Source organism: Rhea pennata, chromosome 19 (genome assembly GCF_028389875.1).
Source record: "Rhea pennata isolate bPtePen1 chromosome 19, bPtePen1.pri, whole genome shotgun sequence".
NCBI lineage: Eukaryota > Metazoa > Chordata > Aves > Rheiformes > Rheidae > Rhea > Rhea pennata.
Window position 1 is genome coordinate 11,597,663 of NC_084681.1, and position 56,867 is coordinate 11,654,529.

The following is a 56,867-nucleotide window of genomic DNA, read 5'->3' on the forward strand; positions in this document are numbered from 1 at the left end:
GATTAAAAGCTTAAAGAAAAAGAAATGTTAATGCTAAGTTTTGGCAAATAGTTATCCAGGAATCCAAAAATAATCACTGATGTGGTTGAGTAACACATATCTCACTGGAACTCGGCAGGAAAGAGCCAAATGGCTGTAACAGAGCCCACTTTCCCCAAAGGCTTCTTCAGGGTTACACTTTATTCCCAGCGGCAATAAATGCCTTGGCAAGTTCTTACGCCTGAAGAACAGCGAAGCTACATTTAGAACAAAAGGTCTTATTTAGGACAATTTAAGGTCATCTCCTTAACCTTTTTGGCTGGCAAAGTCTCTGAATATGAGAGGAAGAAACTGAGTCACAAGTGTTGCAGAGTCAACACAACCAAACTGCATAAACCTAAGTAGAAAATGATATAATTACATTTGTAATGTAATGTCTTGTAATGTAATGCAGTGTCTTTAACAAACAAGCTCTCCTGTAACTGTTTGCAATTCAGATTTTTTTTAAAAAAATGTACAGATGTGTTTCTTTCTTGAATCAGGACAAAATGTTTTAATTGAATTAAAAAAAAATACCAATAATCTTAATATGCAAGATTGCTACACTTCAGTAAGCTTTGGGCCATACCTGAAATGCTCCCTGTGTGCAGTTACAGTGGCTGAACACACCTAAACATCTATGGCTCTGAGGATTCCAGATATTGCTGCTGTTACCACCTCTCCACCACAGGATAGATTGGGCAACTAGTTTTCATTTCAAGGTCTCTCTTTGCTAAACCTGAACTAAACCAGATAATTTTGTACTCAAGTAGATGAAGCAAGCACCTATAGCTTAACAGGGGCAGCAACGCCTCAAACCATCATACCTATTTCTGCAGCATTCATCTCACAAAAGCCTGTGTAGCTTTAAGATATGGTCCTTGCACTTATTCTACTCAAGACTGAAGTCAGATACTCTGTTAATAAGTAAATAGAGTTGTTGAAGTATTATGTGATAATAAGGCTGGGATAAATTCTTGAAACTCCAATTGTTCTCAACTTTAGTTTGAATTCCTGTGAGAAAGTAACATCTTACCAGCTATTTTTGGCACTAGGACAATTCTCTTTACAGGGTAATTCTAATAGAGTATTCTGTATGGCATAGCAGGTTCGTACCAGAAAAACAGAGAGCTAATTAGGCTGAAAGCATTTGACATGCAAATAATCTGTAATCAATGCATACAGAGAAACAGCTTACCTTTAATGGCACTGCTTTTCCTTGTCCACTACCTCCAGTCACTTTCTACTGAGTCCAGGAGTCAGTGGGGTGAGAGACTGCAATGCTACCTGCATTCTACATATAGTCATTTTACGAGCTCTTCTCTTAATTTAAAATATTCTATCTGTATTTTTGCAGCTGCCCTTCTCATATCTTGCAAAGCTTTAGGAAAATGTTAATAAAAATCTATCCCTCTGCAAAGGAACAATATAGTCCCTTGACAAAAGAAGTACATAATAAACTGACAACAGTTTTTGATTACAGTCAAAAAGATGATAAAGGTCCCCCCACACGCACATTCAAGGTCTGACATGAGATCAGACAAACAATTTTTACTTTGTAAGCAAGTCCTACTTACTGAAGAAAGAGATATTGAAATCTGTATGCTTTTGAGGTTAAGTGGACAGATAAAAGACAGTTTGAGGAGCATTCTGCACTTAGCAGGCCCTGGAAAACCACAGATTTAGTCCTCATCAGGTAATCTGACAAGAGTGCTGTACTTCGGCTGGACTGACTTAGTAACATCAGTAAGTCAACTGGACCTGCGCAACCGATGCCAAGTTCCTTCAGAAACCTCACTGCGCGATTACCTGCACTAATTCCCAGCCCACAGCAGTTATTCAAATCAAGAGGCTATACTGCTTCCTGGTTACGTTGAATGTCCGGGTGCCACCTTACTCAAGTATCAGGAAGTCTACAGGGTGCTCTGTTGAACTCAGCCAGCCAGCAAGCACTGACTGTAAGCAGAGAAGTTTTTTTTTCCAGTAGACACTGACGCAGAAGCACACTTAAAAACAAAAATATGAAAAGAAGTTCAATCTATAGCACAGACAAACTTCACAAATCAAAGCAGAGCAAAATAATCTTTTCTTTTTATTTACATCCCTTATTCAGTGAAATGAGTTCACAGATACTCACAGAAATAACACCTTGCAAAAGCTTGTGCATTATTACCATTAAAATGCTTTTCATTTAATTACATTAAAGTACGGAGCACAGCTTCCTCAGGATTAGCTCTGAGGTGCAAGAATTCAAGCTTGCTTTTTGACTAAAGCTTTAACTATACTCATTTCGGCAAATGCATACAGGAAAATACCCTGTTATGATTTTGAAAGCCAAATCATTAAGTTAAAAAGTTAGACTTACTGTAAGAAGACTAAAAATTAATCTTAAGAAAATAAGATTTATAAAATATTTTATAAATATCTTTCCTTACAGATATACACTGTATATATTTAGCACTTTAGAATTAATGGTAATTTCTAGTCATCATCAGCATATCCCATTACTTCTATACCTCACATGTTCCAGCACATAGTAGTTGATCCCATGCTGTTGTTACCAACTCCCACTAAAGCTGTCATCTTTCATAGCTTTTACCAGCCAGTCACTTTCTCTCTCCTCATCACTCACATCACTGGAATCGGCAGCCAGGAGACGAGAATAGTTGATTTTTTTCCGCGGAGGCAGTTTAGACTGGACTATTAAGAACATGCATAACCAGAGCACCAGGCAGATGCAGCACGCCCTGTACAAGACCGCCAGACCAAAGCTCCCCACAACAAATCCCCCTGCCAGGCTCCCCAGGCTTGCTCCTCCGCCGCGCGAGAGGCCTCGGAGAAGAGCACGCAGGGATCTCTCCATCCCGGGAGTGGCAACGTCGTCGACTGTCAAGTCAACCGCCCACCACAGCGCACCGTTGCTAAAGGCAGACAAAACCTGGATAAGGAGAACGGACCATGCGTTCCTCAGGAATGAGTAGTACAGCAGCTGCGCTGCCAGGCAGCTGAGGCTCAGCGCGACCGTGCCACTGCTCGAGAGAGCCCTCAGTAACTTGCTTTTGAAGAAATAAAGCAGAAGCTCAGCGATGAGTCCAACGGCCACGGAGAGCCCCATGTACATCTCACTGCTGCCTTGGTCCTCCATCTGCCAGAAGAGAAAGTTCTGCACTGTGGACCCAGCCACGCCAGTAAGGAAGACAGTCACAGTAAACAGGATTGCTTGGCCATCACTGCCTATAAGGTCCAGGGCTTTGGCAGTTTTGTTCATATGCTTGGTTTTCCTGGGAACATAGGTCGGAAAAAAGATGCTGGCAAGCAGCGACAGCATCATCAGGAGAGCATACCCATAGAAATGGACCGCAAGGCAGGAGACGTTACTGCTGAGGAAGCAATTCAGTCGATCCACCAGTACGGCGATGCCGCAGGCTCCTCCAGATGCACCCAAGTAACTCCAAATCCACAGCTTTCCATACCTGTCAGTTGCATCGATGAAGTCGAGATACTCGTAGAGACTGTCATCAACTATCCATTCAACAGGGGCAGCCAACAACTCCCAAAGCATGACAGCACCCAGCACCATCCAAAAAACCTGATGCTTTCTGTCATTAAAGATGGTGCTTTGCACCATGCCGAAGTCGACATCTTGAGCCTCTTTCGAGCGATCCGAAAGGTTTTCAGAGACATAAGCACCTCCAGCAGTAGGAGGATGGGTTATAAACACAGGGAACTTACTGCTTTCACTAATGGGAAGGCTTTTTTCGGGATTATCAGCAAGACCCACCGCCACAGCAGCTGGACCGCTCATTTCCTTCTGGAGCCCAGCGAAGAGGGAGCTGCGGGCCACCGGCATTCCCGCCGCTCGACGGACCGCCTCCAGAGCGGGTGCCAGGGCAGCGGGACGAGCGGCGTGGCGGCCCGTGCTCGCGCCACCCTCGCCAGCTCCCCGGTCCGTCTTCGGGAGCGCAAAGCCGAACCCTGCCAGCGTCGGCCTGGCGCCCGTCGTCGCCGCCGCCGCGCGCGTGGCCGTTCGCAGCCTCTCCGCAGGCGCCGCGTTGGCGTCGCTGGCGCGCGGCGTGGCGGCGGGCACCAGCGCCAGCAGCAGGCCGGCACCCGCCGCGCACAGCAGGGAGCCGGCGACCAGCGCCTTCCCCCTGCGGTGCCCCCTCGCGTAGCGCGAGCCCAGCGGCGCCCACGCGGCGCCGACCAGGCGCTTCGCCCCCACGACGGCGCCCACCAGCGCCGCCGGCAGCCCCAGGTGGCGCAGGTAGAGGGTGAGGAAGGGCGCCACGCAGCCGCCGCCGGCGCCGTGCAGAAAGCGGAAGAGGCCCGCGGCCGCCAGGGCTCCGCGCACGTCCCACTGCCCGCTCGGCCCCATGGCGCCGCCGCCGCCTCGGGCCGCGCCGCGCCGCGCCGGGAGCCGGCGGGCGGGCGGGCGGGGCGGGGCGGGGCGGCCGCGCGGTTGCTAGGAGACCGCGGGGGGAGGGGCGGCAACGGCCGCGCCGCGCGGCCTCCCCGGCGGCGGGCGCCAGAGGCGGCGGTTACGGGGCGCGGGCTTCAGAGGCCGCCCGGGAAAGCCCGTGTTTGCCCCTCTCCGCCTGCCCAGGCCTGCTGGTGCCGGGCGAGCCCTGGACCCGCCAAGGGAACGGGGGAGGGGGGGTGCTTTGAAATGCGAGACCTTCGAGGGGAACAAGCAGCGGGGACGGACTGCAGCAGCTTCCAGATTTACGGAATTCAGCCGTTCCTGCCCATGCCTTGACGAAAGAGCTTCTCTGGACACGGAGGCGCTCTGCAACACAGCATGTAGCCCCTAGGCGGGGAGGAGAAGACATCAACCGCAGAGAGGAAAATGACACTGATGTCTTTCTATTACTACCTATTTATTCCCCACCCACTGCAGCCACATGCAGCCATAAAAAAAGAAAGGCCCCTTTTTTGCTATTTTATTCTAAAATGCATTTTAATTGACATTAAAAGGATTGCACCTTCTGATACAGATCATCTCTGTCACCTATACAAATAATTTATTATTCATCTACATAATTTACAATGGTACAGAGCCAATTCTGGACATCACACTCCATGCCCCAAGCTAGCAAACAGCCTCTTGGCTTTCTAAGTATGTGTCTTGCTTGCTGGTGGTACCTGAACCCTCCACCGAAGCCCCAAGGAGATAGAGGTGTGAATTGCCACTGGTCGGTCCCTGAAACCTCTCGTTATTCCACGCAGCAGCTCACAGAGGAAGACGGATGGCTACAAGCATTTCTTGACTTGTCTCTGAGCCTCTTTTCCTACTTCAGCTTCCTCCCAAAATAATCACTGTCTAAGGCTGGCAGTGGTGGGCATTAACAGTTTGTGACATGTGAGCAAATCAGGGTGAAAAACAGTACTGAAGAATCAAAACTGCTGCCGAGATCTTGCAGCTTTGTGATTCCTGCACGAGCTCAGGGATGGTGCTTGGCTCAGCCTGGAACGAGGGGCTACGTTTGCCAGCATTTCAAGGCTGCTTCCTTTAGGAAGCGGTTGTGTTACTGTCACCCGGTATAATCTTTTTGACAGTTCTGTGCTGGTTTGGGGATTAAATACTTTTTCAGACCGGGACACTTTTATATTGCTAAATACTCATCACCTACCGACAGCTCTAGAGCTATTTTGTCCCCAGTGGTGTATTTTGGTGGGTTGTTTGGGGCTGCATTGTACATTTAAAGTGAGAGTGAATAAGACTTTAGCTTGAAAATGGAGAGCAAAAATACCTGGTGAGAACGAGTGACTGAGCTCAGGGACAAGAGCGGGATCATGGTAGCACTGGGTTTGTGTTTGCAAGATAGAAACCAGGGAAGTCTGAGATTTAAACCACTAAAGCCTTGTGCACATGGCAAGAAATGCAAGCAGGATTGGCACAGGGCTTAAAAAGCCAAGACATCCTACAAGCTGAAAGCAGTTCTGTGGAAGGAAAGTTCCTCTCCAGTACTGCAAACTTATATACCTAGAGGTGGGCTTCTTGTTCCAGACACAGGTGTCTAAACAGAAGTCACAGTCTGGAAGTGCAGCCCCCCCCAAGGCCAGGTAGACCTAGCACTGCTAGGGCAGAGTGGTAATTTCTTCCCCAGACAGTGGGACCGTCTCTGTCTGCCCCTGTCACTGTGGCTATTGGGTGCAATTCAGGCAGCAGGTCAAGGTCAATTCATTGCTCACCTTTGGCAGCTTTATAAGGAGGGACTGAGCTGTCAGGAGGCTCCTGTCTCTTTGGTGGCCATAACATTAAGCTAGCTGAGCTCGCTCATGTCCTGTCGTGGCCAGAGCTATGGCAGAAAATCTGACCTTCATCCCAGTGCAGCAGCATTTCTCCAGCTGACACAAGCCAAGAGGGCTGACCTAGGAATTTGCCAATGCAACTGCAGTTAGCGGGGAGAGCTGGCCCCAGAGACTCCCCAGGGGCTGCAGCTGGAGAAGACTGGGAATAGCTGCTGTGCACATATACAAAGCTAAAGGACACTTTCTTTGGGTAGCTCATCTGAGTAAGCACCTCTGACTGAAGACAACCCAGGCAAGGAGCAACCTGGGAGCCAAGAAAATAAAAAAGATAGTGTCATAGAAAGAATGCCCCCAAATCCTCTCCAAAGGGAATATAGGGAGAACTCCCTGGAGACACCCCAGATACAACAGATCAGATTCAGAAAGTCAAATATACATGTTTCTTCAATTACTTCAGTCTGCAACAAACTGGAATGAAGAAGGAATCCTCCTACATTCATTGTTCCCACAATCATCCTGTTTAACCAGGTTAGCTTGAGCCTGGGTGGAAGTAGGAGCTGTGCTGCCACTGCCTAACCTGGCCCATCTGCAAACTAGGGGAGGATATCTACACCATGATAGCAGCAAAGGAATGGAGAAATGTTCCAGGCATCCTATCCTTCCATCAATCCCACAAGCACTACTCTGCTCTGCTACCTCTTTAACCCTGTGATGGACACAGTCCAAAAGCAAAATTGCAGGGTAGACTGTGGCAGCAGAGATACCACTGGCTGAAGGAGGTTCATTGCTAGTAGGATTGCAAGGTTGTACATATGGAGGAACACAAGTGAAGTTGATGAGAATGGCTGAGCTCATCAGTACTGCATACTCTCCAGATCAGACGTTTAGAGGTCTTATATAAAAGCCACAGCGAGGTCCTGGGTGGATGTCAGAAGTATTGCTCAGAAGACAAAGAGCTGCTGCGCAGTTTCCTCTGTCTGCTCAAAGAAGACCAAGTTCTTAGAGCAAACCTACTACCATGCACAACTAAGTAGCAAGTGGAAAGCATATTCCATAGCACCATCTGCACAGCCTGAGCTGTTGTTGTCCTGTTCATCTTTGCAATATTGCACCAAATTTCCCATGTCCCTGTTTCACACCATCCATTGTTACTTTGTGTGGCCCCCATGAAACAACAGTGGGTTTTCTACTGACTTACAAAGAAGCTGCCTTTGACACACACACTCTCCTGGTTGTGGTCAGGCTTGTAACAATGTCTCTTGAATTAATGTCAGGGGAATAATTGTTCATTTGCCCAAATATATTGCTCTGTGCCGGAGCTAGAGTTTCTTGTGCAGAACCCAGCTCAATAGGGCCATGACACCAGTCAGGCTAGGAGACACCACCATAATAAACATTGACAGACCCTGCTCTTTGTTCCACAATCATAGCAAATAGCCATCACCTCAGCCATATTTTCCCCAGTCCTTCATCTGAAAAGAAGATGTTCAAAGGTTTTCCCTAGCTTGCACCAAAGGTTAAAACTGCTGGTTCTTCAGCAACACCCTGCCCCTTGGCAGGGGGATGTTAGCTGTGGTTATCACTGTCATTCATCAGAACATGGCTGCTTTCCTTGAGCTCTATCCATCTCCACTCTTGCAGCTTTAGAAGTAACATTACCTTTGTAAAACCACTGTCAGTGACCTTTAGTGTGTTTTCTTTTATCATTTCTTCTCTGATGACCCAGTGTCACATCCTCTCACATCTGCTTTTTCTTGTCTTCTTCACTGGATGATGCCTGCAAATGTGTTGATGGGCAATAGCAGAGACTTGGGCATGTATTTCATGAGCCCCACATCCTCTGCTTCATGCAGGCTGAATTTCATTGTCTTTTGCAAGCAGTAGCTGGGCTCTAGGCAAGGAGACACTTCCATGCTGCAAAAGAACATTTTTACTGCATGTGCAAATCTGCTTATGAGAGCCAGACTCTGATCTCAGACTAAGTCTCAAGTCACTCTGCTGACTGCAGAGGAAAAGCTGTTGCACTGAAATATGCAGGTTTTTAATGCTTCTGAACTGTTTTTGACTGGAGAGATAAGTTAACGTGTATTAGAGTTTGACCGCAAAATCAGTGTCCTTAGCCTGGCTTAGTTTAACTCTCAGAAATTCACATTTCATATATGCTCCATAACGTTTATGGACCTGAATCAATCATACTCCCTATCTGTTCACTTCCAAAACATCACACATTGCTAGAATTACTATATCAATGTTAATCCCTACTATTTACACAGGGCCAAATTCTCTCTGCCCAACTTTGTATGCCTGAGATACCCTGGCAAAGAATGCAATCTGTGGAGAGAGAGTCAACTCCACAGCATGATTTAGGAGATCTAATATTTCAGTTTGTCCTTGGAAGTACCTCTCTTTCCACTGTCTCAATGACAGCAACTTATTTAAAGTGGGACATCCATTTTGATTTTCATGCTATCCTTTAAAAATGCAAAGGTAGGAGAGCTTAACTGTGCCCTGCTCTCCCTGTAAAACAATGAATTTGCCTATGAGTTTTTTGTTATATATAACTCGATCAGGACGAGGACATCCCAGCGAACAGCTCTGCTGTCCTGGGAACCCCCATGGGGAGGAACATAAGATCATAAGGGAGACGCACAAAGCCTGGCATGTAAGGCCGCCTCACCTGATCACATTCCTGTAAACTCTTCTGCTGTCCTTGTCCAGACACATCGTGAAGGGCCTCTGCTCTGTGCTCCTGATTTTGATACCATGTGTTTTCAACCTGTTTGCCATAGCCTGGAACAAGAGAGGAAGAAGACACCAGTGAGAGTCTCACTTCCCTTCCCTGGGCTGTGCTGTGGCTGATGGTGTGTGCAGATGGGATATGAAAGGGACAAATGATGGCATTTCTCATGTTTTTAACCTCAGACTGATGCAAGGTGGATGCTTTAAAGAGGGAAGTGTATTTATCTTCCTTCTTCTGTAATCTCAAGCTGGTGAAAGTTTGCAATGAGCAAATTGGCAGTTTGCAAAGGTTGCAAAGTTTGGGATGTCTGATGTGAGGCACAAGAGATAGGGAGCATGGCCAGTTCTCTTGGACCTTGGTGTACATTGAGAGTCAGCGTGGGCTGCTGCACCTCAGTGTTTTCAAAATCCAGGTGAAGATAATCAAGAGAGAGTGCTGTCTAGCTGGAAACACCAGCAATCACTATAAAAGCCTTCCAGGGATTAACGTAAAGTCCAAATCAGCTGTGTAGTCAAACTGGAAGGATGGAAATGAGCCTGTGTTCTGAACACTCCTTTGCAAACCTTGATCTTCAGCTCCTGCTGAGACGAGGAGAGTGGAAAGCTGGGATGCATGGCTGTAGCACACGTTGCAGCCATTGCAGCCATGCGGTCCAGGAAAGGCCAGCAAAGCTTCCATAAAGCCAGCCTGCAGGCCATAAGCAAGCTTGCTGTAGCCGTGAAAGAATAGGCTCTGGGGCAACCCCAAATAAAGAAGACTCAATAATACTTAGCTCCAGGCTGACTGCAGTGATATATTCCTGCAAAGGCAGCATGCCCTCCAGGGTCTGCCTGGACTCTTGTGCAGAACAAAAAGGACAAGAGCCCAGTTGTTCAGTTCCATCTTCTGCATATCAATCTCTCTGAGCTGGTAATTAGATTCATTGAAGTTCCTACTTCTTGTTTATGCTTCATTCAAGCACACAATCCCAATTTCCTCAGGTCCTGTGGGGTCTGGGGAGGACTCTGCAGCTGGAGGTGTGGAGCTAATGGAGCTGATCTCCACTACAGACCCTTTACTATAACCAAGTGGAGCCCCTATTTCTCTACTTTGTTCCTTTGGTCACAGAATCAGCCCAGTAGTGGCTTACTTCTGTAATGTCAGGATCTCCTAAGACATGATCTAATGTGATATTGACCAACAGGGACTGCATTTTGGGCACTGATTCAAAAAAATAGACTTTTCCATGGAAAATTACTCTAAAGCACCCTCTGAGCAGAGCCTTCCCCTCCCCACAGAGGGTTTCCCCCTTCACTCATAAGGGCTTCCTATGTGCTGTGAGCATCCACAGCTACTTACTGAGAAAGACCTCCCAGACAAGTTGTTGTTCTTGATGATTTCAGTGATGTTCACATTTAGGCACACTAGATCTGCAACAGAAGTAGCTTGTTAGCCTCTGACCATAGCACGATCTCAGCTCAGCTTCCCTCACTGGAGTGCACTGACAGAGGTCCATAAGACATAATAGAGGCAGAAAAGGAGCACTCTGGTAAGCTCTATGACAAGAAGGGATTGTGCTAAGGGTAGAAATCTCAGTGACTTTACTCAGGACAAACTAAAAGAGAAAGGCTGCTGCAGGAGGAAGATGCTGCCAAGCCCAGATTATGGTTACACTGAACCCCAAATTACAGAGAGTCCCTTGTCACATTCATGAAAAAAAATGCAAAATCACAGACTATGGTAACACCAATGCATGCACAGCACTGATTCAACCCACATAGCCCAAGCACAATCAACACTAAGTGCTATGGTATTCAGCCTGGAGAAGGTAAAGGGGGCTCTCATAGCTCTTCTCAACTATCAAATGACACAGAGCACTGGAAGACTCAGCACACCCTCTCCTGTGGTTCCCAAACAGGAGGAACCCACCTTCAGCCTCATCGGCAGGGATGGCTTTCATCACCAGACCTGTGGAGCGCAGGGACATTGCCACTTCCTTCACCCGGTTACTCACCACCACCTGCACAGAAAACTTAATTCAGCCTAAGAGAGACACTAGACCTGGAAGGCCTGGGGTGATCCTGGGACCAAGGATGTTTGTGCAGTCTGGATGTGGATTTTCCCTTTCATTTGTTCTACTTAGACAGACACAAAAGTGTCAGAAAGGAGGGTACTGTAGGGAAAACTTAGCTCAGCTTGGAGACAGGGGGAGAGGAACAGGACAAGAGGGAGATTATAAGCTGCTGAAGTAGAACAGGAAGCAGTACACGTCTGTACACTCTGCCCAGATATGGTACCGCATGGTGAACTGCACAATGTTCCTAGTAAGCGTTCACCAAGCAAAGTGCTTCACAGCCTGTATAAAGGGATTGGCTCTCAGGCCATGTCTGGGTGAAGAAAAAAAATATCTTTCACTACTATAGGGATAGTTAACAGGCTTTAAAAGGTCCTCAAAACCTCTATGTCCTCTTCTGGAGTGCAATTTCATGGGGGAGAAGTAGAACAAAAACATTTTGGAGAGCTTCATGCCATGTTGGTGTCCCTGTGAGCAGAGGCATTTCAGGCTGCCCAGAACCCCACTTACCTTTCTGTATGTTACTGTGAGATCTATGCCAGGGCCATCCAATGTCATTTTCTTCTTGGACATGGCTAGTTCTGCAAGATGGGAACCGAGAAGAATGGAGGGTTCACTCATCCCACCTCTCTGTATCAGCACAAAAGGGCCCCCTTGTGGCAAGCTACCCGAGGCATGCTGGCTCCTCTCCTCTCTCTACAGAAGGAGCCAAGGCTCTGTTCATTTAGTTCAGATATGCAAGGTTGAGATTCAGATGGACTCACTCAAGGATCTCTGCCCAACCGCAGTGGCAAGCATCCACTGGGTCAGCCCCTGGACACCAGAGATGCTCCAGAGAAAGGGCTGGAGGTGACATCTGTAAGGGACCAGCACCCAAGCACCCTTGTTCCAACATGGCAGCTATAAGAAGCAGAACTCTTTATTGGGGAATATCAGGCAAAGGGGATGATTTTAAATCTGAGCTCATTCTCTCAACAAAAATTATGGTGCTGGTCCAACTCCAGTCTGCTCAGCTTGGAAGCATTTTGTCAGACTGAAATTCAGCTCTGATGGGGAATGAGTATGTCCACCTTTCGCCCAGTACTGGCATTCACACTTCCTGTCCATAGGGTCCCAAAGCCAACCAAAACCACAATCTGCAAAACCTGGCTGAGACGAGGAGCTGGTGATGACAAATTCTCTCATTTAGCTTGGTGTCATGTACCTGAGAGCGAGATGAGGATGTCCAGGGAGGCATCCTGCTCATCAAAATGAGATCTATTGCCTCACTGTATAGCCTCAATTGCTTCAGGCTGAGGGACGGGGCAAGTGGGAGTTGGGCAGGGAGGCTCCCTCCTGGGACAGTATCCCTAGCTGCAGTGCTGCACAGCCGTGTGCAGCAGGGACACACACCTCTGTGAGTGATGCTCTCCTGCATGCTGCTGCGTAGCTCTGTGAGGAAAACATCCTCAGCCGGCTCCTGTGCTGGATCATTGAAGAAAATCTGAAAGAGAGGAAAAATCTCTATGAGCGGCTCCTCCCTCTGACCCCAAACTGGGCATGTGACATCTCTGTAGTCTCAACTGAAACCAAGTGCGACATCACCGAAGGGAAACTATGACCTCATCAAGAGAGATAAGGGACTTCTGGGATAGAGAGAACTGATTTTTGCTTTGCTTTTTGAGGTCCAAGGGCAGAACCGGCCTTGCCAGGGAGCCCAGGAGAACCTATCCAGCAGAGCCAACAGGCAGTGTGCCTTGCCACAGGGTGTCACTGCTCACTCACAGATGAGACTGTTCCCAGCCATCTACCCAGAGGCAATGGATGTCATGGAGAGCAGCTTCACTGGTCCAGTGGAGGATGCTGGCTTGGCTCCAAGAGAGGCAATGTCTGTTTGAGACACCTATATCAACTAATCACTTGAGGCTTATTCATTAATTTCTCTTCATGGACTTGTTTTGTGTAAAACGTGGAGATAAAAATCCTGGCGAGGCTCTCCTCATGAGAAGCTCAGAGCCCTATGTTAAGTTCCTGTGGGACTTCATTCTAACTTCCAGGAAGACTCTGGAGCCAGAGAGAAACAATGTGGTCTTAACTAAAATGGCAAAGTAGACTCAATGTTTCTAGATAAAGCAGGATCATACCCTGTACTACAGCAGACTAGTTTAGGTGTCTCTATCTGAAAACCACATCTGGAGTCAGTTCCTCTTCCCCTGCTTGAGTCACCTACTCGCTTGCTCACTCTTGATTTCTGTCTTGGAGGAGAAATATGTGGAATAGAAATTCACTGAGAAAACAAAATCCCCAGTCATACATGTGGAGGGCCAGGTGCTCCCAGTGCTTACAAGCTACAGGCCATTAATTCAAGGTCTCTTGGTGCTCTACCGGTAAATAACAAAACTCTTCCATCTCTTTGCAAGCCCCAGCACCAGTTTGCTCAAGTAATAGCCGCCCCTTTGATGCAATAGATTACCACACCAGCTATGGGCAGATTAAGAGGAGATATGTGTGTTGGTCCAGCTCTTAAGATTTGAAGGGGGAAATCTGCCAGAGAAGCAAAGGGGGGTTGCTGTTACATGACTAAATATAGTAATTCTTTGCTAAGTTCTTTGCTGTCATCTCAAATACTATGTCTCACTCTGATGTAATTTCAGAGAAAAGCTGTCAGGAAATAAAGAAAACAGTGTTTCAGGAAACCCTGCAAAGCCCCTGCAAGTGTAGGAGGGGTTAGGCAAAGCCACCCAGAAGACTCCTGTTTGATCACACCATCTAAATCATCTAGAGGTCCAACAGTTCCTGAGTGAACCTGAGACCATCAGAGCAGGGAATTTTTGGGCTTATGGGCTAATCCCAAGGATCTCTTTGCTGTACTATATGATCCTGAAATAGTCTTCCCAGAATCACTGACTCCAGCTGAGCTGTGTTATACGGAGTCTCTAGACTTGGGAGCCTGTCAAGGGGAGGGAGAGCTTGTGAGCACATAGATCTGGGCTTAGATCAGCAGAAAGCCTTTGGAGCCCTTTGACTTTGTACAGCTCTGTCAGCAACGGGGAGTGAGCCCTTGCAGGACCATATGACAGCACAAGACGTGTCACTCACCTTCACAGCATAGACCTGGAAGTAGACAGGCTGGATGCCCATGCGGACATAGTATGCAATCACATCAGTGAGGAACAGATCAGTCACAAGATGCTTACTCGGAGAGGAAGGCTGAGGGAGAAATCGTATTTTGGATCAGCCACAGACACTTCTCAAAAACACTGTCACAAAACCCCTTAAGCCCTCTTAGGTAAGTAATGAGCAATGAGGCTGTTGCCTGTGACAATACTCAGTTGCTCTGTGATGACTCATCAAAGCAAACAGGCGAGGTGAAGGCTTGCACCCACCTACTAGCCCCTTTCTGGACACTATCAATAGTGGATCAAACTGCCAGGAAATGAGAACAGGGGTATTTCAGCACATGCCTCATTTACATTTTCTTTTTTGAAATTTGCTATTTCCTGTTGCTTGGCCAAAAAAACTCCATGGTAGCAAATAGATCTTGTGGGCTAGGGCAGTGTTAGCCATGTGCATCTTCCCTGGCTAGCAGGCCCACAAGTCTACAGGAAGAAAGCTTCTGTCCAGGGCATGAGGGGCCTTGGAGGGTACAAACTCATCCTTGGGCATTTCAGAAGTGTTTGAGAAATGGGTTGGGCTCAGTAAGTGCTGAGGGAGGTGGGAAGGTTTCCTTCATACCATGGTGGCCAGTTTGGGAATCATGTGGCACAGCGTGTTGATGTTGCTCTCATACCACGGGTCAGCTCTGCCTAGGTACCTGGCCACCTCGCAGAGCTCCTCACGGCTAGTGGCAGGGCAGTTCTGCAGGAGAAACACACAGTTCAAAGGATAGCAACTCAAAACGCCCAGAGCCACAGAAATGACTGCTTTTCCTGGAGATAACCTTGCTAGGAGCCAGAGGAGGCTCAGAAATGATGCTGTGAGCAGCTCCCCCATATTCAGCAGACAGGATGATGTTGCCAGCCCAATTCTTCATGGTTCTGGCCATGGCAAAACCAACAGCGACTCACTGCGGAGCCCAATTTCACTGCTTGCTGGTCTTATGCATCCCTTTCCCTCGGGATCTTCAGGACAGCTCATTTCTGTCCTTCAGTTTGAGAGAACAGGGACATTTCCCTTCCCTTTTTAGCCTGAGTGATGCTTGCATTATCCAATGGTTGCATTAGTGACACTGAATTCTAACAGCTGGTCAGTGTCTCTGCTTGGTCCAGAGAAGATGGCAAAACATTTCTTGCAGCCTTACTCTGCTGGTGCTCAAGGACAAATTTTATTGAAGAATTAAAAAGAAGAAATACTTATTTTGATAATGGCACATTGTATATCAGGACTCACAGCCAACTTCAGGACAGCTCAAACTATTGTGACAAGTATGACTGTTTGTTTTTCACCATCCTAAGGGGAAGTGATTTACCCAAGACTAAACTGCAAGATCATGGCTTCCAAAACTAAAACTGGAGCAAATCCAGGAAGCAAAACCACTTTTCCTGAGCATTAAGGAGGAAAGAAAATTATTGGTTCTCTGCTAAGGCTCCTTCAATGCCTCTACAGCTGGGTAGATCTGGAGGATAGTAGCAAAACTAAATATCATTTCTAGCCTGGCAGTTATCCCCATCAGAGTGGCTGGGGCAACTTGAACATCGCTGGGGCTGATATATCCTGAAAGTCAGTATACAAACCCATTCCAGCAGCCCCGGCCTGTGTCCTGTGCCCAGGAACTAGGCAGTAAATAGATGTGAATTCCTGTACAACCTCATGCTCCTCCTCCAAAAAACCATTGTCAAATGCTCACAGCCACCAACAAGGCCCTGAGCCACTGGGCCCAGACTCACTGCAACAGTCGATGTATTTGGCTGCCCCGTCACGACTGGGATGTGGTAGAACTGCAGGTTCAGCCTTGGAGTCAGGAAAACTCGTCGTGTTTCTCGTTTCCTTGAAATGGAAAAATAACATAGCTATGTCTAAAGGTGAAGGTGGAAGAGAATGGCTCCTGGCCAAGGCTGGGCAGTGCTGGGAGACCAGGGTTGCTCTGCAAAAGGGTACGAACTGCAGGCGTCTACACTCCTTGCATGCCTCCTTTGCCCATTGTGACAGGACAGCAGTAACATTCCCAGGCTCTCAGAGCAAGGAAATCCAGAAAGGGGAGATGAGCAGAGTGACAGGAGTCCCACAAATGAGCTCCAGGCTGGCACTGGCTGTCTCCTTCTCATTTGGTTCTGGTCTCTGAGCTGCTGCCTGCACTGTGACTCAGACCTGCTGCACTGTGCATTCTGTGGCCTAGATCACCTCCTTGGTCAGAGCTGGCTAGAAAAGGCTTTTCTTTAGGATTTTTCCCTTCTGCACTGGAAAATTTCAGTTTTTCAACAGAAACTTGCTTGGTTTTATTGTTCCTTTAACCTGTTTCACAGACAGAAGGGAGAGATTCCCTGTGTTCACCAATTGGGCTAAAGGGGCCAAATAGTGCCATACAGCCAGGGAAGACTGACATCTTCAAGCACAGAACACCTGGGTCGCATCCTGTCCTGGATAACACTAGAGCCCAACCACATCCCCTCCTGTCCTGGCTGCTTCTACAGGCTGAAGAGCAAAGCACCCATTTTGTCCTCCCTATCCCCAGCCCAGAGAGCCAAACAGAGGGTGGCTACCAATTACCTCAATGAGTGGTACGCTTGAGCCAAGCGACCTAGGATCCTGTCATCCCCCAGCAACACAATGCGGGCAGTATGCTGTCTCTGCAGCGGGGTTGCAGGCTCTAGGATGATGCCTGACCTCCTCTGTGGTTTTGTCACCTGTTTCATCCCAGGACTGTTATAGCCAGCCTGCAAGAAGGCCACACTCTCCAGCGGGGATGGCTTTTTCTTAATACCACCCTTCCTCTGGAGCCGAGATTGCTCTATCTCAGCACTGCAAGGGGCTACAGACTCCTCAGCTGCTGCAGGCAGGTCCCGCTCTATGCCGCTGTCGGTGGAGAGCACAGAGAAGCGAGTCTGCTTGCAGCACTCGCAGTCCGAAATGATGTCCTGGATTTCAAAGTTGTCCAGGTCCTGGCTCAACAGGTCTGGCTCACAACTCTGTGACAGTGGGCGGATAAATAGCACCAATTCCTTCCCTGGAGGAAGAAGAGAGCTCATGGGTGGTCAAAGGTAATGTACAGGTGTCACCAAGTGCTGCCCGTGGCCTGGCACAGAACAGCCCTTCCCCTGCATCCCTAGACCCAAGCACCTTTGTCACACATCTCAGTAGGATGTGCCAATTTTACACTTCAAGATCCTGGTTTTGCATTGCTGGCAGGCAGCCAGACAGGTCTGCCCCATGACCATCTCTCTTGTGCTGGCTCAGCCACCAGCCCTTTGCCTTCATGCCTCACTTAAATGAGTCTAGCCAGGAGCCCTCAAAGGGGGGCTCAGCCAAACACATGCTGAGCTCTAATTCTGCCTCAGTTTCCCTATTTTTATTCAATTGGAGGGCCAACACCTCTACCAGCAGCTCTGAGAGGAGTTAGTCTTTCAGCTCTGTTTCCCATTCCATCACAAAAATAGCTCAATACCACTCAAAACAGTATTGGGTGTATCCTCTTGCTGCCTCTTACATAGGGATCTCAGTTCTTCTCCTTTGCCCCTCTCCCTTCACACAGCACCCGGTCTGGCTCTGATGCCCAAAAATAGGGAAGACAGGTGCAGTTAGCACCAATGCCCAGGAGCTTGGCTCCCAGCTGGCAGATATGAAATTCATGTCCGAAGAATTGGGGCTAAGTTACACATTTCGCACAGGTTTCCCAGCCTTGGGCATGGTCTGAGTTTACCGCAGTTCCCAACAAGGCTACTCACAGAGCTGATCATCTTCTGTCCAGAGGTGAAAGCTGATGTTGGGGTTGGGCAGAGGAATACCCTGGAGCTCTCCTGAGAGACTGTCACCTGGGGAAAGCATGAAGGCTTGTTCAAACATGGGAGCAGCCAGTTTTCCCACCCAGGTGCATGAACCCCCTTGGTACTTTGTTTTGGATGTTGGCTGAAACAATCCACACTGAGTCTCCAGGGCTTTTCCATCCTGATTGCCTTCTGGCCAGATCCTGAGAGTGTAATCATAGTCTTCAGCTCTCATCTAGAGCTTCCAGCCATTATTCACAAATTGTGCCGTAAGAGGGTACCTACACCGTTTGGGGAAGGCAGAAATGAAGATGGGAAAACCGAGATATGGGGAACTGAAGCACCTTTCTCCTCTGCAGACAGCAGAGGTATTGCAGAATAAATAAAACCAATTCTAATATCAACCTCCAACCTGCGTGGCAGGATGCTATCATTGTGGGTTATTTTATACCCATTATGGCTCTGTGAGAAGCAGTGAGACAGTTTAATAGCTCACTACTACAGAAAGGTACTACTCCTCTTCCTTCACCACTGGTTGCTCCTCCTGTTATCTGGCAGCAGGGTAGTTGCCAGCTCTTTCAGTGAGTTCAGGTGATCATGGACCAGCTCACAGGCATCAGGCCAATGCAAGGGCGTGCAGAGCTCTCGCACCGAGAGCAGTCAGGAAAGAGGGAAACATAACACCATTTTCACTCTAGTCTTCCCCAGTTTGTGCAAGGAGCTGTGGCAGATGGGGATATTATATAATACGTGTATCCACAAAGACATCATGCCAGGACAGAGAGCTGCCAGAAGGAGGTGGCAGAATCCAGCGTCCACCACACTGGTACAAGGAGCAGTGCACAGCATTTTCCCAACCTAGATCCTACCAGGACACATCTTATACCAACAGAGCACTGGAGAATGCGTACCACCTCCCTGGTTGACCAGGACTTCCTATGGCACCTTTTGCAAGTGGTAGACACATGTCTCTGGGCCTCAAGGCAGCTGAATTAACAGCAGGGATTGTCACAATCTGTTTCCACAGGTGACAAATCTGCCTTCTGCCACCACATGCAGTTTGCCATCCCAGAGCAGAGCTGCTGGGAAATTGGGTTGCTGCAAGGAGCCAGGGTACAAGGATTGAGCCCCGAGCCCACTGATGAATGCAACTAAGGTGGATGCAGGGATGGATGGCTAGAGGAAGACAAAGAGGAGGACACCACAGCGAGGAAAGGGTCTGTAAACTCCACTCAAGCCACCCTATGGGACTCCCTCAATTCCACTGTGTTCAGTCAGCCCAACACTCACCTGCTGGCCTGGAGCTGAGAATGGCGTGGTAAATCTCCTCCAGCTTTTCCATGTACTGGCTGCGGTCTGCATTTGCCTCATTTCCTGTACATTCGACTGCCACCACCACTTGCCGGAACCAGTGCTCTAAGTCGCTCGTGGGCATATCCTGTCACATAGAGCCGCTATTAACACCCAGGGCTATGAAAAGAGGAGACACTCAATGGACAGGGATGTGGAAGGGCACAGGACATGGGAAGAGGGTGAATGAACCTTGCAAAAATCACCATCTTGCAACAGAAGACAAAAATGTCCTTCTGGTCCCAGGCTGGCCATGGGAGGCTGAAGAAGAGAGGCTGGTTGTACCAGCTCCTCAAAGGCTTTTTATTCATCAGGTTCACAGCTAATGGGCACTGCCACAGAGGCAGCAGCTTGAGAAACTCCAGTGAGATGGGAAGAGCAGACACCAAGGGCACAAATTTGTCCTTGGGAAGAAACTGCTGAAAGCCCCTGCAAAGTTGTCTGAACTACGCATTTGTACTGCTTTGGCCCTAGAGCTCTCTGGGCGAGATTTTGGAGAAAACTCATTGGATCTTTCCTGTTGAGACATTTTTTGCAATGACTAGCAGCAGCTTTTCGTGCCAAAATGAGGCTCACAGAGGAGCGTATACTTTAGCCACAGAACCCAGCGTTCCCATGCAACACTAAAGATTCAAATCATAGATTGAACAGCCTAAGATTTCCACTTCTCCAACATCAAGAAAGGGAATTTAGGAGAACCAAACCTATTTCCATCTTTTGCCTTTTACACTAGGAAAAACTGCCTGGGAAATGTGGCCAAAGTTAGATTAAAAAAAAAAAAAGAAAGAAAAAAGAAAAAGAAAGAAAGAAGAGAAAAGAAAAGAAAGCAGACAATCCCCCTAACCCCTGATAAGGACAATCTTGCTTTCCAGTCAGGTATGGCAAACAACTTTTGCATGTCCAGTGTGAAACATCTCATCCCCAGCTACCCCCAACCATTCCTCCCATCAGACACAGGCAATTCCCATGGGCTGCTTAGTGCAAGTGACATCTGCAGCAGTCTGATAAGAGAGGACAAAAAGGGTTCCCATGCCTCTGTTTCTTGCTCCTATTCCCTTGTTGCAGCAAACCTTTTACTTTTGGAAAAATTTTTGGTTTAACAACTGCCCTGCTCATAGCCCAGCCCTACATACAACATTGTGGCTACAAGGGACGGTGACCAGCAACCAGGGGCCGAAGCAGTTCCCCACTTGCTGAAAAAACACTCCTTGCTCCATGGCACCCAGCAAGAGAGGGGCCTATTAGAAACCCATGTGCATCACTGCAGAAATGCTGCCGATTACCTGTAGGCTCCTCTTCAAGCCACTGATGTCACAGACCTCACCAAGGCCTGCCTGCATGGCATGGATGATCACGTAACACATGCACACCCAGGGGCTCTGGGAAATCTGAGCAGCCTCTGTGTCGGTGACCAGTGCGTTGCAGATGGCTTCAGAGAGCAGCTCAGGATCTGCAAAGATGAAAACCCTGCATAGGGCAGGTGGATGGGGAGAAAGAAATGAAATGTGGACTCCCAATTACTGACATTTGGTGGAAGTAAGAAGATAACATCTCCAATATCCCTAAAAAGAGGCTATTGCAGACATTCCCTTTCTCTGGCCGGTATCTCCCAGAAAAGCTATCCACTTCCCAGAACCATGAAAATCAACTGAGACACATGGGAAGAGCGTGCTTTTCCCAACACAAAGCTTATTTTAGAGAGGCACTGGGTACCACCAAATTCTGTCCCTCAATATCACATGCTGCCTTATAGTTCATGTCAAAATTGTCCATTCTATCCAATATTAATTCAGAGTTTAGGAAGAGAACAGATTTTACTGTAAGATTAAAATGCTGCAGCAGAAATAGAAGTAACAACATGTTCAAGGACTCACTTTTCCGTATAAGGGTACAGGTCATTTTTAAGACTTTGTTCGGAAATCACCATTCTCTGGTACAACATACCTAACAAACACAAGAAGATAAAATGTGCAGATATCAGAGCATGAGAAATAACAACACAACTCTGGAGACCAGTTTGTTGATGTTCCCAGTAGCACATTGGAGTATGACAGTAGGTCTGTCAAATCGGTCAAAATATGTTGCCGGAGAGATTATGTAAGAGAGCCAAGAATCAGACTCAGGGCTAAATATAGTCAAGGACAAAGATAGACCATGCTAAATAAGAAGAAAAACCCTTCTATTCAGGGATGACTTCCTGTGTTTCCCTTCCTTTGTTCAGTGAATTATGAGTTTGGGGGTGGAGTCAGAAGCTGGAGGAAGAGCCCAGTTCCCTGACTTCTCCGTCTGATTCTACACTGGGTAAACATCTGGGGGCACCGTTTGTATGGATACTAAGAGCACAAAGCATTTCCAGATCAGGAGGGACGTGCTTTCCCTGCACATGGCACTGCAGTAACAGAGACGTGAGGGCCTACATCCAGCCCATTTTGCTCAAGTACCTGACTACAGTGTGTAATTGTTTTATAAACCCCATGATGCTCCCAAAGAGAAGCTCTTAGCTTAGGTAGGATGAGTCTCTGCTGGAGATGCCCATCTCTCCATATTGAATCATTGATTCAGCTAAGGTCAGGTGAGGTGAAGGTGGACCTTGGGGCTCCAGACAAAATGTTACCAGGGAAGTGGTTGGGGTGATAGTGCTGGACTAGAACTCCTAATAAGCACACTTTCTCTCTAATTTCCCATGAGGCTCCTTGTATTTTATCTCCACTTCACAAGGTGTCTGACTGTTTTTAAAGGATTGCTTTTAGACATTCTTAATAAAGAAGACTTTATTAAGAGAAACTTTATTGAGCAATATAGAGAAAATGGAAAGCATAGATGTTTCCTGGCTTTGTTTCTAAAAGGATCTGTTCTCTGCAGACATTAGTGGTATTTTAGACTTAAAACATGATTATAATAAATAGGTAGTGGCAGGAGAGCCCATGTCGGACAGAAGGCAACTCATTCTTAGGCACAGAGTTCACATTACAAAACTGAGATCTATGAAAAATGGTGCAGGTATAGCATGTTGATTTTCAGACTTCATTGGGCCACAATTCATCCCCCCAGAATTTACTAGGGTGCCCTAGCCAGGCACATCAGCACCTTGGCTTCCCATATAGATGATGGAGAATGTATAGCCACCTGAACTTTCACCTGTACAGATGACGACTCAGGTGGCCTTTGGATGTGTTGGATTTGACTCTGATGATATCTCCACTGACAGCAGGAAGATCCCAAGGTTATCTGCCAGTAGCTAAGATGCATTGGTTGGCAGCCTGAAATCAGGAGGGGACAATCTAGGCCTCACATCCAACAGTTTCAGAGGTCCCTCATGAGTTTGGCCAGCCTTGTGCAGAAATCCCTTCCTGCACCTCTGCTCTGCCGTGTCTCACTGTGTTAAGCAAAGGCCAGCTCAGGTACAGAAACCCACACTGCCATCACCTTGAGGATCTGAGCTTTTCACTGTGCTACACATGGGCGGAATGGGAAAGCCCACATACCTGGGGCTGTCCTTTCCATTTTCAGCCTGACAGCATAGTCCAAACCAATGGTACAGAAAGGCTTGGGCAAAGTGAGCAGCTTCTTACAGAAATCATAAACTCTGCTGCAAAGATCTTCAGAGATGCAGGGAGCCTGAAAAGAAAAAGAATTCATTAAAAAGATGCTACAGGTAATGATTCCAAACGATGCTCTCTCCCCAGGAGAAATGTCTGCATAGGCTACCCTGGGGCAGGAGGTCACAGAGCTCCACCCAATTCAGTCTGGGTTTAAATACAATATATAAAGCAGAACCAGACCCTAAAATGGTTCTGGAGACCTCCAGCAGTACACACTGAAGGTCTGCAGGTACACCATGTGGTCAGGTTTGGAAAGGTGCTCGGGCAAACAGATCTTCTCAGCAATGTGACTTCCTGCACAATTGGGTATCAAAATATTGCCAGAAAAGAGGGTCATTTGGAAGAATTTGTCACTCCCATACATGTAACAGGTGCCAATGTCTCAGCCAAGTTTTCATAAATCCCACTGGGAAATGCGCGGTTGAATCTGTCTATGTTAGTTCCAGGGCTTTGCTGGGCACGTTTTGGGATGTTTCAGCACTGGAATAAGTATGGCACAGCAAAACACTTAGGACCAGCAAAGGCTTCCAAATAACTTCAGATGGTCCCCCCGCTGTGGCTTCTGATTCCCTTGGATTTTGTCCAAACAAAACCCCATGGTAGGTTACCTTTATAAATGCATACATCAGCGTATGTAGCAAGGGTATAATGTAATGTCTGTAGTCACTTCTTTCAGCCTGCAAGATCGAAAAAGACAATCAGTGCTTGCCCTGGCCAGCCAGCAACTGGCAAGGCGGTGAGAGGGCTGAGCAGTGTCTTAAGTGGCGGAAATCAGACCAAGAGCGGGGGCCACTGCAGGCCCCTTGGGATGTGTCATCCTGTAGCTACTCAGTGGTTCAGGCAAATGGGGACAATGTAGGCCTTCAGCATGGCATGGTGATGATGCTCCTTACCTCTGGATCAAGGATATCTTTTGGGAAGCACTGAGATTTCCAGAGCTGTGCTTCCTCCACCACCCCTCTTGCCACAATTTACAGGCAGTGATGTGTGAGAGGGACACAGTGCCTGTCCCCACATGGTGAGGAGGAGGAGGTAGCTGAGCTGACCTCGGAGAGTAGTAAGGGGCCAGATGAGGCCCAAGCCCAGTTAGGCACTTTGGGAAACATGATTGCAGTCTAGGGCTGAAGGTATGATCCCTCCATGGATCATCAGAATGGGAAGGGCATTCCTGGGGCAGGTCCCAAAGCAGACAGGTCCTGCATCCTGGGGCATTTGCATGAGCTGAGCCCTGGGGAGAGATGCAGGTGGGACAGGTCACATCGCTGTGGCCATAGCTGCACTGCAGTGCTACAGCCTGCTGTAGGAGCATGAGGGTTTCAGAAGCCCAGTGCAGAAGTGTCATTTGCACACCAAGAGCTGTACAGAACATAGACAAAACCTGGGCTGGGATGGAAACATCAAAAGTTTCTAACTGTGCTCATTAGAGAACTCCTTCCACTGGAAAAAAAAATAATGTGGAAATACAAAACTACTAGTTGGAAATCCTCTGGAAAAAGCCTGTTTTGCATTTGGTGTGTGAGCAACTAGAGTGGACAGAGAGAAGAGAGAATGCTATTGATTCCCCATCCTAGGCCATGGGAAGCCAGCTGGATGCTAGATGTGATACAGTTCCAGCCCTTCCCTGCAGCCTGGCCTGGTACGTATTACATGTCTAAAAACAAGAATGCCCCTGGATAAACCTGGGAAAGGTATTCCACCCCATGCTTCATGGATGCTCATTTTGCGAGAGGGGGTACTGCCTGCCCACAGTGATGTCAGTGACACTGTTTTCTGGGTGGTTGATGTCACCTCATCACTGGGGTGTGCAACAAGGGCTGGGCTTGGTTATCCTCCCCTCACCAGGATGAGAGGCCCAGGAGTCTCACCTGGGTGGCCAGAGATGCTTTGGGAGCTAGGATGCTGGACAGGAAGAGGGATCTGTCCAAGTCCCTATGTTCCTGAACAGCCTGGCCAAGGGCACTGCAGAGGGCAAGAGAGAAAGATGGAAGAAGTGGGAAGAGAGTACTGAAACCAAGGGGGTAGATGAATGTCATAGAGCTGACAGCACAGCCACGGGAGCAGCTTTATCAGCAGGGAGCAACCAGGATGGCATTAGCCAGGAAACATCAGTCCCTCTCATTGCAGCTTAAGGAACGTGCCTTGACTAGGGCAGGCTGCGCTGGCCAGGCCTCCGAGGGAGCACACTCCCCTGTTGGGAAACTTCACAGCATAGGAAGAGATGTCGTGAGATAGCCCAAGGCAATCACCTCTGGGACAAGCACTCCTTTTATTTCCCTTTTAAATAATGTCCTATTTAGGTCTGGTTCTAGTGGAAATGGACTTACAATAGCATGAAAGTGCCTCATGCTGGCCAATGTTCTTCTGCCCTCCTGTGACTCTGCTGGGCCACATTTCCACTGCTAGCAGAGTGGCATTTGGGGGAATGGGCCATGCCATATTGTCCTTGCTTGGTGCAGTGCAGGTTTGTACCAGGGCAAGCTCAGCACAGTGAGTGGCAGAGGGGCATTCACGGCTGCTTTCAGAGAGAACACTGATCCACAAGCTGGGCTGAGCACATGGCTACAGGTGCCGAGATGAGAGCAGCCCACACAAGAGGCAGCAGGGATGGCTGTGCTGCAAAATATCCCTGTGCACATAGGCCAGGAGAACTGGAAGGAGAAACTGAGCCTTCCCTCCTATGAACAAAAGCACTGCAAAAGTGGAGAGGTTCGTAAGGGTGAGAGGTGTTTGGAGCTAATCTGGAAACCTTTCAGCTAAATTATTCCCGTCGAATGGATGGGTTTGTGCTGAACACTAGTGTGCCAGTGAGTTATTAGGAGCCAGGGCTCATTGCTTCCCACATACAGCCTGTCAGAGAGCTGCATCAGAAGGCTGCTGGAGCTGTGATGCAGAGCAGGAGTCCCTGCTGTGAGACTGAGTCTGTGAGCTGGAGCCTGGGCAAGATTTGAGCTTAGCCAGCCCTGATCCCTGCAGCACAAACCACCACTGCCCTCCAGTGACAAATCCAGCATCCCAGTGGCAGGGAGGGATGTGCTGTAAATGCAGCCCCCCTCCTGGCAAGCATCGTTTCTGGTGCACTGAGGTGGTGGCTTGGCTTCTGGGCTGCGTGAAGCACAGCAAGTGTGCAGAGCTGGTGAGATGTAAGGGGAAGATTTGGCAAACCAAGGATGGCCAAGCGCCTGACAGAGATCCTCACATTGATGCCCTAGTGCTTAGGGAGTTTTGCTCCAGCATCTTTTTTCAGGAATGATGTGTTGATGGATCTGATTTAAATTGAATTGATGACAACAAAACTTCAAAAAATTAGCAATAAAATGAATAATATTGAATTGCTGAGACCAGCTGATACTTGCCCAGAGCCCTGGAGGAACTCAAGCAAGAAATTGGTGAATTATTATCTGTGGTTGGTACTGACTGCTCAGGGCTGCCACAGTGCCAGAGGAATAAAAAACTGTGACACTAATTTCCAAGAAGAGCCTCAGGGAGATGAAGGGAATTACGGACTGGGAGGCCTGACATCTCTCCTGGGCAAAGAAAAATAAGAGCAGAAGAGCAATAATAGGTATAAGGGGGAGGAACTGACATGTCTTTTGTAGAGGAAAACAGACCTCAAATGCATTGGATGAGTTTCTGAATCCATAGCCATGGATAATGTGGGTGTTCCTGTCTATTTGGATTTAGAAAAGCTACTTGATGAAAATCCTTCCTCAAGGCTTTGATGGAAGCTGAACTACAATAGCGTGAAAAGGACAGCCTGCAAATGGACTCACTCATTTAAAAGGTGAGAAATAGAGATTAGAAATAACTGCTAAATTTTCCAGCACACTGATGTCTGGATGAGGATCTGTGCTGGTCTGACACATCTCAAGTGTGCAACACAGCAGCGTGGAAAGAGCACGGTGACAGCATCTGCAGAATGTGCTGAGTTACTTGGGATAAGTATGACAAGAGCACATGTTGCAAAAGGCTCTCCCAGCACTGAGCATCTGCTGATGGGAGACATGCAAGCTGAGAAATGCCAAACAAGGCACATAAAGGAAAACAGCCTTGGCTTTGCATGGGCAGTGATGGGCTCTGAGCTCTTGGATATTTAAATTTAATGGGTTGAAAAAAGCAAAACAAGCGTTAAAGACTGTCACAAAAGGAGTAAAGGACAAAGCAGAGAATGCCACTCTGCCCTGTTCATCCATGGTGTGTATGTGTACAGCTCCATCCCCTCAGCTCCAAAGCAGAAACAGAAAGATACAGATAAAATGGTGTGGGAAAGTTTCTGCCCAAAAGATGAGAGCAAGAGCTTTTCCTCTGGGAATGGGAGGGCATGTTCTCCCCTCTTCCCCCCAATGCATGGAGAAGAGAAAGTAGAGGAGGATCATTACTGCTCCTCCTAACACCAGGATGAGAGGGCTTCAAAAGAAATGATCAGGTAGACTCATAAGAAACAAAAGTGCTACTTCTGCACACAACACCTAATTAAACCACAAAACTGGTTGTCCCAAGATGTGGAGGATGCTCTAGTTCAGAAAGTGACAAATCAGTGAAAGGAAGCCATTCTAGGAGGAGTAAGTAATATAAAGGAGAAACTTCCATCATTCAAGGTGAAGCCTGTTTCACATGGCAATAGGTCAAGCTATAGTCCTACTCTGGTGTCCCACAGAGTTTTCCCACTCTTTGCTCTCAGCCCCAGTCGTCAGCTGGGTCTAGGTCCCCAGAAACACATTAGCCAGGATCTTCTCTGACGCACTGACTTTTGGGGCTCATAGGGAGAGATGGGGCTGCTTGGGGAGAGAGACAGGCAGGACAGATCCTTGAGGGTACAGACAAGTTCCTGATGCTCTACTCTGCTTGGGCACTACAGCAGCACTGAGGGCACACACTGCAGAGGGGCCAGCCGTGGCAATCAGAAGGCAGCACTCACCCTTTCCAGCTCTTTCACTAAGATCCCAACCAGGATGGAGCTGTTACTGGGATTCTGATCAATCTTTTTATGCAAGGTCCATCGCAGCATCCCTGAGAAGTGAAAAACCAAGAGAGGTCAGTTGCCAAGCAGAGAACTGAGGGGTGAGGAGAAAGGTTTGACAGAGAAACCTGAGCACTATGCAGCACTCTTGCTCCATAAAACAGCCATTGGGATGCTGTACTGGCATCACTATCAGAGTTAAACCAGTGCTGTGATTCTGAAAGCAGCATTAACATATCGTACCTCAAACACCGTGGGACCTTTGGGAAAGCATCACAGGTAATTTACAACACCCTCTCTCTTCAAGGAGCTGGAAATAGCTAAGTATGGAGCTGCAGGCCTTGGCCATACTTCCACCAGACGTGAGTTAATATGGAGCAGCTCCCTGGATCACAGCCACTGCTATTGCATCTCAGGTTTGCATCTGGCCTTTTTAGGGCACAACTGAGGCAGAATTCCTGAGCTAAGCTCTCCCTTTTACTCTCTCTCTGCTGTGAGTCAAATCATCAGTGTTTCCAAGTCCCGCTTTTCCATGTAGAGATGCTAATATAGAGCCAGGCCATGAGCACACAAACACTCTTGAAATCCTGGGAGTGAGCAACTAGAAAAAAGTGAGACAGGGCAATGGACTAGACAACATCTTAAGTTTCCTTTCAGCCCCTGTTCCCTCTGCTATTGTTTATAACTGCCTGGTTTCACAGCCTGCCCTAGGGAATCTGGGTTCCTGCCAGTCCCAGCACACAGCACCTGAATGCTGGCTGCCAATAACTCACACTCAGAGCAAGGACCATGAAGCTTTTCAGTTCTACAGATGTCAAGGCTCATTCAAGACAAAATCAAATTTAAATCAACTATAAAATATTTCATGTGCTCAAGTAAAATCAATTTCTCAAAATCAATTACACTTCCTAAAGCTGCAACAGTCCAGTTGCTGAGTCAGCTTTATTTTTCAAAACAGAAACAGATTTTAAATGACTTTTTATCAAGGAGCCTAGCAGCACATTGCAAAGTGAAACACCCATGGGGAGATATAGGGAAACTGAAGCAGAGAGGCACTGAGTTGGACAGGGCTATGCAGAGAGTGAGTGTCAGAGCTGAGAACAGAGCCAAACTGTATCATTTAATGTTCCACCTTAACACTAGTCCCCTCTTGGTGAGTTAACGGTGAAGGAGATGTAACAGAGCTATGCAGAGGAGGGATGAAAGTTACTGAGGTTAGTGTGTGACAGACACTAGGAGTTTGCCAGAGATTTAGCACCTCGGAGCAGATCAGAGACTTAAGAGCAGCTGTGAGGAAGGCAAAGCTGTCCCATATCCCCTGGTCTTGGTGTCATCTGAGAGAGTGGGAATGGTGCAGGATTTAGGGTAAAGCAATAAACGGGGGGGCAGTGAGGGTGATGGCTGGTGCTAAGCCCTTCTGAGGCCCCGAGGAGCTGTGCTGGACCATTCACCTTACCTCGGTCACACTGGAAGGCAGGGTGGTGTCCATCCAGCTCTCGCAGCAGGGTACGCACTCGGCGCAGGATGTCCGACTCCACCTCTGGGGAGACAAAGGGGACATGAGCAGAGGGACCAGCTCTGTGCCGGGCACCTCTTGGAGACCTGCACTCAGAGATGTGCCCACTGGTCTGCACATGGACAGGACCCAGAGAACAGGTCTGACAACAGGTTTGGGTGTGTGATAAGTGTGGTGACTCTTGGTCCTGCTCCCTCATGGCATCCCTCGGGATGGGTATTATAGCAGGCTTCTCAAACCTGAGAGCCTTGATGAAAACAAGTCAGGGCATTCGCCAGGGCCACTTGCGCTGAAAGCTGAATGTCCTCCCATGATTTGGTAGCCCATACAGCAATACCAAAGAGCAAAACAATCTTGTAGGGACATGGCAGTGGAGAAACTCTGCACAGAACTTCACATAGGTAAGATCACAGAGTCCCTTTGATCAATAAAAAATTACATATTAAAAAAGAAGCTATTGAAAAGAAAGCACATTTTGGCACTATGAAAGACCAGAAACACTTCTGTGTTTTGGTCACACACCACAGGGCACTGTGTGGATTTGGCCTGGCTGGGAGCTGCCTACAGAGAGGAAGCAATGTTCTCACAGGCACCCATTGCAAGGAGCATGCTTACGATGAGGTCTGTGCCAACAGTTCACCCCCTCATGGGAAACTCACACAGATCCAGCCTTCTTGGGCATTTCACTGCTTCCCTTCCACCCTCACAGTTTGTCCCCGGCATGAAACCACCCACCCACTGGCCCCTTGCACCTGTGGCATAGCCCTACACCTTGGACTCTTGGCTTGCGAAGCACTTTCCACTCCCTGATGCAGGGACTCGAGGCCAGTGCTCTTGTGAGAAACAGTGTCTAGTAACCACCATGCATACTTCTTGTAATCTACAACAGCAAAACCAAACTACATCCTGACCTTGGACAAAAATAACGGTGTGACAACCTCAGAGTCAATTCGGGGTATGAACTGTACGTAGGGTGAGCACTCGTGATCACAAGTGAGTTGACACATCAGCTGGCTGGCCCCATGCTCTGAGGTATTGCAGACGTAAAATAAATTCAACCCTGCAGGCATGTGGAGTTTGGGCCAGGAACGATGCAGGGTCCTTTTACTGCACCGTGGCCTATCTTTGTTACCCTCGTTACATTGGACTTCTCTCCCCATCTGCAAAATGATTCTTCCTCCCTTGTAATGAGAAAAACACTATAGAAAGCTAGGTATTATTAAGTGATATTCTCCATCTGCAGGAAGTTATAGTCTGGAGCAGTCAGAATGTGGCTTGATCTGGGGAGAGATCTCAGGTATCTGTGATAACTGCATTCCAGTGTCCTTTCCTGCAGTTTTGTGCATCTGTGTTCACTAATGGGATCTGAACTACTGTTAGCAGTGATTGAGCAGGTTTTGCCCATATGGCAAGGATGCAAGCAAGGAGCTATTTACCCAGTTCCTAAGGGAACTCCAAACACATACAGCCAGGTCCGAGTTGTCTCATGCATGTAGGATTGTCTTTGGGATTCTTGAAATTATCATATTCCCTGCCTAATTTTGCTCTTGAATTTGCCTGTTTCATCCTGCCTCCTTCCTGTCCTGCTAGCAGCTGGCACACCAGGGAGTCAGTGTGGCACCCCAGAGTTGCCACCATTCCCACTAGTGATGTTCAGCAGGAGAACTACAGCGAGGCAGGAGCAGTTTTCCCCTCATAGCATCCTTGCTGCTTCCTCATCCTTAGCTCCCAAGCAAGCAGCATGGCCAGACTCATGAAGAGCCTCTCAAAGCCTCTCACTTGCCCCCTCCAAGCCCAGGACTGCAGTACCTGGAGTCCAAGAAGAGGGAGACCAGGGCATGTGGGCAGCAGACACAAGACCTGCTTAAAACAAGGTGAGGAAATGCAAACCTGGGGGTACTGGGGATGTCCCCACTCGTGGGTACTCAGTCACCCCAACAGCCAACATAGTACTCCTATTTACTAACCTCCCCCCAATAAAATGCATCCCATTAGAGATGCTTGTGCAGAGGATTCATTCGATTCAAGCTTCTTCTGCAGAGGAGTATTTACTCCTGTGATTTCAGTCAGGACTGCGTTAGAAAACAATCAAATACTCACATTCAAAATGGTCAGATGTGTTGCTGAAGTTAAGTGCACATATGCCAAAAAACCCACCCCCGCTGGCATAGTTCATGCCATTTTACACACACAGGGAGAAATTACAGAGCAAAAGCATCCATGGAATTTTTCTTATTTTGGAAGTGTTATCAGGGGAAGTATTAAAATTTTGTTTGGAAATTTAAATTTTCTCTTCTGTTATTTTCTCTTATATGATTTTATAAGGCTCTTGAATTTTACTACCATGTTTACTATTACTGCACTAAAGAATTACACATCATAATGGACTATTTGAAATATCCTATTCTTTCTATTTGTGTATATTTTCAATTACTATGGAAAGTCTTTTTATTAGCACTGATATAAATATTATGTCCCCTTTTGCTAAATCAAAGAAACTGCAGTTATGTTATCTTGAGGTTTCTTCATGGCAAGAAGAATGTCAAAGCATTTGTAACAGTATAAACAAGAGACATTTTGATCTAAAACCAAATCTGAACCTACTAGCAACAGCCATTAGCAGTTTAAAAATGAAATAAAATGCTCCAGTGTTTATGTTCTGACCTAGAGGTGCAAAGAGACTAACATCACATCATCAAGCAGCATAAAACCAAAGTACAGATGGGGGAAAAAATACACTAAAATATGAACCTGTTTTAAAACTCAAATGCGAATGTTTTTTGAAAGCTAGCATTTTAAAGGTGCCCATTCTATGGAAAATCCTCAAGCCATTCCTCAGTCATTTCATATCGCATTTCCCACCTATCAAGCAGGGTCTTCCAATACCTTGGGAAGTTATGGTACACGTTGCACGATATTACTCTGTGCAAAGATAATTATCCCTCCCTCAAAAACTATGTATTTTGCAAGTGGGGAAATTGAGGTGGGTGAATCATTCAGGTGAGTATGACCACAAGCCTCTGGCCACGCAGCCCCCTGCCAGACCCTGTGGCAGCTCTTCTGCCCCTTCACATGCGGTGTCACAGACCTATGCTCTCCATGGCCAGGCCGAGGCTGCAGCACGGGACAGGCGCGGCGGTCGAGGGGTATCTTGGACAGCGGGGCGATTCGGCAGCTTGCTCTCACTCCACCTGGGCATGGCCTTGGGTCCTGTGTCTCACCTGCAAAACAAGTGCATGCTCAGCTCAGCTGGTGGAGGAGAATGGGTTTCATCTGAGCTTCAGGAGGCGGCATGCAAAGCCACCAGGACACCACTAGCACAAGGCAGAAAGCCAGGGAGCACGAGGGTAGAGGATGCTCAGCGAGGAAACCATAGCTCCAAGGGCAAGCATGACATGTGGCAGGGCCTGCATTTTGCTGGAGAAAGCTTCAGTTCGAAGTCCTCTGAACCTCTAGGCCTGCTTCTGGCCCTGCTTCTTGCAGGGAAGAGTCCCCTGGGGACAAGCACCCACACTTGCTTGGTCAGGGCATGGTAGGACTTTTACTTCCCCGGGAATTCAGAAGAAAATATTCAGGTTAAGTCAGACTGAGTCTGAAACCTAAATTCCAAACAGAAAACAAATAAACAAATGAGTTAAATTTCTATGAAGTTTCTAAGCTTGTTACCCTGATCTGCTCTCATCCAGCACAGTATCTCAGGAAAACAAGCCCCAAGGAAAACCTGAGAGCAGATTACACTCCGGAAGGAAGCCAGCCTGGAGCCGGACAGCTTCCCTTGCCCTCAAGCATTGTTTTCTTTGAAGAAAGAGGGAAAAAAAAAGAGCTGAGAAGAAAGGAAGGAGGATTTGCCTGTTATACAACCACCTACAACCATACAACCACCAGCAGCCTGGGGAGCCTGGCACAGGGCAGCCCTGCTTGGAGAGGCAGAGGTGATGCCAGCTGAGCTGTGTGCAGAACCGAGACACAGCCAGGAAGCCACAGTAGCAGTCCTGCCACAGGGAAGCATCTCTGGCATACTCTGTGGAAGTAGTTTCTCAACTGAACAGTCCCTCACAGCCTAGGGCATAACGGCTCCGGTGCGTCATGGTCTGGTCCTTCCAGTGCCCACGGCTAGGCAGCATATTCCCAGTGTACTACCTTCTCTCATCTCCCCATTGATGAGGCACACAAGCAATCACAGGACAGTAGCACACACATTTAAAGCCTAAGTGACCTGGAATACTTCTTTCAGCATTTCTAGATTGAGATTTTTGAGCCAGCAGACTTTGTCTTCTCTTCTTGTGATTACAGATGACAACCCTCCAGTCCTCCAACTCTGAACCCCAATGATTTTCCTGAAACATCCACATTTGTGTCTGATAATCTCCAGCTGTCCTCAGACTGGCACAAATAGCAATTACAATAAAGATCCATCAATCCTTCAGGTCCATCTAAGCACAGTGAGGCCAGGGGTTCTCACTGCTGCTCATGTTTTTCCTCTGTTGAATATCCAAGTAGGACCTAAATCTGCAAATATCCACTGCTAAACCCAACAGGTCAGCAGTTAAGGTGGAGATGGATGGACATGAGCAGCAACATCCTCAGCCTTCCCATACACAACTTGAGTCCGCAGGAGCATCCTGCTCTCAGCAGTGTTCTGAAGCTCATTAAAGGTTTCCTGCAGCAAGTGAAGTTTTCAAAACCCACCCTGGGCCTGTCTGGTCTTTATTTCTGGCTCTGGGTCTGGATAACAAGGCCTGGCACTGAGCCAGTGTGGCGGATTTCCGCTTCTTGCTGGGCAGCAACATGGTCATGCTTACCGCAGCAGGGGAATGGAGAGCTTCCAGCTGTGAGAGCAGCTGAGGCGCCTTTATCCGAAAGCAGAGAGGCCAGAAAGCCAGAGAGGCCAGGAGCTAATTATAGCAGAAATTGTGCTTCTCCTTGCACACCTGAGAGGCAGCTCGGTCCAGGGCTGTGAGCAGGGGGAGGCTCCAGCTCTGCCCTGAACCAGCCGGACATCTGATGCCAATCTGGGAGAGCCATACATCATTCCAGTACATGGATACCACTGCAGCAAAGGATGTGGCTCCTAAGACAGCCATGTTGAACCCTGAGTGCTGTGAGGTCCTCTGGCAGTGGGTGTTGGGGCAGAGGGCTTTTACTAAACTCAGCAAACCATTTCCACTTCTGCCCCCTACACGGAAGAAGCCACCTGAAAACAGCGGCACTTCCTGTGGGTGAATAGTGGTGCTGCCCACAGTGTTTTCCTGTCTGTGGCATAGCATGGTCACCCACCTTCACCTTCTTACCCACTCCTCCAGTCCCTTGGCCAGGCAATATCCCTGCTTCCGTTTCCCCTTACACCTTCCGCAAAAGCACAGCCCAGCTGTGCCAGGGAGGTGGCAAGGGGATGAAGAGTCTGCTGGCAGCATCTGCTGACAAGAAAGCACACCAGCCACTTCATGCCTCAGGGCTACCTTGACACTGTTTAATTTTAGGCAATCATCACATGGTTCCTCTTTACTCTGTTTTATCTTGTCAGTAAAGTAACAAATGCATCAAGTCTCCCACAGCAGCTCGGGCTCTACAGAACCACAACTCTGCAGCTCAGGTGTCCAACCTTCACCTGGGACCCTGCCAAGCCACCTGCCCTGCTGGATCCACCATGCAGCAAAACCCCCTCCTTCATTCTCCACTCTCCAAGGATGTTCAGCAGCTTCTTTTGCAGAGTGATGAGCAAAAGAAAGATGCTGTCTCGTGCTCCAGCCACAGAAGAACTGTTGCACTAGCAGCCCGCATTATGCTCCGTTCATAAGAATTCTGATACACAGGGCTTTGCTTCTGGAAACAGAAATGGGCCATGCCTCCAGGGATACCATGGTCTGGGCTGGAGGAGGGAAAGTTCAGTGAATCCTCCTAGTCTCAATGGCTCAAAAATTACACATTGCCCTCTCAAATCATTGTTACAGAAGGAAATTGAATAATTCTGCTAACCCTTTGCCTGCATAACCTGGAACTTTAAGAAGAACACTAAATATTGTACAGTAACATTACTTTGCTTACTGATTTGTTGTCTCCATGGTTCTCAAAATTATATTTCGTGATGGGAAAAATACTAAGGTCACCACCCGCTCAAGAGACAAGCACTGCTGCTTCTGAGCAGCAAAAATAGTGGGCTGCATGCTTGGCTCTTCTACAATTCATTCCTTGAGCCTCAGAGAGGCTGTCTGCTGAAACTCAGACGGCTGCTAATTATGTCAGTGGTTTTCCACATCCGCATCCTACCTACCAACACGTGGGAGGAGAGTCTGCTGGCCAAATTTAGAACTTGCTCACAAGCGCTTGGTTTCTAGATTTAGAAAAGGACTCAAAAGAGGTGGTGGGATGTGAATTCCTCTGTGCCTGAGAGACTTCAGTTCTTGATTCACATGTTTGCTTAAAAAGCATTGGCTTTCTTCACTGTCTGCAAAGAACATGAGTTGCTGATATCTGCACAGCAGTAGCTCAAATTCAGTCCATAATTTACCTGCAAGCTCTGAGTACTAGGGTCTCCCCAGAAAATTTAATGTAAAATACTGAAAATTATTCCCCAGCTCCTTCAGAGGGTTTATTTAGGTCTAGTCATGCTGTCTATGGGAAGACAGACAGAAGTCATATGAGAAAAAGCACATAAGGACATACATAGAAACAGGATAGTGAGAAAGCCTTGCATTGATTCTGGTCCCTGCCAAGCACCAGCTACTGGTTCTCTCTTAATCTGGCCATGAGCCAGTCACGGAGCTAAATGGGTGGAATATTCTTCACTTTGTTTTCATGGGGGAAGTTTTCTGCCTGCTTTGCTCCCTGATTCAGCCTCTGCAGAATGAGAGCACCAAGGCTACCAAGAAAAAAGCAGAGGAGGAATGTGGGGCTGAAGATGAGAAGGGCCAGACAGTGTCAGTCCGAGTTCAAGGTGGTTCAGGCCGTGGGACCACGCTTGCCCTCCCCAGATAAGGCAGAGGGTTTTTTTTTGTTTGTTTGTTTTTGGTTTTGGTTTTTGGTTTTTTGCTGTTCCCCTGAAACAGCAGTGGAGCAAGGAGGCAACACAGTTTGACTCTGTAAAGCAAACATAACAGATAGGGGGAGAGAGGAAGACCAAGACACTCAGTACATTATCCTTCAGAAAAGGCTCTTTGCTGCCAGATGCCCATATCCCCTGTTCCATGTCCTTACAGATGCAGGCTGCTCCCCTGCTGCATAAATATCTCTCCAGTGATATTAATGAAACCAGGTTGATTTACACTATGTTATTTGACTTTGGCACCACTTTGGCTGAGCTGAGAGTGGCAGGTAGCAAAGACCCAACTTTCAGCACACCTTGGAAGGAGGCTGCCAGCCCCTGACCCTGATGGTGATCCTGCTCTGGGAACAGCCTGACTATACAGGACATGTTATATAGCCATGTGGATAGGACAAAGTCCTTGAATGCTATCTAGTAGTTGTGTGTCACTGCAGGGACACAATAACCATCTGAAACCCTTACTAGAGCTGAAGAAGTATTTTAGTGGAAGGTATGTGCAAATGCAGACATGCTCCATAAAGACGCCAATGCTGGTGTCAGATCAGTAGCAGATGTGACACGCTGGCACTGGAGAAACCTGTGGTCCTCAGCACCATGCCAGGATGTTTCCTGGCCCATCAAGATAGGATCCTTTCCCAACATCCACTCAATATTCCTCAGATTTCCAGGCTCTTCCCAGGATGCAGCAGCCTTAAATCCCCTGGAGGTCAGACAGGACACTCTCTGTCTTTAGCCCATCCCTGCTCCAGCTGCTGGTGGGAGGAAGAGAGATGCTGGAATCACTCGTTCCCTGGAGATGATGGAGAGGGATGTCCCTGTGAGCAAAAGATGCAGGGAAAAGTCCCTTAGTGATTCCTTTGTCATCACCACCCCTTCTGCTCATGGACCATTGGGCAAAAGAGATTGGTTACAGCCACCTCTGGACTTTGTGCCTATCAGGCCTTGACCAACCACATGCTGTGAGCCAGTCAATGGGGCCCCTATACCCATGGCTTTCTTGGGTGCTGCATGGCATAACATCAGGCACAGAGACATGTTTGAGCTGCATTGCATCTCCTCTTTCTAATCCAGAGAGTCCCTTGGACCAGATCCTCAGCATTAACCATGCCACATCACCAAGATCCCAGTAAAGCAAACACAGCTTGTCACCTCCTCACCAGAAGATGACAAGATATCAAACTCCCCAGCTGGAGAGAACACCTTGCACCAGATTAATCCCTCCCCAACTATTGATCCCCAGAGGGCAGGGGGATATTTTCTAAATTTCTGAGGATGGGATCTATGTAGTACCTGGTGAAGTAATTCAGGCCTTCACCTGAATTGCTGTCTTCCCTGTAAAGGAAAGGGTCACAAACTGCTTTTGGCTGGGAACCACCTGCTGGCTCTCCAGCAGTCTGGAGACAAGATCCTCCAACATAGCCTCACCCTGCATCTTCCCTGCTGCAACAGGAGCATAGGGACCATGCAATGAGGAACTCTCTCCCAAAGTTGCTAGGCACAGCTCACTCCCTCCTGTGCTTACCTTCCCAGATCCTTCCAGCTCCCATTATCACAGCTCATTTCAGGGCAGAGGACTGTCCTGGCAGCCACATTGCAAGAACAAGGGAGGAGAAGACTGTGGATCAGGCCCACCTGAAGGACACTGGCTCTTCAATAAAGGTTCAGCAGTCAGGAGTTAGACAGCAAAACAGTAGTCTTCTCCCTGGAGAAGCATCTATACCAGCAGTCCACACAAAATGCTGCTGAGTCTGGATGGGGCTCGCTTCTGCTCTGTGCACATGTGTCAGAGCTCACTGAGCACTGGTGACCACAAGCTTTCTACCTAAAAACAGGAAGGGCTCACAGGCCCCAACCAATACACTTGACCATTGGGAAATGACAGCTGAGTCAAGGGGAGATATGATGGTGAGGGGCATAAGAGCAGGCCTGTAAAAGTGCCCTGCTAGGACCAAAGAACCTCTATTGAACCTAGTGACATAAACCAACCAGGCGAATATTCCAGGGAGTGCATGGTGTGGAAATGAGATTGACTCCACAGCCTGGTACACTCAATAAACTGTCTAGCTGTGAAAGAGTATGCCTGGAAATGCATATCACTGTCCCCAGAAAAGGCTATTCTCCTCTGAGATCTGAGCCACAACTGAACTTGAAGCTCAGTCTCTTTTTAGTTGTTTATGTGTGAGGACCTTGGACTGGGATTGAGAATCCTATGGCAGAGGATGGAGATGTATCCATCTACGTGAGTTATTTCAACCCCCTTCATACTTGCAGGAGAACAGTATGACTTGGGCTGTTCCTGGGAGGCATTTAAAATGAAGATGCACAGTCTCCCCAAAAGATCTACTTCTCTATTTTGTGGACCTTCAAAAAACAATGTAAATCACTAAAAATCAAAACTCTTAGACTAAGTAAAACAAGCGAAACATAAAATAAGCACATGCATAAATATTTGAAGCTATGAAAGAAAAACTAAAGTCAAACTCCTTAGCAGTGGGAAGGCTGGGCTGGGCTGGCAGCAGGCTGGCAGGTTCCCTTGAAAAGGTGAGCTGCTCCATCCTGCCCAAGGGAGTCTTTCCACTACCAGACATAACTGGCTTGATAAACATTGGTGCCAAGCAGTTTTTCCCTTCACCCAGCAGCATCCCAAACATCACTGACTGGAGCTCTGCTGAGCACAGCCAATGTGGGGACATGTCCCCTCCCCCACCCACAAAGTAGGGTAAGTGTGGCCCATGGTGTGCTTTCTGACAGTTATATTTAGTCTTGTTCCAAAGTCAACCTCTCCGAGCCTTTTGCAGCCCTGTATTTAGTTACAATTTCACTACATGAGGTTTCCTGTAGCCCTTTATCAGCTTGACTACAGATACTCGGAAAGAAAAAAAGCATGCATTGCACAGGAATGGAGTCTGGAAAGCTGCTCCTCTAGCTGCTCTCCTCCTTTCCCCTTCTCTCCTACTCTGCCCCTGATTACTGCCCTGATCCCAGCTTCCCACTTTGGCAAGAGGAACCATGACTTGCTCCTAATATAAAGAGTTCTTCACAAATACCATTAGCAGCGGCAAGTGAGCTGTTCTGCTCCAGAGTGTCCTGAAGGGAGAGGCAGCAATTCCTCAGCCTCAGGGGAGACACACAAACACGTGCATTTGCAGTGTCTCATCCTGAGATGACAGATGCCCCTTAAAGCAGATCAGAATTCACCACCCCCTCCCTCTGTCCTCCCCCCGTCTCCCTGCAGTTGCCCTGAAGTGAGATCAGTTATGAAAGTAGCACATCAGATGCTTCGTCTAATGTTACAAAGCTCTTGCTCTGTCTGAGGTGGCTGCCCAGCCTGGGTTTCCTTTTAACTCTGGTGAGAGTGGCTGGAGTAGAAGTACCAAATGTGAGCCAGAGGGAGATTTCTTGGCTGGATGACCAGAAGGAGAGCTTTGAATAGGCCACTTCTCTCAATCTGACCTTCTTTCTTTAACAGTGCATCTTCTGGGCTGCTCAAAATTGCAGCCTGACAGCCTCCAAAACACCGCACAATTGCTCCTCTAGGACCTGGGGTCATCAATGATACTGGTACAAACTGATGCTATAACAAAATCTACCCATAGTCCATCAGAAGCAGCTATAACATCCTGATGGTACTCCTCTCTTAAACCATGTCCATATGCCAGTGAAGCAGCCACTATTTTTGGCCAGATTTGACCTTCAGCTCAGCAGCACAGCTTTGGTAGGAAAGTGGGACAAATCCAGCCTTTCAATCTCCAGCCCTCTTTCCTGTCTAAACAACAGCAGCCTAGCTCCTCTGAGGATCTGAACTATGACCAAGAAGAAACACTGAGGGCAAGGTCTGGCTCCATCTCACCTTATATCAGCTGCCTGAGGGTGAGGTGTCTCGGTTAAAACAAAACTGTGTAGAACTTACATTTTGAAACTAAAAAACTGCATAAAAATCATCTAGACCAGAGTCCATTTACAACACTCATCTTCCTTGTTTGGACAGGGTGGAACAGACCTGTAAAGTAGGCAAAGGGATCACACATGCCATGGACCAGCCTGCAGCCACTTGGACTGATTTACAGTTTCATTGTAAAAACTGGCAGAGCTTTTGGTTTCAGACAACTCTGATATGAAACCAGATGCTCTCCCTCTGGCTCTCACTGCCAAGTAAACCTGTTGCAAGCTCAGATTCTGCTTTCCGGTCACACTTTGCTGTGACACTTGCCTGCTGGCTGCTCTGGCAAGGTATATCCCTGCCAAGAGACTCACACTCACGGAGGGAGAAGGCAAGAGCGACCCAAATGCACATACAACCATTTCACAGACCAAACAACTCTGCAGCTCTCACAGCTCTCAGACGTTCATCTGCCCATCAGTATTTAACAAGCTCCAAAGTCATTTGCTAAAGCTGGTGTGGAAGTTGAGGCTGTTTCCTGGACATTAACGACTCTTTGGAGAATTCCTTGCCAACGTCACTTTTCATTCTTTCTAAGGGAAGAAACGAGTTTTCCGGAAGCATCAGCTTTTTAGATTTAGCATCTCTCTTTCTATTCCCAGAGTCAGCTATGGAAAAACAATTGGAGGGAAAAAATAAACGCATTCTAAAAATCGCTGCCAGATTTGCTTAGACAAACAGCCCAGGCGAATGCTGTCCACCTGAGGGGAAAATAAAAGCTCACAGAGCTCAGGCTCCAAACTGTGGCTGACCTAGGAGAGGTCAGCCAGGGAGCCAGCTGCTTTCTCAAAAGGGAAGGGGCCATGGGATGGCACAACTGCTCCATGCCTCCCTATAATGGCACCTCCAGGCCCTTGCTGATTTGAAAGCACTCTGCTTTAAAATCCTATTCTTTGAGCAACACCTGGTTTTGCAATACCTTCATCAGTGCAGTCACCGATGGTACAGTCCCTTCACCCTACGCTCTCTGGATCACCAGCTATGAATAGCAGTTGTGGGTTGTGAGCAAATCCTTTACTCCTTGAAAAGAAATTTAGGGTTTGAACAACTGTTTCAGGGCACGCCCACCTCCTTCTGTTGTGGAGCAAGCAGTTCCAAAAGGAGCAAGCTCTACTAGAAGCTGCATCCAGGAGGCCATGTCTGCCAGAAAGTGGAGGCAAAGTCATGTCACTGGCAGCTCAGGGAGGAAGTGCAGCCATTGCCTGTGGGTTTGAGAGAGAGCTGGAGTGTAGTGACCAGAGTCAGACTTGCCCTGGAGTCATGTGCATGACATGTTTCCCCCAGCATCAGTGGACAACCAGCCTAGGGATGTATTTTTGTCATTGCCCTTGCAGCAGGGAATGAACGTGACAACTGCTAACAGATCTGACATGGAGAGGGAAGAGGAGTAGAATGAACAAGGAATGGGTAAGTATATAGTCATGCAGTTGTAATCTCATGAGAACAAGGTCAATAACAAGATTTAATTACACAGTACAGACAACAACAGAAATCACCACTTTCTGTGGGACTATGAACATCCATCAGTAACATTAATCTGGTAGAAGGAATCACACTAGATACTGCCAAGCGAAGCCCATCCCATTACAGATCACTTATCACAATAGTCCCCATTTGAAAGCTCCTGCCCAACTCATTTGATGGATGGTGTTTGTCTTCAAGGCATGTCACAACTCAAAATAGAAAGATGTGACTCAGCCAACAGAGCATCTGCCTTCAGAACAGTCATTAACACCAGTAAAGCTCAGATAAGCAAGAAAGCAACTGGGAAGAAAAGTCCTGAGAGTCCTCATGTCTAGGTAAGTGATATGGTTGCATTAGGAAGGCTGTAAACAACTGAGAGTCTTCTTTGGTGAACTCTTTCCCAAATACCTGACTCAGAGGAGCCATTATTCCTTATAAAAAATCAAAACTCTTCTATGTCAAATTCTCACCATGGCAGGGGAAGCTGGAGCTGCTAGGGAGGGATGCTGGCACTCTCTATATCCCCAAAGCCATCTGCAAACACGTAAGGTGAAGACTAAAAAAGAAGCCTTATGGCTCTGCTATTGCAACAGCTGTGCCCACCATGTGTATGTCCCATATATCAGAAGGTGGTGGAGAGGTGGGAATTCAATGTACCCCAGTGATATGGTGCATAGGGCATCCCCTGCCAAAGAGGCTGGAGGCAACTTTTGCACTGGGGTCCCTGATGTCAGTGAAGCAAGGCGGGGTCCGGCATAATAAGCAAGACTGCTCTGCAGTCTTCACAGGGGAAAGGTTTACAGGACTGCCAGAGTGAAACCATCTGAGCATAAAACAGAAAACAGAAACTGCTTCAGTGAGGATGTGGGGATCAATGTCCACCAACAAGGAACAGCAGCCAGTTCCCTCCTCCACAGCCCTTGTATGAGGCAGGGTATTTTTGGTAAAAAAAAAAAAAAAAAAAAAAAAAAAAAAAAAATTGTAATGTTTCTGTCATCGAAGAATTTGAACATATCTTCCTGCAAGGCCCAGGAAAACACTGCTAGCTGTCCTGTGCTGTCTGACTACTTGGCTGATGCTCAGCAGAGTGGATAAAGGCTATGACCTCTTCCCCACCTTGCCATCACGAGCATGAACATCACCTCTCCCTGCCAGCTGGCCACCAATTCTCACCCAACTTACAGGATTTCTCCTTATTAAGAGTGCTAGTCTTCAGTCAGATTTGTGTCCACCCAGCCAATGGCATTCTAGATAGATTGATGGACAGACAAACAGCAGATAGGGGAGTCCAATAGCTCTGTCTAGGGTAAAAGAATCAAAACATATGCTAAGCTGTTTTGGGACGGAAACATCACAACTGGTCTTCATAGCAGACTTGTCCAATATTTGATGTCAGGATAGTCGTATGATAGCAGCTAGAGGCCCAGGATTTCACAGTTGGCAGAGGGAGGCTGCAGGGCATGTATATACAAAGGCCGTGACCAGCAAGCCAAGGTCTTACCAGAATTACAGCCAGAAGACTTCACAAACTCTGATTACTTCCTCAGACCAGATTAATATTTGGGAGAAAGCTGTGTATTTTGAACAGATTCATATGATGGAGCAGAGGCTGGGCATATATTTCACCAGACCATCACATACCTTCTTCCATTGCAGATGTAATACATTCCTTTAGATGTGAAGGGTTGTGAAGCATTGTCCCTTTTGTTTAGAGGGATCTGAAGCTGCAGTGGCTGAAGAATGCCCCATGGATTTGGGCCATCTGGAGAGAAGTTCAGAAACAGCCAGAAAGCCTTGAGAGCCATGCACTCTAACACCAAAGTATTGGCCAAGTACACACGTAAGAGCTTGTATAATACTAAGAGGAGATAAATAAAGCTTTGAAGCCCAGAGGAAACTGTTTCCTTGCTCAAGCTTAGTCAAGAGGTACAAAAGAAAAATTGCTATTAATTCATACAGCTACTTGGAGAGCTCCTATGGGAAGGTAGTAGCAGCTCAGGGATGCAAGTCATCATGATGCAACTGCTAAGACTTGGTATCTCCACTGTAGCCAAAGGCTGTAGAGGCTGCATGTTCAGGACTCAGCAGGAGATGACAGCTAGTGCAGAGGAATGACTAAAACCTACCTGATACACTGAGTTGGCTTGTCCACTTTTTTTAAGCTTGGGCCCCAAACACTCTGCTTTTTAGTTTCCTTTCTGGAAAGGGCTCCTGCACTCTCCTTGTTATCACCACTACCATCACTGTTTATTGCCGTGTCAGTGCTGCAGCACTCACAGCTCTCAAGGGACAGATGAGGCCCTGGGCCAAGGGGAGGGGAAGCCAGAAGGCCACACGACCACACAAACCACCAGCCCCGGAGCATGCACCACCTCGCCACTGCCAACAAGCAGCAAAAGCCAAAGCCCAGTCTCCAGCCTGTGGTTGGGGCCCTGCCATGCAAGCATTGCCCTCCCAAGGGGGTGAGACACGCTCCCTGAGCCAGAGGAACGGCCATGCTGGAGGGAAGGGAGCCCTTGCAAGTGGGGCAGAGCCAGGGCGAGAGCAGGTGATGGCAGGGAGCAGTTTCAGGCAGGTGACTATATTCTCTGCAGCTGAGAGTCGTTTCACACAAAGCAAAATGAATAAGCATGAGATATTGCTGAAATGGCCCCAAATCAATGATATAATTCACTCACTCCAACTGGGTTGAACAGCAAGCAGTTACTGGCTGTCTGCAGGGTGTACAAGGAGGATGTGTGTGCAGTGAGCGGCTAGAGGTCTTGAACCAGTGCCAAAACAGTAACAACATCAAAACTACCTGCAGCTTCTCCACAGACACGGACAGTAAAGTTCTTGCTCTCCTTACTGGGACAGGTTGGAGGGCAAACACTATGTTTCACTTTGGGATCACTCTCGTTGTCTGGTCACAACAGGGGAAGCTTGCACAGATATTTCTTTCCTGCAGATAAGCAGCAAATTTCTCTCTCTGGCACTATCAGTGCCCTCTCGCAGATCCAAATTCACACAGATAAAGGAAACCACTCACAGCCTGTTCAAGTACTTTTCTCTTTCACCCCCAGGACTGTAGCATTCACACATGCACACACACACTTCCAATTTCTAAAATATAAAACATTCCCCAGCAGAACAGCAGCACTGAGGACCTCTGTGCCATACACACTGCTCTTCAACGACCAGCCAGGGTCAGAGTACAGAGCAGAGCAGTAGGATCCTCTCAAAGGATGGGGCAGAAGGGGAGATTCGCATTTCCCTGCAATCAGAGCCATTCAGTCAGGAGCAGTGTGCCAACCAGGACTCTACCTACTTCTTTAGGGCAGACACCGGGAGCTCGGAGAGTCTACGTGCACCTGAGACATCCTCCAGAGCGAAGACACAGAGCAGAGTCCTCGAGGTGCCATCGCCAGGTCCGCTCTGCCCAGCCAAGAAGTCACTCTGTGCAAGTGCGAATATTCAGACTGCTGCCTTGCCGCGGTCTCTGTTGCATGCTTCAAAGTCTGCAAAGTAAAAAGGGAAGTGCCTGAGTTATTTCAAGACAACTTCCTCTTTCATAGAGAAGTCCCTTAAGGAGAAAGCTGTCACAGCGCCGGTCGTGCTCGCTCAGCACTCTCTGGGCATGCAGATGAAAGCAGACTCTGTCTTACCTTCTGTCTAATCTTCAGAAACCAGCAGTGCAGGTCAGGCTAGTTTTCTCCTGTGCTTTGCCACAGACTACCCCACAAAAAGGCGGCGAAGGCAACTTCCCTTGCGCTGACACCTCCCAGCCGAGGGAAAGAGAGAGCCTGAACACACTGCATACCCAGTGCCTAGAAATAAACAGTGTTGCTACGAGAGACAAGGAGGAGTCTGCCCAAAGCAAGATACTTTTCCAGTTCCCCATTCCAGCTTGCTGTCTTTCTGCTGCTCTGAACGATATTTTGTGTGTCTGCCAGCATCTCCCGCCCCTGGAAAAGCTCAGAGCACTTCACACACATCTGCTTTTGCACAAAGTCAGCACTGCCTCTGTGGCAGGGATGGGCGATCCGAAGGAGTCGTTGCTTTCCTGCTGCGGCTGCCAGAAGGGAGGCGTGGGCTGGGTGAGGGATGCCTGGGGCCTTGGGTGAAGCTTTCATGGGAAAGTTAGTCACGATGCTGGCAGAAATCGTGGCTGTATCTTGTTTTCTGGGCAGTGATGGAGATGTTCCTAGATGTGTGGGGCTGTGGGTCAGAGCAGCCCAGACTGTGCTCACCATAGCTGGACGTTTGTCACCTCTCCTGACTTGGAGTCAGGGTGCTATGCAGGCTGGCTGCTCCCTGTAGGACCGAGAGTCAGGAGATAACGTCTGTCAAGACAGGATCTCACCGGTCAGGGCTTGTCCCACCACCCCCAGCAGGGTGAGGAGGGCAGACCTAGAGCTACTGGCCAGGTTCAACTAAGAGCCCAGATCACCAAGTCCATGGTGAAGAGGCAGGTCTGACACCAGGCTAGGCACTCAGTCTACCAGCTGGAGTTGGGATCAGTGGGGCCAATGGCCAGGCAGGCACAAGACCATGGCAGTACTGCTGTGGAGTCACTGGGGCAGGGACTGACAGCCCTAGCCTGATCTGAAATGGGGTCCTGCATGTGGCAGAGGAGGCTGGTCAGGACCATCAGGTCTGTTAGTGCCCTCAGTGTTCCAAGACTTGGTTAGAGCCAAGGCTGCATAAGCCTAGGCTGAAGTAAAGGGACCTGTGGCCCCAGCAGATCTAACTGATCTCAGAGGATGAATGCTCATCCTTATAGGACATAGGTGCAGGGCCTCAACTAAGACTAGGTTAATGAGGATCGGTGGGGGTCGCTGTTGCCCCAGCAAGCTGACAGGGTGCCACCTAAGTGACCACACCTCACAACCGTGGGAAGTTTCAGAAAAGCTCTATAGCACTGAACGATCCTTCCAGCTGGGGACTGCCACAGCCAATGCCATTCCCATTTACAGCCAGTGTCCTTCTGGGTCCCGATCTGGCAGCTTAACAGCCCAAGTTTTACCTAGAGCAACTCTTGGGGCTCTGATTTTCTTTGGAGTGAGTAGGCTAGGGGGAGAAGGTAGCGTGGGAACTGTAGCTGATACTGTATCACTTCCCATCTTCTTTTACATGAGAAAGAGCGTTAGGTACACTTACATACCTGGGCCTCAGATTTAAAAATAGCCTACTTCCTTCCTGACTGGGAGAGAAAGGCAGGAGGAGGCAGATTTACTGGCTGTCAACATTATTTGCATTCAATTCCCATTTGTCACATCGGTGCCAAGTGGCTCTGTCAAGAAGCATCCCCTTCCCTTCACGGGCTCACAGCACTGCATGGCCGAGCAGCCCTCCTGCAGGCAGGAAGGCTCCAGGGAAACTATAGCAACACACAGCAGCGGATAATAACATCCTCGTTTCCCCTGTCTTGTTTTCATTCACATTTGCTTCAATTCATGAAGGACACACGCACATGTCCTGGACCCCATACAGAATAGCTGCATAGTACAGATGCCCCAGCAGGCCCCTGGGCTAGCCTCGTGAACAGTGCGGTTATTGTGTATACATGTGGGACCCAGATTCCAAAAGGTTTGTCCCTACCAGTGTCAGAATTAGCATTTCCAACACACCAGGTCTCCAGCCTGAGGTTTAGGCTGTTCAGTAGCTTGCTTGTCCCACCTATTTCCATAAATCCTTATGCTGTATTACATCCGTCCTTACTCAGCAGGAATTAACCAGTGTGCAGGAACTCCTGATGCTTGCAGAAACTTCCATGGAGATATTGCTCCCCACCCAAATGCCAGAGGAAAGTGAACCATCAAGCAGAGAAACCAATGTCCTGACACAAGTGTGGGGGATTAGCCCAAAAGTGGTTGAGTCAAGAGGCTTCAGAGAAGCCCAGCAAGCCGTTTTCAAGTGGGATCACAAGTGCTGCTAGATATTTTAAATCTTCACTTGTCATCTAGTCACTGCAAGCCTCAAATGCTCATCCTCCCCATCATTTGCATTAGGAGACTGTTTCTCTCGTTGCACAACAAAATAAAAAGGATGCTTGGCAAAAGGTTGAGCCCAGCTCCTTCATCATCTTTCATTCATTTAGCTAAAAGGCCCTTCTGAAAACATTTCCTTGCTAGTTGCCTTTTCTGTATGCACCATCTGTAGTCATGCTAGCAGCTGGATTTCAGCCTCAGCACTCCACTGGGTGTTTGGTGTCGTATTCTCTTGTGGCAGCACATGTAATGGGGAGGAAGGGATTGGTTCCCCTTGCTGTGTGTAATGAGCCTGCCAATTAGCACTGGTATCATTAGACATTGAGACGTGGCTGACCTTCACCCCTGAGAAAAGAACAGGAACAAGCTGTCTGTCAAATAACCCTGGATAACATTGCATCTCTGCCAACCTGTGCGGGAACTGCAAGGTGAAGAGCTGGGCTGTTACACCATGGAAACAAAGGCTTTCTTATTTAATCAGAAGACCAAGCAATAACAAGAAGGAACAAATAGGAAGCCGGAATAGAGAGCCTCTCATGTGGCAAATGGCAGGGATCCGAGTAAAAAAGTCTGTTTGTCCCTAGAAACATCATCCTCTGTGATTTACAGGTGTTATAGCAGCACTGTAAAAGGCCTTGCCTTTATGCTTCTGTGCATGCCTGGGACACACAACGACCTTGGATCAGTCCGATTCCCATTCACGTGAAAGAAATCTGTCCCCCAAAACAAACACAAAGAGCTCACCTGAAGCTCTTTCAAGAGGGGGGTTTCCAAACCAGAGGGAAATTTGTTAACCAGAAAGGGACTTTCCTGCTGTGGGAGCAGCACATGGCTTGATATTTTTTTCCCTCTTGAGTTACTACAGACACGGGTGTCTGAGGCTGTGCCAACAACAACAGCTTCCCCACCAGAGAGCACATTACACAACCGCCGGGCCGTGACGCGCTCTGAAACTGCGCGGGCTGCCTTTCTCCCGCCACGGCAGCTCGCCGGGTGGTCGCGCTCCGGCAGGTTGCAGCTGCGCACCTGGCTCTCCGTGCCCAGCACGCTGCAGCCGTCTTGCTCGAAACCAGCAGCGACGGGGCCAAGGAGCACTGGCAGCGACACCGGGGCTTGCAGCAACTGGAGGTTGGCAAAGGCTGGGCCAAAGGCCACATCATGACACTGATGTTCGGGTCCCATTTTCCCCTCTGCCTTGCACCCCACAAATACACAAAGGTTCCTGTTGCAGGAGGAGCCCTGGAAACCTCTTTTCCTACCCCAATTTATATCATGGAGACCTGAGTTTTCCCTACTTGAATTTTCTACCGTTACGTTGCCACTTTAATAACATACTTAAGTCAATGCATTTCTGAGGGAAGCCAAGGTATTTGCATGAAGAAAAAGGTACTGTTTGAACATTTCTCCTAAAATGCTTGACCGTCAGGGAAAAATTCTGTCAGCAGAGGTTTTAGCTATCAACATTTTAGTTAAGGAATGATTTTCTCCCAGTTTATAAGGGTTGTAAACCAAGGAATATTTTGATAGTGCATCTCTATTTTCCATCCTGAAATTCAACCGAAGTCTGGTTTTACCTCATCTTTAACAAGTAAGGGTCTCTCGGAGAGATAAAGTCAAGCAAACAGCCAGTTTTATGCCCTGGGAACAAATAATGCTGCCGTGCACAGAGGGAAGTGTCTCCCCTCCACAGAGGCAAGAGGGGAAGCACATGGGCTCAGAGCTCATCAGACCAGCCAAAAGTTTCTTGACTTGCCCCATATTTCTTCCATCTTACATTTTGCCACAAGTCACTGTGTCCCTTCAATGTTTCCCCTATCACCTGAGCAGAGCCTTCACCCGTGTTCAAGGAAGGACCTGTTTCTATAGCAAACAGAGAAGCCCTTTTAAAAATAGCCTGACTCAAAGAAAGACAACTTCATCTGAATGCCCTTCCACAAAGAGGGATTTGAAGGAAGAAGAGATGTGAAGCTCTCCATCCCTCACTCCAGCATCCTCCACTTGGTGACATGGACAAGCCATGTCCCTTAGGCTCTCCAGGACAAGGGACTGTGCTGAGACAGAGTCTGAGATACAGATGGAGATGCAGAAATCTCCAAACATTGCTTTTTTTGACTTGTCCAGACTGAGCCATTTCAAACTTTTTTCTTTTTTGAGAAATTTTGAAATAAGGAGATAGAAGCACATACCAGCATAATAATAAACCATGGACATTTTAAGTCTGAGCAGAATCACAGTATGTCCTGCAAGGGTGCCCAATGTCATCTTACTTGATAAAAATTGTACAAGTACTAGCAACAGGAGACATGACAGCTCACCTACAGATTAATTAAAGGTTTGAAAATCCAAGCAAATTGATTGTGATAAGGCTGAGCAAATATCTGATAAGAACGACCAAATTGTTAATCTCTTCTAGAGATCAGCTCTCACCCCCTACGGACTGCAGTTATACATCTGATATTAAATAACTGCCCAGCAGCGTGGGCAATAGCAAAACTGCAGTGAATGGAGTTTACATATTTTTGAGCTGGTAATTTTGAGGAACCTGTAAGAAATGGGTCTGGTGCCACTGCTTTGGTGCTGCAGCTATCTCATGCTGACAAGCTGGGAATGTCCATGCTTTCACTTGCATGGGGATGTCGGTGACTTGCCAGTGCCAAGGAAGAGATTAGTGGCTTGAAAAGGCATCATTCCAGTGGGAGAGACTGGAAGAAAGGGGCATGTGATATTGCTTTTTGTCCAAATCTTAAGCATTGCATGCACACAAGTCATGGGTCATACTTCTCCAATGCCTGCTGCTTATAATCCCAGGATCTTTTTCACAGAAGCTAAGGATCTCACGTGGGTTCTTAGGTGACAGTTTTGGAATGAGATCAAATATCTGAGTTTATTATTTCTTCCAGTGATAACATGCATTGAGAAACAGCTCTTTTTTTATCATAGTAAGTCAGCTCCAATCTGCCTAGTGAGCTGAAGACCTGAGTGAAAGAGCAGTTTCTACAGCCATTTTTTCAGACTGAATGAGCAGGGCTTTCAAAATGCTACCTGAGCTTCCAACCCACTGCCTAAGGTAGAGAAAAGAGGAGGTTGTTGCTTAGTCCTGAGAGGTGCTCCATCAGAGAATCCCAGAACAGGGCTGGATTCAGAAATCATCTACCTCCAGAGCATGCCCAAAGCAGGATGACGACTGTCAGGACTGTCTCCACAGTTTTTTCTGGCAGAATTGTCTCCTCCCCGGATGCTCCCCGTCCGATACCAGCATAGCTGCTAGTCCTGCCCCAGTGAGAAACCTAGTGCCTGTCTCCATTAAACAGCAACTGGGTAGATAAAAAAGCATACAGACTCAGCTCAGTTCATTTTAAATTCCGGTTCTCCACAATCACCATCCTTCACTGCTTGACCTCACCTGTAAGGGTAATTCAGATGTTCTCTGTTCCATCTCCCAGCTTGTTATTGAACAGATTGGAAAGAACCAAAGGTGACATGAGCTCTACATAGCTGCCTTCCTCCATCCTTCCAGCTGGGCAGCAAACCTTCACTCAAGACCACAGAGACTGGCCTCCCATCCAGTTTGCACCAAGGCTTTCCTCAGTTCCTAGATGGCATTTTCAAGGCTGATGCAAAAAAAAAAAAAAAAAAAAAAAAAAAAAAAAGTTTTTGACACTTTCAGCATCATCCATGAGTAGCTTTCTCTCTCCAGCAAAGTGATGACCAGCTTTTCCTTGTCTGTCTCACACTGCTGATGTCCTCTCAGAATGAGTGTATGTCACTGTCATGCTCCTGGATCTCAGTGTCTGCTTCTCTATTTCTGGGGGATGCTCTTGTATTTACTGTTAGTCATCTGCCTTAATTTTGATGCGTAGTCTATGTCCTTTTCATGTCCAGTCAGTGACAAGCTCATAACTTAGCCAGACGGTTGAGGCACTGTATTTCCTTTCTTTCCTCTGCAATGGGATGATCCGCACTTGCACCATTAGCCCTATTTCACTACCTGTTGCCTCTGATTGCCTCTTCCTGTAGACTAGCTTCCCAGCTGAAGTTAGCCTGTCTCAAACGTTTAATTTGAGCCCTTCCTGTCTCTCAGCTTTCTGCACCTTCTGCCTGGCCCGCTAGGCTCTAGCTCGAGTTACCTCTTGACTGAGAGCAGCTAAACTCTCCCACATCACAAAACCCCAGCGGTTCTGCCTGTTGCCCAGTAACCACCTCTCACAGCTTGATCCCCTTCAGGCCTGAGTGACAACACACCTGGGACCAGCACGTCCTTTAGGAGCACAGGTAGTCCCCGCTCTACATCACTTGCTAAGGAAGGGTATCAGCGAAGGGCTAATAAACGGGCTAAAGGGTTGCCAGGTAGCTCTGGCCTGCTGCTGGGTGTCAGACAAGCTGTCTCACCTTGTTATACATCATACCTGTAGCGTAAGAAAAGTGATACCACCATCTTGGGTGAAGCATGAAGAGATCTATTACTAACCCCAAACGAAGGTGAGGGATTGTTGATACTGATATCAAGCATATTGAAATTTTTTTCCTGAATTAAAAAAGGCATTCTGATACCAATCACTCTCTCACTCTTACCTTTATAGTCATGAAAGATTTCGCCACTGGAGTTTCTTCCTTGGCATTGATAAATCTCTGTTGTGTCTCCCTCTGCTTCACCCCCTAGACTAGATCTGTATTTTTTGGAAATAGATGCCAACTGTCTGAAAGAAATTTCTTTTAAATATATTAAGAACTTGACACACTATTTTACTGATTTACCATTTCCTTTTTCTACTTCAATTTCCTCACTGCTGGGACTGTTTTCCCTAAAGTTCAGGGGCTCTGGAGGATTTTATTTATTTATTTTAAAGTGGGATGAAGAATTAGGAAAAGAAGAAAGGAAGGAGAAAACTGCAGAGGAGAAATGAAAAACCATGACAAATGAAGCTTAAAAATTCCCTAAAGAAAAAAAACAGAATTAGAGAGGAATAGAAGAAGCAGCTCTTTCTAACGCCCCACAATGCAATGATGGTGCCTTTACTCTCGTATTCCCAGTTTTCCACTTTGCTTCAGTTGCTGACTGCCAAAATTATTCTTCCCCTCAGCTGCGGGGACCACCTCGCAACCTGGGTGAGAAGCCAAGACAGCTGCCCCAGGGCATCTCCATGGGGCGAGGAAGCGCCAGCACGCACCTTGGCACGTGGGGCTCATTGCGGTTATAGCAGGGGCCTCTCCACACACTTAGCACCCACATCACCGATGCAGCTCCCACCCGCCTCCCACTGGCAGGGTGCTGGAGGGAAGAGCTGAGCAACACATGTGTGTGCTGGAGCAAAATGTCCACAGTGAGAAGCTGCAAATGCTTTCGCTGCCTGCATTGCAGGGATGTGGCTGCTGCCAGAGGAAGAGGCTGCTTTGATTTTTGGTTTTGATAATTTATCTACTAAAAGAGAAGCTTTATATAAAGAGCATGCATATGCATAGGTACCTGCCTGCTCTATATCAACAGGTCATGAGTTAATAACCAAACTATGTCTATTTATATCACATTAATTTTCTATATTTAACAATAGAGTTGTGTGGGGGTGGAGGTGTTTAGGTAACCAAGATTCATACTGCACACAGACCTACACATATATGTTTATGAGTTTACCATATAAAGTATGTAAAATTGTATTCTATATTCTAAAAATAATTTTTTGGTGCATAGGTATATAGGTATATACACCCACCTGCCCATATCTGTATTGCATCTGTCATGTATAATACAATGCCTACACGTATACACACACAGAGGTTGAATGTTGTATGTCATACAAGCTATCCATTGACAGATACATGGAGACAAGTTAATTAGGAGATGTATACATTTATGCATATTCCCTGGTATGGGTGTATGTCCAAAGGATATTCAAAGGCTTAATAATGACTAATAATTGTCTTGATTCATGCTTACCTGAGTCAGACAAGTTGCATATTTAGACACACTAGTCATATTGAGAGAGTTCAGAAAACATCTCTCTCTATTTTGATGTATTTGTAAATGTATCTGAATAGAAAGTGAAAAGCAAAAACATACCAGCCTGCTTTTGACCACATTTTACAGTCACTGATCAACAGGCGTTAGCTACACCCACCCTGCTCAACAGCGAGGAACCTGATTTACGTGTTTCAGCCATCCTGAGGCTGCCCATCAACCTCCAGGACTCCAGTTAAATATTCAGATGATATCTGACAGCAGTACCACAGGACAGTGGAATGGAGGGCACTGTAGTCTCAGTCTGTTCCTCCATCCTGCACTGTGCATGCTCCACTTCACGGGCAGAAGGAGCTCCACTGCTCAACCCAGTCACCAAGGCCAGGCTGAGGGGAAGGGGATGGCGGACATGCAGCCTGGCCATCACGATGGACTCAGGTCCTCCAGCACACAACCCATTCACTCACCCACTGCAATGCACGTAATTTGTCCCAAGCGTCCCAGGAGCTGAGGGCAACGTGGGAACAATGCTGGGAGAGTCTCAGCTTGGTCCCACTATGGCCAGGCCAAGAACTGACAAAGGCATACGTGGCAAGTCACTCCTTACTGAAGGCTGTGAGGAAACAGAAAAGCTAGAGACAACAGGCTAGAAGCCAGATATATCCGTCCTTGATTGTACACAGCCCAGGCTAAAGGTGCCCTTTCTCCTCTTTGAAATGTTTCTTTCCCTGGGCAGTTTCTGACCAGGATAGATATCTCTTCTGGTTTTCATTCTGCAAGGAAGGTGAGAAAGCAGCACGAGCAGTAGCCTCTCAAGCTTCTCTTCAGTCTCCCTGTGCTTCCTCGTGGCTCCACAGCCCCTTTCTCCCACTCTGAAGGCTTCAGCCCTTGTCCCTGCCTGGGCAGTCTTTGCCCTGCAGAACTGGTACAATTACCAGAATGATCTTAATTACCCACAGACTCATGTCATGTGTTAAAGCACAATGGCTCCATAGGATAGGAAGAAGTTGATTTCTGACCAAAGATTATTATATATTTCTCTTCAAGATGGCTGTAAAGTTAAGCAGAGGAAGAATCTCAGCTATCGCTCAATCTCCCTCCGTACCCAGATTGTTCATGCCTGCTCCAGCACATCCCATCTCAGAGGAACCACATGCCTCTCACTCACACAGTTTGCAGCAGGAAAGGGTCAGATGATGGTCTTTGAGCAGATACAGATATGAGCTGTTGCCTGCATTTGCTCTTGTTCTTTGCCCCTTGGCTGATCTTCCAGGGATTGGCTCTGGGGTGCTGCTCTCAATCTAGCATTTACCTGATGTAGCTGGAGCTGGTCTATTGCTTCCTGCTGATGAAAGTATCCAGTGCACCGTTGAAACTACTCATTAAACAACAGCCAAAATTTAATCAACAGCTTTAGGATTATAAGCAAGTCCTAGGCAGGGAAACCCTCAATGGACTGAACTTAGAGCAATTTCCTCCAGAAACCTCTCAGAAGAATGTCCCATCCTCAAGTCTGCATAACTTTCAGGATTTCAGGAGTTGACCTCAACCAAGGTAAGCGAACACAGAGACCTACTATGGGAAAAAAAAAGAAGAAAAGAAAAGAAAAGAAAAGAAAAGAAAAGAAAAGAAAAGAAAAGAAAAGAAAAGAAAAGAAAAGAAAAGAAAAGAAAAGAAAAGAAAAGAGAAAAGAAAGATAAAAAAGGAAAAGAAAGAAAGAAAGAAAAAAGAAAGAAAAAAAAATACAGAGGTATACAGGAAAGAGTACTAATGATTCAAGATCTCATTCTTCCCGATAACTTGGTACTCAACCCTTGCCCACACACAGTGCAGAGGAGCAGCACTTGGGGGAGGTGACAGAGTCTGTGGTGAGCAAAGGTTTCCCAGTACTGTTGAATGTGGAGGTTGCTGTCTTGGGTTTTCTGACAGGTCCAGCCGTAGATTTCATATTTCAGGGCCAGTGAGAGCCTATAGCTCTTAGATCCCTGCTATGAAGAGGTTACAGTGAGGACTGATCCAATCTAACATCTCAATGCCAGTGAAAAGGCTGTTCAGATACCCTCCCTGGTCCAGGCTATGCTAGGTCTGGCAAGCATAGGACTTTTGGGGAGCCACTCAGCTTCCTAAACCAACAGGAGATCAACCCAGCAGGAAGCAAATCATTTTGACTAGCTTAGGAGCTCCTTAGCCATCAGTCATGAGAGCAGATGCAAAGGAAGGGACATGGCCAGGAGCAGGACCAGACCTTGTGAGGACAAGGAGTGTTTGACTGTCTGAGCTGCCCTGCCTGGCTGCACTGGGGTCCTCTCCGCAGCCAGAAAGACAGACTAAGTACAAATATTGAGTTACTTTGTCCTACTGCTGTCCAGAAAGTTTTGTACTGTCAAACCCAAGTCTAGGTTAACCTAGAGCTGGGTAACCACTGAATTTTTTTCGTAAGTACTTTGATATGATTTTTTTTTAATGTATTTGTTCTGACTATAATCCCTTCACTTTTGCATTTCTTTTCTACAAATACTGCAGCAGAGGTACTTGCAGAGGAGAGAAGAGATTACAAGAGAGTGGTGCGGAATATGGAAGGAAAGCCATTTCTGGATTCACCCAGAAAAACCTACCTCGGTTACTCATGCAATCAGCTGCCAGAACCAACTGTCACAGGCACGCAGGCTATAGGATGTGCACTGTTATTTGAACATATTGACAATTATGTAACATGACATCGTTATCAAACCATTACTCTTCTTGAGTGAATTTTCCCTGTTAGGAAAACTGTTCCTAATGCAGGCACAGGGAGCAAGATCCCTTTTAACCTTTAATTTGTCATTAATTAGCATAACTAAGATAAGGACACTGAGCAGCAAAGATCACTGGGAGAGATAAATAGCCTTCTGTGGCCTGGAAATGCTTCATTTCCCCATGTTTACTCTAGTTAGACCTGAGCAAAGACAAAGAGGGAGTCAATCTCCCCTTTCAGTCACTGGTACAGGCCAAAACACTTTAGAAATGAACCCTAATCCTCAGGAAACTTCCAGTTTTCTCTGCTTTGCAACTCTCTATAAATGTGAAACTGAATCACATGCACTGGAAACAGCCTGAACTACCAGCACTGAAA

General features: G+C 47.5%; 2 protein-coding genes across 6 annotated transcripts; both read right to left on the reverse strand.

Annotated features, from left to right (window-relative positions):
- Positions 1-2,575: 2,575 nt before the first annotated feature.
- MFSD6L (major facilitator superfamily domain containing 6 like) lies at positions 2,576-4,393 on the reverse strand. Its single transcript, XM_062592119.1, has one exon. The coding sequence runs from the start codon at positions 4,391-4,393 to the stop codon at positions 2,576-2,578; it is 1,818 nt and encodes a 605-aa protein (XP_062448103.1).
- A 483-nt stretch (positions 4,394-4,876) lies between these two features.
- On the reverse strand, positions 4,877-45,589 carry PIK3R6 (phosphoinositide-3-kinase regulatory subunit 6). Of its 5 annotated transcripts, XM_062591698.1 has the most exons (22): positions 45,478-45,589; positions 45,141-45,330; positions 44,634-44,774; positions 32,476-32,608; positions 29,328-29,411; positions 27,830-27,921; positions 23,523-23,591; positions 22,798-22,930; positions 21,187-21,256; positions 20,596-20,779; positions 19,253-19,400; positions 17,924-18,010; positions 16,749-17,205; positions 15,929-16,028; positions 14,778-14,900; positions 14,142-14,252; positions 12,456-12,546; positions 11,574-11,644; positions 10,919-11,009; positions 10,349-10,419; positions 8,948-9,060; positions 4,877-8,184 (listed from the first exon to the last, which is right to left on the reverse strand). In XM_062591698.1, the coding sequence occupies exons 4-22, from the start codon at positions 32,486-32,488 to the stop codon at positions 8,034-8,036; spliced, it is 2,259 nt and encodes a 752-aa protein (XP_062447682.1). In that variant the 5' UTR covers positions 32,489-32,608; positions 44,634-44,774; positions 45,141-45,330; positions 45,478-45,589; the 3' UTR covers positions 4,877-8,033. The 5 variants fall into 5 exon arrangements, with proteins under 5 accessions (XP_062447682.1, XP_062447681.1, XP_062447685.1 ...); XM_062591697.1 differs by lacking the exon at positions 44,634-44,774; XM_062591701.1 differs by lacking the exons at positions 27,830-27,921; positions 44,634-44,774.
- Positions 45,590-56,867: the final 11,278 nt, after the last annotated feature.

Coding starts and splice junctions, on each gene's coding strand:
- MFSD6L (XM_062592119.1), bottom strand. CDS start 4,393: ATGGGGCCGAGCGGGCAGTGGGACGTGCGCGGAGCCCTGGCGGCCGCG.
- PIK3R6 (XM_062591697.1), bottom strand. Junction 19,401..20,595: donor GCTTGAAGAGGAGCCTACAG/GTAATCGGCAGC, acceptor TCTATGTGACAG/GATATGCCCACGAGCGACTT. Junction 8,185..8,947: donor GTTTACAGGAATGTGATCAG/GTGAGGCGGCCT, acceptor GTTCTTTTGCAG/CATGGAAGTGTCTCCTTGCC.